The sequence below is a fragment of the Humulus lupulus genome, chromosome 6 (assembly GCF_963169125.1).
Source record: "Humulus lupulus chromosome 6, drHumLupu1.1, whole genome shotgun sequence".
NCBI classification, from domain to species: Eukaryota; Viridiplantae; Streptophyta; class Magnoliopsida; order Rosales; family Cannabaceae; genus Humulus; species Humulus lupulus.
The window spans coordinates 12689364-12761452 of record NC_084798.1 but is presented as its reverse complement, the minus strand read 5'-3'; the positions used below and the strand labels follow the sequence as shown (position 1 = coordinate 12761452).

General features: G+C 35.2%; 3 protein-coding genes across 3 annotated transcripts; 1 reads left to right on the top strand and 2 right to left on the bottom strand.

The window, feature by feature from the left end:
* Positions 1-26792: 26792 nt before the first annotated feature.
* Positions 26793-28235, top strand: LOC133781684 (uncharacterized). The gene has a single exon (XM_062220744.1). The coding sequence runs from the start codon at positions 26884-26886 to the stop codon at positions 27853-27855; it is 972 nt and encodes a 323-aa protein (XP_062076728.1). The 5' UTR covers positions 26793-26883; the 3' UTR covers positions 27856-28235.
* A 5045-nt stretch (positions 28236-33280) lies between these two features.
* LOC133783810 (uncharacterized) lies at positions 33281-37347 on the bottom strand. Its single transcript, XM_062223427.1, has 3 exons — positions 37149-37347; positions 35776-36866; positions 33281-34308 (listed from the first exon to the last, which is right to left on the bottom strand). Exons 2-3 carry the CDS (start codon positions 36850-36852, stop codon positions 33358-33360), a joined length of 2028 nt encoding a protein of 675 aa, XP_062079411.1. The 5' UTR covers positions 36853-36866; positions 37149-37347; the 3' UTR covers positions 33281-33357.
* Positions 37348-42898: 5551 nt separating this feature from the next.
* Positions 42899-44232, bottom strand: LOC133781683 (BURP domain-containing protein 6-like). The gene is made up of 2 exons (XM_062220743.1): positions 44092-44232; positions 42899-43917 (listed from the first exon to the last, which is right to left on the bottom strand). The coding sequence occupies exons 1-2, from the start codon at positions 44140-44142 to the stop codon at positions 43078-43080; spliced, it is 891 nt and encodes a 296-aa protein (XP_062076727.1). The 5' UTR covers positions 44143-44232; the 3' UTR covers positions 42899-43077.
* Positions 44233-72089: the final 27857 nt, after the last annotated feature.

The following is a 72089-nucleotide window of genomic DNA, read 5'->3' as shown; positions in this document are numbered from 1 at the left end:
TTTTTTCTTTCTCTAATCAATGGTGACTCTAGCTATGGCCAGGAGAGAGACACACAGAAAACCTTCGATAAAAAGCCACATAATAGGCAACCAATACAAAAGGGTCAACACCAAAGATGGCCAACACAACAAACCAATACAGGAAATCAAACGAGCCACTATATTATATTGTGAAACGAAATTAAAAAAAAAAAAAAAAACTCCTAAATCAAAATCCTTATAGTCACGTTATATTATATGGGATTTTTATTCTAAAGTATACAAAAAAAATTCTACAAAAGTCACCTGCCTAAAAATAATCATAAAATATAACTTCAAAACAAAAAATAATTACAAAAATCACATATCTTATTTGAAAAAATATACATACCTAATTTAAAAAATCATTCATCCCACAAAAATTAAGAATGTTGCTAGCTTAGCGCATAAAAAATGCGAGCAATCTTGTTGTCTAATTTTTTTTTAGAATTTTCAAAAGCAACTTTTTGGTTACTTACTGTATTAACTACCTTTTCACAAAAAAATTATATTTTAGTTACCTCCATGCCTATATGTAGAAATTGGTTACTTAAGATACCGATTTCTTATCTTTAAATACTTTTTTTTTTGCTCATATTATCAAGTTTTTTTTATTTTAGATATTTTTACGTTATTTTCAAAGTATATTTTAGAAACTAATTAGTTATAATATAATATAATAAGTCACCATATGACTTAGAAGCAAATGATACCTATTCTACATATAGTAACTTTTAAATAAAAATTTATAATATAACATTATGATTATCAGCACGTATTAGATTCGTCGTTGGGAGGGAAATCTTCCAATCATGCGCGTGTAGCGTTATGACTATGGCAAACCTAAGCTCACCATAAAGAGAGAGAGAAAACGGGGGAAGGGGTGACTGGTTTTTGAGTTATTTTTAAGAGGAAATTACATCTATGAGATTTTTAATAGATTGTGCAAAAATATGGCCTTTTTTCAAGAAAAGTTAATTTATGGCTTTTTTTTAATTTCACTTTTATGGGTTTAGTTTCCCATATTTTTGTATAAAAATTTGTTTATACCATAGTTTTACTCTTAATCAAGTTTTATTAATTTGAAGGGTATGTTTGCAATTTGATTATTTTTTTTAGCTTATTTGATTTTTTTATATTAATTTTATATAACTATTTTTATATTAAATTTTTACATGGTTGTTTTGCAAATTTTTCATTAATTTTTTTTTGTAATATGAATTGTGTTTATTATTATTTTTATTTATTATAAACATTTATTTTCTTTTTTTTTAGGTTGTACGTTTTTTTTCAAAGCCTGGGTAAGATAATCAGTTACTTAATTGATTTTCCACAGTTATGTAAAAAAAAAAATTCTACAGCTAGGTTAAATAACATTTATCCAAATGGGTAACCAGTTACTTGTTTGATTTTTCACAGTTATGTAAAAAATTGTCTTAGAGGTTAAATAACATATATCAGAAGGGGTAACCAGTTACCGTGAGATGAGTAACCTTCTACCATAAGAGGGGTAACCAGTTACCATAAGATGGGTGACAAGTCACTCATATTAGAAATGAAAAGAATCATCACATTTGAAGAAAAAAAAAGGAAGAGTAAGTATGATTTAGTAACCTAGGTAATCAATTACCATAACGAGCCCAGAAATATACACACACATCAGAACGTGAAGGTAACCAGTTACCTCCTGAAATATACACACAAACAACGTGAAGGTAACCAGTTACTACAGATCTAAAGATAGAAAAAAAAAAAAAAACAGATCTGACCACGAACTAACGTCCTTCCTCGCCTCCAACCACCTCTAGAACCCCCCATCCCCTACATGCAAAACCCCGTCGCAATCCCGGCCATCCCCTTCGCTTTGCGCAACTCTAAGCATCACGAATCGCACTTAGCCCAAGCGCCACCTTTCTCCATTGCCTCCGACCACCGCCAGTACATCCCTCACCTCAGACTATCCCCGTCGTTTTGGATTAGGGGACTCGAGCTTGGAATCGCGCAGAGATGCGCGAATTGGGGTTGTGTTTGTTGATGGTGCGGCTAAGTGTTCTTGGCTGGGTTTTATGGAGGTGCACGCCTAAGGTGAATCGCATGTGGTGAGGGTGGGTGGCCGAAGATGATGGTGGAGATGGTGAGGCAAGCGAGTGGAGGACAGGAAGGTGGCGGCTAGGGAAAAATGAAAGAGAAGATGTGGCTTGACTGAAGGAGTTTTTGCTATGATAATTACCATAGTACCCCTCATTTTGCTGATGTTTTTTGTTTAATTTTGATTTCCAATATGTGATTAGTTTTCTCATAAACTAAGTTTTTATTAATTAAATTTTCTCATACAAATTAAGGAAAGTTTAACTCCCATATTTGTGCATATTGATGGCTAAAAAGCCATATTTTTTTAAAAAATTCCCTATTTTTAATTTGATATAGGGGTATTTCTATAAATAAATAAAAAATGCCCAAGGCATTTTTGTAATTAAAGTTTATTTAACAATATCAATTTTAAATAATTCCTATTACATTCTCATATATTTCAACTTTTATTGTAAATGCCATGGCATTATTAATAAGCCCATTAGGCTTAGCCCAAATGAAACTGAAAATAAAATTAGTTCATATTGAGTAGTGTTATCCCCATTTCCTGCCTTGGGCCCGGGACGGTGGTCCAGGCTCACTAACTGGGCAATTGGGGGCTAGGCCCTACCCAGGTCCGCTTGGCAGGGAATGGCCGGCATCAACGGTCCAAGTGTGGGTCCAGACCTGGACAGTGTCCAGGAAGGATGATCCAGGACGATAATCCGGGAGACGTACAACTGTTTGGGGTTACGGTCGGAATGTATGCAAACGGTCCCGGAGCCTAGTAAACGATCCGGGCCTACGGTAAACGAAGAGGGACATAGGTAAAAGAACCCGGGTCAAGTCCTCAGGGTTGGCAGGATAAAGCATCCGCGACCCTGAATTCGCCCCATGACGCGTGGGGGTTGTCCCCACTTTTCACCTGCGGAAAAGGGCACCTCGGGATTGCACGGCGCTGGTTCAGACCTGTGCTGCCACTACATTGACTGATTTTTTCCCCTGAATCTGCCTCGTAACTCGGAATGCCCAGACCAAAAGCCCCATTTTTTCGGGTGAAATATAGGCTTTGGGCTGCCCCAGTGGGCTTTGATCATTCTTTGTCTTTTATATTTTTATCATTTGTATTGGGCTTCTGATAGAGAAGCAAGTGGTATTTATATCCTTGTTGGGCCCGGGTCAGCCCCGCCCAAGCCCAGAATCCCTGTGAGCTTATAAATACAGGTGACAAAGCACTGGAGAAAGGATCTTTTTTTTGGCTTGTATACAGTTACTCTGCTAAAACATAGAGAGAAACTCCATTATTATAGAATTTCCAAGCTCTAATACTACTGTCTTGTGGACTAAGGCTCATTAACGCCCTAACCACGTAAAAATCTTGTTTATATCTTCCAAATCCCTTATCCTTAATCTCGCTTATTTTTTATTAATACCGTTTCCGAAAATCTCGGTAAATAATATATTAATATGAATTTAAATATTATAGTAATATATAATACAAAATTAGATATTTAAAACTTATATTAATATAAATTTAAATATTATAAAATATCATTATAATAATAATACATAATCTTAATTTTTATTAAAAAAAACTATCATTTATGTTTAGGTTATCATATTATATATATATATATTTAAAAAATCATAAACAATATTTTGATTTAATTTTTCTTTTAATATATTTACGTCATTCTTTTATATATAATATTGTTTATTTTTGTGAAATTTATATAACATTGATACAAATTTACTAAAAATAATTAATAAAACTATAAATATAATTAAACAGGCATATATTGCACGTGGCTTTATAATATTTGTGATTAAATTACATGATTTTATTATAATAGAAAGTGATTATATGTGTAATATATATGTACAAGGACAATTTAACATACATATATTAAAACACACATTGCGTGTTATTGACATACCAAATAACATGTCGACGATTTCGTCTCTTTAATTTTCTCCATTCTAATTAGTAATTATAACATGTTATTATTATGTCAAACAAAATCATGAAATTTTAAAGTCATAAATATTCGAGAAAAATTTCTTAGGAGATTTGTATGAAACACGCTATAAACGAAGTCATAAATATTCCACGTATCTTTTTTCCATACGTTTAGTGTTGTTAATTAGTGGAGCAAAGCTGGTGAATTTTGGTGAGAATTTGACTTGTAATTAGGCTGTGTTTTCATAATTTCATTGGTTTTTTTTTTCTTTCTCTAATTAATGGTGACTCTAGCTCAAATGGCCAGGAGAGAGACACACAGAAAACCTTCAATAAAAAGCCACATAATAGGCAATCAAATACAAAAAGGTCAACACCAAAAATGGCCAACACAACAAACCAATACAGAAAATCAAACGAGCCACTATATTATATTGTGAAACAAAATTTTAAAAAAAAACACTCCTAAATCAAAATCCTTATAGTCACATTGTTAGAGAAAATATCCCACATGGAAAATGTGTGGATATATTCAACAATTTATAAGAGTATGGATTACTCCACTCATCACTAATTGGTTTTGAGATGGAACCTTATGTTTCTTACCATGCACCACTTTCCGCATTATATATATATTATATGGGATTTGTATTCTAAAGTATACAAAAAAAATCTACAAAAATCAGTTGCCTAAAATATTAAAAAAAATAACTTCAAAAAAAAAATTACAAAAATCACATACCTTATTTAAAAAAAATTACATACCATATTTGAATTACTCTTTTTTTTTTCTCTCTCTATCGAAATCCTTCTCAGCAGAGAGTTGGTGCCATGGCAAGGGGCTCGAAAGTGAAGAAGAAAAGAGGGAGACCTAAGTGTGGGCCTTCTTTGACGGAGGCTCCGAGGAAGTTGCGGTCGATGGATGAGGTGCTGGGAGTGGAGGTAGTTGTTTTCTCTGATGATGAGGACGATGTGAACGTGGTTTTGACGGATCTATCTCCTCAAGAATCACGTCTGGATTTACAGAGGCAATCTAAGCTCCACGAGCAATTTTCTCAAGTAAGGGATGGTACGCATGAGGGTTTGGCAGGTAAATCTCAATCGCATATGTCTCTTTTGATGTCTGTATTTGGGTCTGGTGTGAGCCGAGTTATGGGTTCTGCTCCTAAAGATTTGTCACAAATGTTTTTGGAATCAAGTCAAGGATATAATTTTGAAATTAAGAAAGTTAAAATCGATATGGCTAATATTGAGGATGAGGTTAATTTATGGATTTCATCGATTGTTTGCTATGTGTTAGGGGCTAATCCACCCTTATCTGTTATGGAGGGTTTCTATAGCAGAGTGTGGAAGGATATGGGTATTGATAAGGTTTCTATATTAGCTCATGGAGTTTACATTGTTCGATTTTCTACAATGGAGCAGAGGAACATTGTACTGGCTAATGGTATAATGTTTTTTGATAACAAACCTTTGATAATGAAGCCTTGGCATGCCACGGATGATTTCAAAAAGGAAGATGTCAAGAAAGTTCCCATTTGGGTTAAATTGTCGAATTTGGATCTTAAATATTAGGGAGAGAAAACTCTGTGTAAGATTGTCTCTCAAGTGGGTGAACCTCTGCAAGTGGATCCGATCACTAAGGCCAAAGAGAAATTGAATTTTGCTAAGGTTATGATTGAAGTGTCAATTCAATAGGATTTTCCAAGTGTTATTAGTTTTATCAATGAACATGACAAAGAAGTGGATTTGGTGGTGACTTATGAATGAAAACCCACAACTTGTACTAATTGTAAGGGATTGGGGCATGATGCTATATGTAAGAAGTAAAAAGGGAAAATGGTGTGGGTGCCTAAACTTAAAAATCATGAGGTCAAGTCTAAAGTCCGAATGGCTGATGCTGAAGGTTTTCAGCTTGTTGTTAAAGGTAATAAAAGTGCAGGTTGTTTGGTTCCAAAGGAAATCCCTCCAGAAAGAGTAAGTAACTCATTTCAAGCTTTGGGGGAGTTTGTGATATTGAGAATGGGAAGATTATGGCTGTTGTTATCACTGAAGGAGGGGGAGTGCCTCCTACAGTGAATGGATAAAGTGCTAGTATGGAATGTTCGGGGACTCAACCAAGCTCGTAAGCAAAAGGAAGTGAAGAATTTTATTTTTGCTAATAAGATTGGTTTGGTGGGTCTCCTTGAGACGAGGGTTAAGGCTCGGAAGTTAGGAGCTTTATTCCTCAATATGTTTAGTAATTGGTGTTTGACTAGTAATGGTGCTTGGCATTCGAATGGGCGTATTATTGTTTCTTGGAATCCTGCTATGTTTATGATGGATATTTGGTATTGCTCTAGTCAAATGGTTCACTGTTGGGTAGAGCCTCGAGGTGGGGGCGACCTTTCTTTTGTACTTTCATCCACGCTTTTAATGATGAAGTGCGGAGGACGTTTTAATGGCGAGATCTTGCTGGTTTGAAATGTCAGGAGACGTGGGTTTTACTTGGTGATTTTAATGCGATGTTTAGTCAGGAAGAGAGAATTGGAGAACGGGTTAGGCTTCTTCATTCAAATGCTTTTCGAGATTGTTTGGAGGTTTGTGAGTTGGTGGATATTAAGTACAAGGGCTACTATTATACTTGGAGTAATAAGCTAGATCCTCCCAATAGGATTATGGCTAAACTTGATAGAGTAGTTGCCAACCAACAATGGATGGATGAGTATTATAGTGTTGAACTGTATTTTATGCCTGAGGGTCTTTTTGACCATTCTCCTGCAGTTCTCTCTTTAAGCACTATGGTGGTTATGGGAAAAAAGCCTTTTCGTTATTTTAGAGTTTGGCAGCAGTATGGAGGGTATAAAGATCAAGTTGAAGAGGCGTGGAAGACTCCTGTCCTTGGTACTGAAATGTATCAGATTGTGAGCAAATTAAAAGGGTTAAGGAGGCTTTAAGGAAATTGAATAGGGACCGAGTTGGTGATCTTGGGGTTTCTTTTTTACAGGTTGAGTAGGTTTTGCAAAATATTCAGCAGAGGCTTCACGAGGATCCCAAAAATTCCCTTCTTCTGATTGAGGAAGTTGCAGCTAGGCTGAAGTTTAGGCGTGTTCAGGGGCTATATGTTGAGTTTATAAAGCAGAAAAATAAGATGAATTGGATTGCTGAAGGTGATGGGAATACAAGGTTTTTTCACCAAAGTATTCGAGCTAGAAGGATGCAGAATTCTATGACTCAAATTCAAGATATGCATAGGCAGCTGGAGAATACTACTGAAGGAGTTTTGATAGCTTTTTAGATTTTTATCAACCACTTCTTGGCACTAAAATTGAGGGTAGAAAGAGAGTAAAACAATGTGTTATGAAGGAAGGGTCACGCCTGTCTCAATGTGCTATTCAGAATTTGCAGAGGCCGTTTGGGAAACATGAAATTAAGGAAGCTTTATTCTCTATACTTGGAGAAAGGGCCCATGGACCAGATGGTTTTAGTAGTTATTCCTATCACCAGCATTGGAATTTAGTGGGAGATGAAGTGAGTTCAGCAGTTTTGTCCTTTCTTGAGCATGGGGCTTTGCTGAAGGAGATCAATGCTACAACCATCACTTTTATCCCTAAAGTAACTTGCCCGGAAAGTGTAAGTGATTTTAGACCGATTTCGTGCAGTAATGTTCTTTATAAGCTAGTGGCCAAGCTCCTTTGTTTTCGGTTACGAGTTGTCTTAGATGAGCGTATTGCTAAGAATCAGAGTGGTTTTATTCATGGGAGATACATTGCTCATAATATAATGTCATGGCATTATTAATAAGCCCATTAGGCTTAGCCCAAATGAAATTGAAAAATATATTAGCTCATATTGAGTAGGGATAATGGCGGCAAAACTACTTAAGTAGTTATAAATTTTGCAGTTAAATACCTATGTAAAAATTTTGACGACAAAACTATTTAAGTAGTGAATTTTCTTGCACTTAACGCATTGTCGGTAAGTCAACTGTTAAAATTAATCTTGTGGGATGCATGACAGCCTCTAATTCGTCCAAAATATTTTTTAATTTTTAAATATTTTAAAATTAAATAAAAAAATAAAAAATTCATGAAAAAAAAATATATATTTTAATTACTAAAAGTTTAATTTTTAAATATTTTTAAAATAATAAAAATTCATAAAAAAATATTTTTAATTCCAAAAAATTAGCACAAATATTTTAAAAAGTAAACAAAAATTAATTTAATGAAAAATCTAAATAAAATCATAAAAAAATCATTTTGATTTTAGTTAAAATCTAAATACAATCTAAATTTCATGTTGATTAAAAATGAAGTTTTTATGATTTTTATTTAGATTTTTCATTAAATTAATGTTATTTTTTTAGTTTTTAAAATACTTATTTTAATTTTTTATGAATTTAAAATATGTTATTTTTTTAGGAATTAAAATTTTTTATTTTTATTTTTTTCCTAAGTTTTTAATTAATTTAAAAATATTTTTGGATGAATTGAAGGATGCCACGTATCCCATATGTTAGTTTTAACAGTTGACTTAACAGCATGAAGTTAAGTGCAAGAAAATTCACGTACTTAAATAATTTTGGTGTCAAATTTTTTAAATAAGTATTTAATTGCAAAATTTGTAGTATTGCCTTGGTATCCTATTGAGTAATATACTATTAAGGGGATTTTTAAAAAATATGGCTTTTATACCATCAATGTGCAAAAATATGGGAATTATACTTTTCTTAATTTGTATGGGAAAATTTATTAAAGACAAAATTAAAATATAGGAAACATAATTAGTAGCTAACTAAAATATGGAAATGTCACTTTTTTTTTTATCATAGTTATATTTTCTTTAATTTTGAAAGTGATTTTATTTTTTTAATTTTTTTCAATTTTTTAATTATTTTTTCAGTTATTTTTTTTTCTTTTTTCCTTACTTATTTATTTATTTTTCTACCAATTTTTTTCTTTATCTTTTTTTTTTCTTTCCATTTTTCCATTCCACCTCCTCTTCTTCTTCTTCTTTATTAATTTATCAAATTTTTTATTTCATTTGTAATGTTTTTTTTTCATATTTTTTCAATTTTTTTTCCTTTTTTTTCTTCATTTTTGTATTTATTATTTTCTCCTCCCATTTTTTTTCTTCTTTTTTCACACATATGAGCTTTTTTTTTCTTCTTCTATTTTTTTTTTCATTTTTCAAACATATGAGCTTTTTCTTTCTTTCTTTTTTTCTTCTTCCATTTTTTTTCAATTTTTTCTACCAATTTTTTCTTTCCATTTTCCCATTATTTTTCTTCTTCTTTTCATTTTTATTCATTCATCTATTTTTTCCTTCATCATTTCTTTTGTTTTGTTTTTTCATATTTTTTTTAGTTTTCTTTCCTAAGTTTTCTTTCTTTCTTTTTTCTTATTTTTTTGTACTTATTTTTTTCTCATTCCATTTTCTTTTTTCCCCTTTTTTCACACATATTTTAACATTACATAATTATTTTACTATTTTTTATGTATTATCTTTTATTATTGTAATTTTTTTTATGGTTTTTTCCACTATATATAAAAATTCAAATCAATTTTTTCAGCATTTTCTTTTTACTGTAATCCTTATAGGAACACCAAAATTTGGAAATAAAACTAATAAAAATATGCAAACGTGAATGGATAACTAGTTACCCTGATGGGAACATTCAAATCTAGAAAAACAAATTATATGAAGAAGAAGAGAGAGAAGAAGGGATGGATCTAATTTTTTTTTCTATCTTCAAATTTGGGGAAACTGGTTACCTTCCCATTATTTGTATGTATATTTCTGGGGTAACTGGTTACATTCACGTTTTTTGTGTGTATATTTCTATGGGTAACTGGTTACCTTCACGTTATGATGTGTGTATATATTTATGGGTTCTTTATGGTAACTAGTTACCTATGTTACTAAAATCATAGTTATTTATTCATTTTTTCAATGAAGTGTTCTTCCTCTTTTTCATTCAGATTTGATGTTTCTTTTCATATTTAATAAGAGTAACCCGTCACTCCTCTTATGGTAACTAGTTACCCCTCTTATGGCAGAAGGTTACTTCTCTCAGGGTAACTAGTTACTCTTCCTGGTACATGTTATTTAACCTAGCTCTAGGATTTTTTTTTACATAATTGTCAAAGATAAATCAAGTAACTGGTTACCTTACCCAGAATTTGAAAAAAGAAACATACAATATAAAAATAAGAAAAAAAATGTTTATAATAAATAAATAAAAAATAATAAACACAATTCATATCACAAAAAGAAAAAAAAAAGATTTTTGCAAAACAACCAAATAACAAATTAGTATAAAATTAGTTATATAAAGAGAATTCTAATTCAAATTTTGACTTAGGAGTCAAAGAATTCTAGTAATGGGGAAGTTTCATTCCAAGTAAATTAAGAGTGCAAAAAAGATAAGTAAATATTGTGATTGTTAAGAATGAGTAGTATATCAAATCATTTGTGTGGAGTGGAATTAAAGAAATTCGATAGAAATTACAAAATGTGAAAGTCAAAGGGATTGTTTGCTTACCCCAAGTGTTTGGCTAATACAATCTTAGAGTAGGACCCAAGAATAGGAGTTGGCTAAGATATATAATAGAACCTGATTATCAACCTACCAAAACACCTAAAAGGGTGGTCCCCATCGTTTATAATACTAAGACAAAATGTATATGCCCTCTTGCTATGTCTATATATGTGTATTTATTTGTTCTGGTGCTTTAATTGTACCAATGTCCTTTAGTGCATTTCTTTTTCTTAATATGTTCAGTAACATTCAGTAAACTTTTTCTCTAAATTTTGTAGTTTTGCACCATTGATGAGGCTCTTGAGAAAAATGACCAATATTTTGTCAGAACTAATAAAAATCTCATGGACAGGAAAGGAAAATTATTATGAGAACTGGTTGATTTTAGATGGCAGGAGGAAGCTTTCAAGATATTTTTTAAAATGATTTTAAAATACCAACGACAATTCTTGCTTCATGCTTATTTAGTTGGTTTGATGTCACCTAAAATAATATAAAAAGTAATATAAAAAAGTTAAAATAAAATAATATAAAAATATGAAAACTACCCTTTATAATAACTGAAAATGTAAGTTTTTTTCCATAAAAAATGTAGTATAGAAAAGTTTAAAAAAATTAAATAAAATGACATTACAAAACTATCATTCTACTTGAAAAAAAAAAAGTTCAATAGTAATAAAGATATGGCATAATCAGAAATTTTGACAAAAATGTGGAAAAAAAAAGCCATAAAAATGATAAAAAAGTATAAAAAGCCATAAAAAATTTATGCTGAAAAAAAAGCCATATTTTTGAAAACTTCAATAAAAAGTCCATATAAAATGTAATTTCCACTACTATTAATCCACCTGTAATTGGTGACCCGCTTATAGTAACGCAGAACAAATTTGAATATATGGCCCAAATTTCCATGGTCTTAGAATTACCAAGCCCAGTTTGACCAACTTTTGTAGTAGGCCCAATAGTTTAGTCTTGGGGACTTGTGTGGAAAAAAATATCTCACCATTTCAAAAAATTATAATATTTTTCCATATATCATATGAGAAAGTTGATTAATTACAAAGAGGTAGGACTTGGAAAATGTAAAGAAAAAAAAAAACACATTATCTTTCAAACACAGATGAAGTTTGTGTTATTTTTGCAAATAGGATAACTAATTTGTTATTTGCATACCACCATATGACATAAAATGTCATTTTATAACAAATACTTAATATTTTAGTAGATATGATTTTTTTAAAAGTCATTACACTAGTAATGAGATTGTAAAACTAATTACTTAACTCTTTGGAGAATTGATTACTAGTATTTTATTAATTATTTTTTTAAGAAAATGAGTGAATATGATGTTTCTTATGATTACTAGTAATGCCAGTTTTAGAATAACCCCTGGCCCTTGGGTTGGGACAAACCAATACTAATTTAGGTTTGGTTCAAATTGGGATTTAAGTTTCTTGCTTGATTTTCAGTATTCTTCTTATGCTTGGAATTTGGAGTTTAGAAATAACAAATTTTATTTTTCTCATTTCGATTAAAACAAAAAAATTATAATTTATTTTTTAAAAAAACATTTAACAGTTAAATTTATATAACTCTATAAAATTTAAAGGAAAAAAATCATTTAAAAATTTTAGTAAAATATTTTCTTTCATTTTTTTTATAATATTATTTTTTTTACTAATTTTTTTTAGTAAAATTGAAGTTTCAAACACAGCCAAAGAGTTCATCCAAATTATTGAAAGGAAAATATTTCAAAAGATTTTTTTCTTTCTAAAATTCTTGCAATTCAAGTTTTTTTAATGCTTATTTATTGGTTTGAGAACAATGAATATTTGGATAGAAGTTAGAAAAATCAATGGAGGTCTACATTTTATTAAGAAAAACAAATCCTTTTCTGTATGAACTAATGGTTTTTTTTATAATTAATTTATTAACAGCAGATTTTGTTCCTCTTCTTCTTCTTCTGTTTTTTTTGGTAAAAATTGAAATGACATTTCTTTATATACTGTGAACTTTCTTTTTACTTATTTAAATTAAGAATTAACTTAGTTTGATACACTTAGAATTCTAATAAATAATAACTATATGATCAATCCAGCCATTTATACTATGGTTATATATATAAGAATAAATGAACAGAACAAAATCCAATCCAATCCAATCTCTATGAAGGAAAATGGGTACACCTATCATACCTATAGATACAATCATACCAAATTGGTAAAGTATTGATATAAAGTTGAATTGGATTATAGTGATCCATTTCAAACACCTACTTTGATGGCAAAAAGAAATTCCATTAGGTTAATTTCTAGAAATTCCATGCATAATAATTAGGTAGTAACACTAATAATATTGTTAATATTTCCTCATTTCACATTGCCAAGTGTGTAGCTATAGTATGTTATTTTATGTAATAATGAAATGTACAATCTTCAATCAATTTTAATTGTCAACATCATATGAATTATATATGTTATACTTATATATATATATTATATATATATATATATATATATATAATAAAGCTCATAGTTTTCTCGATTACAATTTAATCACAGCGGTTGTCATAAATTTTCTACTATTAACAGAACTTTATAAATTCAACTATTGATTGCCACACATTATTTTTTTGGAAATTTTTATTAGTATATCTTTAATAAATTTTATTTACAAAAATACATTCTTAAAAAATAATGCCCATAATTTTTTTTTGGCAAAACTATAATGATTACGCAAATACCAATATTTTAAAAAATAATTACAAAAATATCGACTTTACCTTTTAATTGATTTTATAACTATTTAAGATACTTATTGATTATTTTTTAATATATTATTCTGGGTGGGAAACTAGTTACCAAAAAATTATTTTTTCTTTTAGATGAAAAATTTAAGATATTAATTTGTTACCTTTTAAAATATGGCTTTTTTTTTATGTTAACTATAATTCAAATATAAATTTAATGAGTTAGCAAAAAATGTATTATTATTTTCTATGTAGAAGTAACAGTATCATAAGCAAACTCTTTTAAAAAGTTACTTTGATAGATTTCTAAAAGAATTTTTAAACTTGTTTAAGATACTATATGTTAACTTTTAAACGTTTATTAATAATAATACACTTGTTGGTAATACATTGAATTTACATTTAAATTGTAGATATTTTTTTTATAAACCAAATAAAAAATTAACTAAAAATTTACTTTTGAATCATAGCACAAAACCAATTCCTTGAAATCACTTTTTCTTTTGCGACAGCAAGAAACCTACACTTGCCTTATTCCAAAGTCACCTTTCAAAGTGGAATGAGACCTTATACAAAACTTGTTATTTTAAAAAATATATATATAAAATGATATTTTTCAAATTTTTGGGAACTTTTGTATAAGTACATAAATGATATTTTTCTTTTAAAATTATGTCTCATTATGTGGGGGCCATAGGCACAGGCCTGGCCAGCCTGTGCCCAAGGTCGGGCCTGAACTATCTACAAACTCCCTAGAAAAAAGAAAAAGAAAAAAGGAATGACGATATAGTGGGAATGAGTGATCGAGTTTTATTATTCTCGAAGTACTTGTTCCAATGGTACTACCCCTGCGTTGGAGTGGATGGAGTTGGCCAGAAAATACAGCCAAAGTCATGCATTTATAAACTTTGGCGTGCAGGCGACGACTATAAGTGTCATTCTACAGTAAAATTTCGGCTTCTGTGGAGACCAACACGTGTGCCATTCTAATGAGCAGTGTCAAGATTTGGGTTTGACAGTAAATGACATGGAGAGAGAGTTTGTGGGAAAAAGTCCAACGTTTCTATGTAAAAACTTAAAAATTTAATACATAAAAATATGGTATTTTTGTAAATAAAGCCCCTGAATTGTTATTTTTGTAAATAAAAAATATAAATGCAAATGTAATTATTTTTTTTCATAATGATCATTTTGTAAACCTTAATATTAACTAATAGGAGGAATATATGCTAGAGAAATTATAGGAAATGACCCAAAATAAAGCCATCAAGAAGTTAATGTCCTTATTTTTAAAATTGTAGATAAATGACCCTTTTACATTGTTGATTACCTAAATTGTCATTTTTTATAATTTATTTATTTATTTAGGACTGTATGACTTTAATATAGTGGTATATGTATATTAGTTTTGTTTAATTAGTTTTTATTTTAAAGTTATATTGATTTTTTAAGTTTTTTATAGGTTGTTGGTATATTATTTTCCAATTAGTGTATATGTTTTTTGTGGTGTGGTATATAATTTTTTTTTTGTGATATTTAATTTCTATTTTATTATACATAGTGGTAGTATATAATTTTGTATCATGGTATATACATTTTAATGGTAGTAGATAACTTTGTTAGCATAGTATATACATTTTTTAGTAATAATTTTGTAAGTTTTGATATGGTATATTATTTTTCAACTCAGTATATATATTTTGAGGTATGGTATATTATTCAACAACTCATAAAAAACGAAAAAAAATCAAAATAACTTTAAAATAAAAACTAATTAAACAAAACTAATATACATATACCATAATATTAAAATATTTAGAATAAAATTGTAATTTGTTAAAGGGTGTATTTAGTAATATGTGATATTAAATAGATGATTAGGCTATTTTACTACAAAATTAAAAACATGAACATTTATTTACTTTCACACAATATTAAGGGTCATTTTGCATCATGCCCCTATATACTAACAACATTGAGTTAACTATCTATCATACATGAACTATTATTGAAATTTGAACCAGAATGAAAAAAGAGAGAGAAAAATACATTTCACAAATTTTTTTTAAAAAAAAAGTAGCTCTTTTCCACTAATTTATTGAAGCGTGACCGAGACAAATACAATCCAAATTCAAAATATCCATGATTATATTATGAGAAAACGTCATTGATGACTTAGATTAAAAAAATTAAATGGGTTTTTAATTAAAACAAATATTGATGATCATAGATGATGTATAACAGATCTTGATCATATGAGTCACTTTCAATTATTGAGTGGATTTTTTTTTAAGTTATATATATATAAATTTAATGCATAGTTATTTGTTGAGATTGTGCTAATGCATTCCCCTGACTACATAAATACAAAATTATGTCCCTTTCACTATAAATCATTGTATTTGTTTTCAAAAGATCCAAAGAGATAAATATTAGCAAAAAAAAAAAAAAACAGAAGCATTTATCAAAATTAATTAAGGGTCATATTTTGTTATATTTTGGACAAAACTTTAGGTGAAAATTAAGGGCTGCGTTCTTATTTTTGTTTATTTTATATTTGAAAGCCATCTAGGTGTGGTTCTTTTCTAAGTAAAATATATTAAAATAAATAAAGTTGTTTAACTTTTTTAATTCTTAAAATAATTTTTGTTTTATTAAATAGTTTATAATGTATGTGATAATATTTTGACTATTCGAATAATTGTGTTTGACCAAATCTATATCAAATGTTATTTTGCTTTATTGTGATAATTAGATGGCGAATTATAGAATTTTGTAAAACACATAATGGTCAACAAAATATTAAGCTAAAAAAAATAATAGTATAAAAATTAATAATTAAAGTCAAAATGGGAGTTCAAATTGAAATGGACATGAATTGAGCATCTATGTCTAATAGTGGGCTTCGATCTAGGATTAGTGAAGTTGAGAACTACCAATTTTTAGGAGTAGTTAACTAAAATTAGACACTAAATATATTTAGTTGAATTTTACCTATTAGTATCACGAGACTTCCCAAATTACCCTTATTTGAGCACATGGTTCTAAATGTTGTTGTAATGTATATTATATGTGTTATATTATAGTTAAATTGGAGATGCATTCTAATTGTAGCATGTTTAAGGAGAAAAAAAATGTAATTGAAGTACTATAATTGGTACATTAATTGAAATTTTCGGTACTAAAATAAGAGTTAAAAATAGTGGGTAAAAATTAAAGTGGATCATTTAAAATGGGTACCAGGTCTAATTTCCACTATTTAACCGTATAAATAGCTTCAACTAGAAAATTCGAAACTCAAAACGAAAAATGGAAGACAAATTCAAGAAAAAAATTATAATTTATCACAAAACTAACATAAGTATTAAAATTATAGTTTATTTTCAATTAATTTTGAATGACCTTATATTGATTCGGCTTAATTTTGAAGTAGCTAGTCCCCCTTTGCATAATATTATTAGTAACACTACTTAACAACTTCTAATTTCATTCACAATATGGCATATAAACTTACACTAATTATGTATTAAATTACATCATTTATTGTATGTAGTTATGTATACAATTAATATATACATATATATATATTTGAATCATTTACAATTACTAGCTTTATTTATTCTATTGCTCGCCATTTTTCGTCAACTTAGAGAAGAAAAACAATTAAACAAAATATACCAGAGGAAACAAATAATATAGACACGATTTTTTACGTGGTTCAGCAGTTAAAATTTGCCTAGTCCACAAGTCTGTGTTATTAAGTTCTTGGAATTCTCTGATAGCTTTTTGAAAGCAATTGAACAGAGTTTTCCCAATCTCAATTTCTCGGTCCCTTACAAATGAATTATCCCACTCAATTTATAGAGGGGTTTACCGAATCTCTTCCCACAGATTTCGGGAAGTTATTCTACAAATCAATTAAAATAATGCCATTAAATGCATTAGTTACTACGTACGCGGTAATATCCCATGATATTTGAGATTTAATAACAAATTACATAAGATCCCTTAAACATAGAGATTTTACAACAATAAACACGTTCACACATAGCTAACGAGCTTGGATGCTAGATTCACACGCCTTCTAGACCGTTTGCCTATTGCGAGCTCATCACCTTGGTTCACCTATGTTCCCAACAAGGGATGTTAACAAGGCCATCCTCTTCGAGCTTACAATACTCGAGCTCGAATCGCTTTGTCAGAGGGCAGGAGATAAATCAAGAAATTTATACAAGTGTTGAACCATTGCCATTGCGAGTTGCGAGCCTAACTTATAGCCTCGGAACACCTCCGAGACTACGTAGTTCCCGAGCTCACCAATCCGACGTTGTCACTTACTGCTTAGCGAGACTGTCTCTGATTTGCTGATCACATGACGACTGTGCTAGTCTCGAGCTTACACCTTACGAGCCCGAGTTTCGAGATCAAGATTCTCATTCTCGAAATCTAGGTGTCACATTATATTTTTCTTTTGGATTGATTATAAGATGGTGTTGTTATATTATTTTATATAATATAATGTTAGATTAAATAATGTGACAAAATGAGTTGGTCACACTTTGTAACATAATATTGAGAGTTAAAAATAAATTAGACAAATGTGTGTCTAAGTTTGTAACATATTTTGGGAGTTATATATATCTTACAAAATCAGTAACTATTTTGTAACTCCCAAAAGATCACCCAATTAATGTGTAGATTGAGAGTTCACATTTCTAAAATTAGATTTCATGAGCTGTTATGTGATATGACTGTTGAAGACATGATTTTGACTGACATTAGGTGTATGGAGGTTACAAAATCAATTGGGAAATGTATTAGACATGTTGATATAACTGATAGTGGTTAGGTAGTTATGTTTGTTATTACTGTTCAGTATATTGTTTTCTGTTGCATGCTCCGTGGCTCATGCATTATGTAATAGTCCACAGTTGTAACGGTTTCCTTGAGCTGTGCTAGCTCAGCCTTTATATACATTCTCCTGAGTCTCAGATCAATTCACTGAGCTCAATTTCATCTCTCATTTCACTTTCTTCTTCACTGATTTCGTAGCCTTTACATGGTACCAGAGCTCTAGGGTTCTCATGGCGTCTGCAGCAACAAACGACTCCGAAGCCGACAATGTTCGTCAGGTTCCTCCGCCACCACCACCTCCGATAGCTCCAGATTCACTTCCTCTTCCGAGCAATCATCTTCTACCTCTGACGATTCGGCTAGACAGATCCAATTACTCATACTGGAAGGCGCTCGTTCTTGCCGCTGCGCGAGCCTACAATCTTGAAGGATATGTTCTTGGATCGATCCCACAACCTCCATCGACAATTCCAGGTACTATCGATCCGAATCCAGCTTTCCTTCAATGGTGTCGCTTTGATCAATTTCTTCTTCATTGGCTCTTGAATTCTGTGCATGAATCTATGATCGGTCATGTCCTTCACTGCCGTACTGCTGCGGAGATATGGCATTCCTTCGCAAGACTGTTCGCTAATCGATCAAAGGCCAGAATTCTCCAGCTCAAGGGACTACTTCAGTCAACAAAGAAGGGCTCCCTCTCCATAGATGAGTACATTCTTCGCATGAAGCAATATGCGGATCATCTTGCTGAAGCTGGCGAGCCCTTGAGTGATGATTCACTTTGCATGTATATTCTTGGTGGTCTTGGCCAAGAATTTGAAGCCACGATTGTCAATCTGACAAATCGAACTGAACCTTTCAACCTTCAAGATTTGCATTTCAGTTTACATAATCAGGAGATGAGGCTTCAACAGCAGAGCAGCACCAATCTTGATAATGTCCAAGCCAACTTTGCTGGTCTTTCTTTACGTGGACAGAACAAACCAACTGGCAGACCTCAACGTGGTGCTCCTCGCGGTGGTAGACCCCCTTACAATGGTCGAAATGGTGGACGTAACAATAGGGTCATTTGTCAACTCTGTGGACGTGGAGGTCATACTGTTCTCAAATGCTATTATCGGTTTGATGTTCATTTTACAGGTCAAACTCCAACAAATGAGAACACTTCTAGTGGTTCCAGTGACTCACCGAAGGCCTTAATCTCTGAGTCAACATACATAGATAACTCCTCTGATTCTTGGTTCTTGGACAGTGGGGCAACAAATCACATGACACATGATTTGCATCAAATCAGTGAGAAGGTGGATTACAAAGGAAAAGCAAAAGTCATGGTTGGCAATGGTAAAACTCTTCCTATATCTCACATTGGTTTCAATTCTGTTTCAACTATACAGCCAAATAAATCTTTAATTCTTAAAGATGTTCTACATGTACCAACTCTAACCAAGAATCTCATAAGCATTTCTCAATTCACTCGTGATAACAATGTTATCTTACTTTTTGATTCCACTTCTTGTGTTGTTAAGGACAAGAATTCGAGCCGTGTTCTTCTTCGGGGGACACTTCATGATAGCCTCTACACTCTCCATGTCCAACCATTAGCATCTCCTGGTGATACTCCAAAGCCACCCCAAAGTCAACTTCGCACCAGCCTACCTGATCAGACAGCATTAAACTGCACAACTAATAGCAATGTAGTACATAATAACTCCAATGTAGCCTCTGTATGGCATTGTAGGTTAGGTCATCCCTCAAAACCAATTCTAGCTAAGGTTTTGTCTTTTGTAACTCCTACTGTTAAAAGTAATAAAATGCCATTTTGTGATGCTTGCCAAATTGGTAAATTGCATCAGTTTTCATTCAAAGCTACTTCCAATAACACATCTTTTCCTTTTCAATTAATTCACTCAGATGTTTGGGGACCATCCTTCTATCCGTCCATGGATGGATACAAGTACTATATCAGCTTCTTAGATGATTACACTAAACATTTGTGGATATATCCAATGACACTAAAGAGTGAAGTTACTAAAATTTTCCATCATTTCAATGCATTTGTTGAAAGGAATTTTCAAACAAAAATTAGAAGCATCCAAACAGATTTAGGGACTGAATATAAACCATTATATGACATGTTTAGCCACTTAGGCATTCAAAGGAGACATTCTTGCCCCCACACACATCAACAAAATGGCAATGCAGAAAGAAAGCATCGCCATGTAGTAGATATTGGCCTCACCCTACTCTCCCAATCCAATCTACCTTTATCTTTCTGGTAAAATGTTTGGTAAGTTTTTGTGAAAAGATGCAAAATTGGGAGGTCACAAAACACTCTAGGCAGTGGCCGTGAGAGTGGCCTAGGAGTGAGAGACTCACGACCTAGAGCATCCCAGGTCGCGGCCTGTGGTGCTGACATCCAAATCTCATTTTTCACATTGATCAATTTGAATATATTGAACAATTCAAGTAACTTCCAAATCTTCATTTTAATTTTATAAACACTCAATTTAACATTGGTAACAGCCAAAAGAGTTGATGGAATTTGAAATTCAAAATGTGTCTAAAATCTTCATAAATAGGAGTCTAGTGCTCACTTGTAAGACACACCATTTCTATCCACTAGAGCACACGACTAGAAATTCACCAAAGACTATAATTTCAGAGAGCTAATTCCATTTTGAGAGTTCCCCAAATGCTTAGAGGATAGGAAGAAATAAGTTTTTGGACAAAAGTTTTGAACATTGTTCAAGTTGATGATCCCTACTACTCTACACTTAAGGTGGTATGAGTATAAGAGTGATCTTATTTATGCTTTATTCTTCTATTCATTTTGTTCATATTTCTTTCTTCTAGTATATACTTATTTAATTGTATTATTTATGTTTTGAGTTGTATTTTATTTATATATATTATATTATATTTCTATTTACTTGTATTATTATTTATGCTTTGAGTTGTATTGTTCTTCTTCTATACATCATTTTTCTTTTCCATTTATTTGTATATTTTGCTATTGAGTTGTAACACTTATTTTCTCAATCACTTTGTCAATTGTATTACATTATCTAGAGTTGAATATTATTTTGTGTTGCCTTTATTTTACTTTGTTTTATTTATTATTCTATGCTTGTTATGTTTACATAGGGCGCGTTTTGTTTTTTATTCTTTATTTTTTATTTTGAAATAATTTGATGTAATTTTTTTTAGTGGTGTATATTTTATTTTACATTGTTGAATTCCTTAATAATCATTTTCAACCTATATGCATCTATATTAATGACCAATTTTATGTATATAAATAGATATTAATTTAAGAAAAATATTAAAATAAAGATTATTATTATAGTAATCTTTAAGATTCTAATAGGGTCCTTATAAAGAAGACTAGATGAATGAATAGAAAATTATTTGACTAAATATATAATTTATATATTATATTGGTATATGTATACAAATATAACACTTTGGCTTGAATTAATAAATAAAACTTTGGCCTAATAATAAGACTTAATAACAGTCAAAATTAAGTTGTCGAATTTCTTGGAGACCAAGAATCCATATGCAGCCTCGTTTGAACATTAGAAGGTTCGTTGAACGTGAAGTTTATTAGCAATACATAACCTTATATTCAATTATTTCTGTTTTTTTAACAACCCTAGATTCCTCTAATAATAATAATAATAATAATAATAATAAGGTGGCATTTTTTTCTTTATCCGTACTCTTTTTTAATTAACTAATTTAATATAATTATATTTATCTTGGTATATTTTTATTTTATATACTTAAACAATAAATTTAACTTCTTACTTCACTTATTCCCAATATATTAAGTATAAAGCTATTTAGGATTTTTACCCCGAACTATGACTTATCTCCTTGATTTTTTCAGAGCATTAAAAATTCTTTCTGATTTATTCACTGTGCTTAAAGTGGGACTTCCGTCCAATTTTGTCAAATATGACTAATATCATGCTGACGTGACTATTTGCTTGCTAATGTGTCTTGGTCACGTCAGTGTTACATGTATAATTTAAAAATATTTTTATTATATTTTAATAAATTTAAAATAAATCATTACACTAAAAATAATTTAAATTAAATCAAATCTTACAAAATTATCTTTTCTTTTTATAAACTATGATTTTTTTTAAATTTGTTAATTTTCAATAAAAAAAAGAGATTTTTAATATTTTTAAATTAATTTTTTTTTAAAAATACACATGTGGTGTTGACGTGACCAATACACATCAGCAAACAAAGAGTCACGCCAGCATATCGTTAACCACATTAGACAAAATTAGACGGAAGTCCTACTTTACAACACTGTGAATAGTTCATGGGGGATTTTTAACGGCCAGAAAAAATCAATCAAGAGACACCATAATGTATATGTCATAATTTGGGAGTAAAAGTCTTAAATTTACTCATAAAAAACAAGTTATAAATTTTAACAAATGAAATTTGTAGAAAATATATATAATAGTATGGTCAACAATAGAGTTGTATATTTAATGTTAGTTGAGATTATATATATATAAATAAGGATAATTCTTCTATAGGGGCTTCACTTTAAGCCTTAGCGGTGGGGCTCCTCAGTGTTCTCGACTCGTGAACAGTTTTCAGCGCGATTTTTTTATGACCATGTATATTGTAGTTGTTTAGAGCATCCTACAAATTTTCAGAAAATTCCAAATAGTTTACAGTACCGAAAACTAGGTTTAAACATGTTGCTTTCCACGTGCATAAAAAAAATTAGTCACGCATGTAACAACATGTTTGAACCTAATTTTCAGAACTGTAAACTATTCAGAATTTTCTAAAAATCGCGCTGATGCTCTAAATAGCTACAATATACACAGTCATAAAAAAGTCACGCCAAAAACTGTTCAAATGTCAAAAACACTAAGAGTCCCACCAGTAAGACTTAAAGTGAAGCCCCTATATGAAATTTTTTCTATAAATATATATTATAAAATCAACGAATAATAAAACATATTTAGGTGGACAACGAATTTTTTTAGATTTTTTTACTACTACAATATATACTTTTTAAGGCTTTTTTTATTTCTTACACAAATGATATGAGACATGAAAAGTTTTAAATTTATGTCGTACATACATGAAAACTAATGGCAAACGCTCTTACATATAACCGAGAAAAAAAATTATATTTCACATTGCATTTCAATTTCAATTAATTGAGTTCAAGATATAGTATCATGTATAGTAAATTACATCTTCAATATTTATGTACATATATGGTCTATCCTTGATTGGATAAAAAGACAAATTACCTTTATGAACAATTAGGTAATATGTGATAATTTAACATGTGATTATTAACCTAAAAAGCAAGTAGCATTAACATTTTTAACTAAATAATAATGATGATGAAGTTTTTTTTTTGTTTTTTGAAATGGAATGATGATGAATTTTAAATATGGTTATATAATATTTTCCTTAAAAACAAAAAATTAGAGCTCACTATACGTAGGGCATGACAATTTGAATAGAGTTATAATATTGTATTGATATTCATTGTACATAATTTTATTAAGAAAAATACATTAATTGTACATGAATCCGATGCCAAGACATTGGGTTAACACTGCTCTACCAACTCCTTTAAAATAATGCGAAGAATGAATTTTAAAAAAAAATAATAATTAGAAACTTTATTGTAACAACTAGAAAAGTAAAAATAATTATAGGAAAAATGTTCGATAAGTATATTAAAATGTTAATCATCTTCATTATTGGATTAACTTTTTTAACTAAGCAGAATCAGTGTGTATTACAAAAAATTAATATGTTGATTTTAGACTGAAAGTGATTTTTTTAAAAGTTATTTTAAAGTATTAAAAGTATAGTACTATATCTCTAAATTGCTTCATTGGAGATGTGATAATAATTAAAAAAATATTTATTTTTAAATATAGAAATTATATAAAAAATTATTATTATTATTATGTCCAATAATTAAGGACATTTTACATTGAAGCAATAAAATGAAAAAGAGTCAAATGAGATATTTTTCAAAGTTTTGGGATATGTTCCTTAAATTTGTAAAGATTTTTAACATATATTGGTTATAAAAGACCGTATGTAATTAATATTCACTTATGTGAATCCATATATATATAGCAAAGCAATTAATATATCCTTAAATTCATTAATGAGTTACACAAAAACAAAATTTGTTGTCTGATGTGAATCTTACGTTAGTCACTTTCAAAAGCTTGATACACGTGAAATTTCATGTGATCCATACAAATTTGTATTCAATTTCAATTATATATATATATATATATAGAGAGAGAGAGAGAGAGAGAGAGAGAGAGAGAGAGAGAGAGAGAGAGAGAGAGAAACATTACGTATATGCACACGTAATAGAAATCACAAGAAAATGAAAATGAAAATATGCAAATTTTAATCGTAAGAGATATAGTTTTCCATATAAAATGAAAAAAAAAAATGTAAGATCATTTTATAAATTATTGATTAATGATTATTGTACTAGCTAGTTACTAATTATTTGTTAATGAATAGTTAAGAGAAATAATATAATTGCGTGAAACGCAAACACAAATAAAAGTAATCTTTAATGATAATTTTTTAGTCACAACATATATTTTGTGTGACTAAATGTCACTTTTAGTAACAAAAAAAAATTATTTATGACTAAAAAATCATATTTAATCACAAGTTGTCACTAATGTAATTTTAGTCACAATATATTATCTGTAGTGATAAAGTTTGTTGTGACTAAAAATATATTTAGTGACAATAAATTGTGATTTTTATGACTAATACTTTTAGCCATGGATTTTTTAATAATGACATAAGTAAGATGATTTTTCTTTTGTCACAAATTTTTTTTTTAATCACAAAATTTATTGTGACTAAAACTGAGATTTTTTGTAGTGACCGATCTTGTTATCAAAATCAGACACAATGAGAAAAACATATACATATTTCATTTAGCTACGTTAATTAATTAGTATAATATAGAGTCAATTATTTAATTAAAATATATAACATTTCTATAGTTATGTACTCAAATGATATGAAAATTAATATAATATTATTTATTAATATACGGATAAGTACATATGATATATAATTCAAGGGAAAATTGTCTTTCTGTCATCTCCATATTAGACCAAATAAATAAATTAATTAAATTCTTATTTTTGAATTCTAATTATTGTCAACTGCAAACATCAAAATCAAAACACTAAATTTAAAAAATCAACTTATCTTTCTTAGGGTAGAAATAGGAAACAGTTGTACTTAAATATTTGGTTGATATATGTATGGTTGACTTGAATAAGATTGAAATATTAAAGATTATGAACTTTTTTTTGTATGAAGTTTTTAAACGCTTATGGTATTTTTTAAAATAAATTAAAAAAAGAAAGATCGTTAGGTTAAGGGATCCCTAGATATGGGTCTAACCCGCCTTAGTTTAGAGTCAACTCTGAATGTAGGACTATCATAAAGTATACGAATTAAACTGAGAAAAAGAAGTTTTTCAATTCAAGAGTAGTAGAAGTATTAAATTTTTCTTTTTATAGGAACTCGATAAGGTTAAATACAAACTTTTTCGTGACAATTTTAGTTTCAATGGCAAGAAAAGAAAAAGAAAAACCTCACGGAACCTATATATATATCTAACACTTACTTTTTTTTTTCCACAAAAAAGACTTTCCTTGAAACAAAGGTTCATTGTCTAGTGTGCTTATTTGAAGAAACTTTTATGACAAAAGATATATATAATTTTTTAATAGATATATACATATAGAATTTCAAGTTGTATTTTTTCTTCTTCAAAATAATTGGTAAATAATTGATATAGTAAGTACCTTTTGTAATTTTATTTTATTTTACTTTTGCTTGGTTTTAGAATGAAAATATATAAATTTATGCTATTAAACGAGAATGTAGTACGTACTATCAATAGTAGTATATATTAATATGTATTTCTATATAACAATATGTTTATATCAAGTTTACTTAGAAATATTCATTAAATTGAATTATCAATCCACGAACAATTAATTAAATATATTACAAATTATCATATCCACTAACGTAAAATATGTATATATTTTTTATTAATTGGAATAAATTATGAATTACGTGAATGTTAGCTAATTGCAATAATTCTATAATTTGTAACATTATCAATTAATTTTCTCTCGACAGAATCTTTAATTATTTTTAAAATAAAGATTGGTTTTCACAAAAGTAAAACAAAAGCAATTAATGTTAATCAAGGACAATCTTGTAATTTTGATTGAGCCGTATTAAAAGGTACAACAAAACGTTGTGCTAGCCATTCTAGAAAGCTTGGGCTGGCTTATCATAATTTCATTATCCACTTTTCATTAATGCAAGGGCCATTTTGGTCAACTCTTCCTTTAATTCATAGTCTTAATCTTCAAGCCACCAAAAAAAAAACAAGAAGTTCATACTTACAAAACTCAATTCCTTATTTTTTTTCTTCTTAATTAATTAGAAGAACACTCTAGACATTTGACCCTTTTAAAATTTCAACCTAAAGCCCTCTTTTTAAAACCCCCACAACTTCTCATGTCTCTCTCCTCATAACACCATCCTTATAGTTATTATTCTTTTTCTTCTCTATCACCACTCTTATCCTCACTACTTAACTCTCTCTTTCAATAACAATATTAGGAGGACATGGGAACTCTTGTAGGACACGTGGCACCAGGGTTTGGATTCCTCCTCATTGGATTATGGCACATTTTCAACCATATCAAACTCCATGTTCTTCATCCAAACTCTTACATAGCTCCACCTTGGTTCGCAACCTCAAAACCTACCAAGTACAACGAGCTCATCCTCATCATGGCTGGCTCCATGGCCTCAGTCGCCATGGAGCTATTCATAGGCCCCGAACGACACCAACCACTCGACCTTGATGGCACCATCCCTGCCAATCATCTCCACAATTTTGAGCACTCCTTCATCTCTCTCACATTCTTTACATACTCTCTTCTTTCCATTATTCTCGATCGCTCTGAATTACCTAACAAGGCGGCAACACATCATGGCATGACACAATTATTGGGAGCGATCGCCTTTGCACAACAACTTCTCCTCTTCCACCTTCACTCGGCTGACCATATGGGGCCAGAGGGACAATACCACTTGCTCCTCCAGCTAGTGATTCTTGTCTCTCTGGTCACATCCCTAATGGGAATAGGGTTACCAAAGAGTTTTTTAGTGAGTTTTGTTCGGTCTCTTAGCATATTGTTTCAAGGGGTTTGGCTTATGGTGATGGGGTTTATGTTATGGACACCGGCTTTGATTTCCAAAGGGTGTTTCATGCACTATGAGGAAGGTCACCATGTGGTGCGGTGCTCTGGGGAAGAGTCTCTTCATAGGGCTAAGTCCTTGGTCAACCTTCAATTCAGTTGGTTCTTTATTGCAATTGCCGTTTTTGGAGTGTCACTCTACTTGGTTTTGGCTAAGGTTTATGGCCAAAAAGTTGAGTATTTTTCATTGGGTTTGAATGAAGATGATAAAGAAAAAGACTCTTACGATGATGATGTTGAATCTCAGAAGAAAAGTCAGCTTGAAATTGGAAAATCCAAGAGTTTTGTTGATATGGGAAATGCTGGACTTGGGCCTATTGACATGGAAAGATAGTGATAAAAAAAAAAATTACTAGACATAGTTAGGTATGTGTGGATAAATAAATAAATAAATTAGGTTGGTGGGTCCCATCCCACTTTTATCTTGGGGGGCAAATTAGTTAAGCCAAGTAATTAATAAATAATTATTAAGGCTTGATTTAATTTAAACTTGGAGAAAACTGGTCGAGGTGGTGATGATTAAATTGTTTGGTATGAATTGATGGCTTTATAATTAGCTCTAGAGATCTAGTTTATTATTTTGTTTGTGTGTATATTATAAGACCAAATTATATATTATTTGTAAGAAGAGTGGAGAGTGAGTTTTGTATATATTCGAAAACCACCAACTTGTAAATGTAAAGAAACCTATTGTAATGAATTGTTTTATGACCATTTTATTTAGTTTATTTTTTTTATATCATTTTTTTATTCTTTCCAATCTTTTCATAATGAGTTGGCACACCCTTATAAATAATTGACACATTGTCCATTCTTGTGTTATCAGCATATATAAGTATACGACCCTTAGTTTTTTTTGTCCTCATTGGTAATGTATTATCTAACATTTTTCTTGGGAATTAACACATTAATACATTCCTAAAAATTTGACTTTATATATCATGATGTGATAGGCTATGGATGGTGTTATATATATATATATACAAGTTGCGTGGTTCAATTTAAATATGACTTGCAATTGCAAAGTAACCCTTTGTAATAACTTGCACAAATAAGGTTTGAAAAATAAATTAGTTGTGAGAAGGTGGCAGAAGTTATTGCCAATGTTATATTTGACTCTAAGAAGTATATTTACTTATGATGAATATTATAAGCAATGTGGACTTTTTTTTTTTAATTGGGACCACCAAGCAACAATAAATTTAAAAATGACAAAACACCACGGGTAGGTAGTGACATTCATAATTTTACAAATGAGACCATATGGTTCGGTAAAGTACATATGAAGTTACAGTTTATATATTTGAATTAATAATTTATGTACTTGAGTTCATAATATTGTTATATTATATATAATATGATATTTAGATTAAATAATAACATATTCTAACATATAAAATGAGAGTTATATTTTTTGGGTAATAGGAATATTTAACATATTTGGAGTTACGAATTCAGTTACAAATTTGTAACCCCCAAAATCACCAAATAATATGTAGATTTGGTGTGACACATTTTCCTTTGAATTTGTCAAAGCCATACGTGATATAGCTATTAGAGACATGATTTTAACTCTCACAATGTATTTGGAGGTTACAAAGTCATGTGAGAAGAGTATAGAGTCGTTTGGAAAATAACACAAAAATAATGTGCTAAAATTGGGTTATGGCCGCGACCACATGTGTTCCTGGCTGCGGCCTGGGAAACCGAGACTCACGGCTGCGCCCAGGAATAGCTCTGGCCGCGGCCAATGAGGCTGACAGCCAAAACTAATTTTCCTTTTCCACTTTGAACAGTTCTAACAACCCATGTAACTCCCAAAACTCATTTTTAATTCCATGAACATCTAATTAAAACATTGGTAACAACTATGGAGGTTGGTGAAATTTAAAATTCAAAGGGTGTCTCAAAACTCTATAAATGAGAATCTATTGCTCACTTGTAAGACACAAATTTCTATCAACTAGAGCACTTGGCTAAAAATCACCTAGATGCTTGTTTATTCCAGAGAGCTATTTCCAATATTGAGAGAATTCCTTAGTGCTTGAGATAGAGAGAAATACGTTTTTGGACAAAGATTGTAAATTTTGTTCAAGTTGGTGATCCCCAATGCTCTTCACTTTGGTTGTGTGAGTGAGAGTATTTGTTTGTTGCTCTTGTTCTTCCCTTTTTTCTACTATTGTTTTTCATCTCCTTCTCTTATTTTTCTATTTATACTTTTGCTTGAATCTTTTGTTTTTAGAGTTGTAATTTCTTCTTCATCTTTCCTCTACTACTTCTAATTTATTTGTATCTATTGTCTAGATTATATTTTTCATTATTCTCTTTATCTACTATTTCTATATTTACATGTATTTTTTGCAATGGAGTTGTAACTTATTTAATCAATCATTTTGTATTTTGTATTCTTTTGCTTAGTCTTACTTTTTCTATTGAGACATTATATATATCTCTAACAAATATATATTATCATTTATTACAAAATAATATCACAATAATTTACGGGTGGAAATCTAATAATAATGATCTCATTTAAATAAACTTTTACTTTTATTAGTTTGATTTTGAATAGCTACAACAAAAGGAAGCTTTTATGTGGTTTTTAGCAACAACACAACTGTGTTCCTAATTCGCCACAAAATAATTTTTAATTAGTTCGTCGTATAAGACTACTTATTGCGAAGATTAATTCAAATAATATCGACATAATTTATTTAAAATATTGCCACCATTATTAGTTTAAATTTAGAAAATAATTTTTTTTATTTATTATTAGTTTACCTTAAGTGGTGACTCACCCAGGCCAATTGACATTTTTTTTAAGAACAATAAAAATAAAATTTAGTATCAAATCAAAATTTGTAAACATATATATATATATAAAATATATACTAGGTACAAATAATGTGTAACACACATTTATTTAGTTTTATCAAGTTTTTATAATTGTCGTAAATATTTAAGATAAATAAATAATATTATATATAAAAAAATGATACATCTTTTATGATTTAAATATATATATGTATGATAATTTTTTAGATCACAAACTGTCTTATTTAACGTACAAAATATTTATGATATTATTCAAATCACACATTAATAATTGAAGAAAAAACTTGCTTATTCTTGATTAAAGATAAATATTATTATAATTTCTTATGTAGTTACACATACTATTTATATATACATGACACTTATATATAATATATTTATAATCTTTTTTTTATTTAATATGAATATATTTATATAAATTAGGTTAAGTCATAAAAAAATAACATGTTTTTTTTAAATATAAGTGATTTTTTTTAATAAAAGTAAGAATATATATATATTATATTATTATAATAATGATATTTTATAATATGTGAATTTATATTAATATAATTACTAAATATTTATTCTACCAAAATTTTATAAAATTAGAATTATATATTATTATTATAATTATTAAATATCTAATTTTGTATTATATATTATTATAATAATTATATTTTATAACATTTATATTTAAATTTAAATTTATATCAATATAATTATTAAATATCTACTCTTGTATTAAATATTATTATTATAATAATATTTTATAATATTTGAATTTATATTAAATATTTATTTTTAATTAATTTTAAAAATATATTCTATTAAATATTTAGAATATTCCGTTAAAGATAAAAAAAAATGTTAAAATAAAAAAAAGATTGTTAAACACACACTTTTTATATATAGATATAAATAAATATATTTATATATTTATACTAAATATAAATATTTGTAAACAGAGAGTAACCTGTAACAAATCTGTAACCTTATCATATCTTACAAAAATAGGAAAAATACCATAAATTCAGTTACTTTACACCTAATATCAGATTTTAAAAATAAATAAATAAATTTATTCGTTTTTGGGTTTCAACAGTGTGCCATTTTGCTGTAGGCTTTTCTCTGGTCCACTACAAGATTTGAAAACATCATAAATATTAAGATTTTTTTCTTAAATACACAATTTTGTTTTGTTTTTACTTTTTTACAATTCCTATTTTATTTTTTTAAAAAAATACACTCAAGTTTTCAAAAATACGATTTTCAATATTCATAATTATGAAAATACGGTTTTTAAGAAAAACAATTTGAAAACAACTCACTGGACCAACTAAACATCAACAAAAAAAACCTAAAACCAACGTGAAAACAACAAAAAAAAAAAAAAAAAAGACAAAACCGAAAAAATGTAAAATTTTTCTTATTTCTGTAAAATTGAAAAAAGAAAAATGTTTGACCGTAAAAACGTAATTTTTAGCGAAAATTAGTATTTTATGTAATTTTTCCTTTAATATTTCACATGATATTTAAAATTTTTAAATATTTAGTTAGACTTAATTTATTTGTCAATCTAAGCCATTACAAAGTGTAGTTTTGCACTTGTGAGTAAAAAAATAAGGTAATAGTATATGCTAACTATCATTCGAAAATCAAATACTTTATAATCAAGAAAGATTAATTCAATTCTTGATTCATCAAGTGGCTTCTATTGTTACAAGATTTTGAAATTTATGATCACTTGTTGAGATCTGAAAATTACCAGAAGATTAAGAAGTGAATAGAGTACTTATCTATGACAACTTTCTAGATGCATGAGCAATCATGTTTGTGATAGCAAACACTAAACAGAGCCTAATGGCATGTTGATTGTGTGAATTTCTTTCTCGATTAGAGCTTAATAAATTTGATCTTTGCAAAAACAATGTGCAAGTTGACCAGGTTATCTGAAGATGTGTTCTTGAGGAGGAGATGAAAACATACTAAGTACAAGGCCAGAAAATTTGATTAGTGGGGCTTAATAATATTTTTAAATTTAAAAAAAAAAAAAAAAATCATTTTAATGAAATTGAGTTTATATTGAGATTAGGGCCAGCCTTGAGCATGTAGCAGCCTAATGCAAATGTGATAATTTTATAAAATATTATATATAAAATGATATTTTTCAAAATTTGGAGCTTTTTGTATAAAAAATGGTATTTTTCAAAACATTGGATCGTTTTAACTTGGGACCATAAATACAGGCCCTTGAACATGTAGCAGCCTATTACAAAATGTGATAATTTTATAAAATATTATATATAACATGATATTTTAAAAAAAATTTAGGGTTTTTTATCATAAAAAAATTATATTTTTTAAAAATATTGGGCTATTTTAACTTGAGTTCCTAAGTACAAGCCTAGCCTATCTTTGTCCAAGTCCAGGCCTAATTGAGATAAGAGTCCATATTTATAGAGTAATATTAAACTTTGAACAAATAAAAGTGGGGGCTATTTTTATATATATACTCAAGCTTCATACATGTAAGATTAAAATTTAATCCCTTCAAAATACAATAAAAAAAATGTACTGCAACAACATGAAGTGTCATATATAACCCCATTCTTCATCATTTATTTTAATTAAAAAGTATCAGCCGGTTATCACTCTTTTCCCACTTAAGTTTTACATTGGCCATCATAGTTTAAGAGTATTGTTATTCGACATTTTAAGGTGTCTAACACCACATGAGGTGACAGTCAATGGTTGGTTAGCGATACTCCATAACACTTGTAAAATTCAAATGTACATGACTCAATATTTGATTGCATCAATAGCGATATGTCATATTCTTATGGTATTGGATACGAGTGGTGCCCTTAGCGATTCTCATAATTTTAAGATGCACATACATTTGCAGTTAGTTGTGGTACATAATAAGAAACAAACTTATACTCATTAAAAGCTTAATTAATAAATATTTATATGTTTTTCAAAAGGTTACATAACTAATAATACAATTTTGTTAACAAATCTAAAAGAAGTAATGGGAAGATGAGGTATCACAACCCACTTGGCCTGCAGTCTTCCACTTGAGTTTCATCATCTTATCCATGCCTTTTTTCATGAACTCCATCTTCGAAGTAGTCTCACAAAATGTTTTGCTTGTCTCAAGTTTATTTCTGTACTCAGCCATCTGCTCATTCATCTTCTTCTGTAACTCTGCCATCTTTTCCTTCATCATTGTTGGGATGTCAACTTCAAGTAGTTTACTTACTTGGAGATAGAAGAAATCTCTCATGACCTCCTCTAGAGATGCCTTGAGAAACTCCAAGTCAAAGTCAACATAATAGTCCACAAATTTTATGCAGTGATACCAATCTCGAAGAACATCTTTTGTGATGTCTATCACCAAAGTAGTGTGCATCTGTTTCATGACTTTACATATAAAGAAAAAGCAAATGCTCTTCCATTCTTGGGAATCAAGTGAATCCATGCTAATATCTCCATATATGTGAAGCAGAGGTTTCAAGATAGAGACCAAGTGTAAAGGGATGAAGTAACCTTCAAAATCAACTATTTTCAATGCTAGATCACTAGATTTTATTTTCAACTTCCTATTCTTGAAAGTGGAATAAAACTCATTGAAAATAGATGACATGAACTTGGTTTCTGTAAGACTAGACAATCCTAATGCTTCATCAATTTTTTCATCTTCAGACTCAAGGTGTGTAATCATTTTATTACTCATTTCTTCTTCTCCTTTATTATGTTCATCCCAGTAAAAGCATTCTTTAAGCCCTCGTAGCTCACCTTCGGTTAATCTAAGTATTAAATCTTTTAAGGTCAAAAGTGATGATGTTCCATTATTCTCTATCTCTTCCACTCTTGCATTATTACATATTACTTGGGGAAATTTCCAAATATTTTCCCCAACAATCTTCAACTTCACATCTTTGAGGTCACCCTTGAGTATATTTATAATCTGATAAGAAAATAAACAAGTAATATAATAATTAAGTGTTGAGCCACTTATTTATTATTTTGTTTATTTCTTCTTAGATACTGTTAATTTATCTAATGATATTTTTTAATTATTAGTTATGATTAAAAAAATTAATAATTAATAGTTTTAAAAAAACATTTTAATTTTATAATTTAAATTACAAACAATTGTTATAATAATTATTACAAGCAACTATGTAATTTCAAGTGGGTTATAATTAGTGATTAGTTTCTCAAGCAGATAAATGTATACATTTTACTTAATATTAGTTCAAAAATTGTTTTTTTTTAAAAAAAAAGATGTATTATTATATTTCTTTGTTCTTTATTTGTGACATGCCATTCCTATAATTCATATGGAATAATTAAATTCATGTAAGTATTTTTTTTGTTCTGTTATGAAGTTGTTCTATATATATTTACTAGATACAAGTAATGTGCAAGACATATTTCTATTGTTTTATTTATAGAATTTATTAATTATTTTTATTAAATTTATATTAATGTCATATAAATTTCAAATAAATATCTTGTTTCAATTAATTTTTTTAGTTTATGTTTGTTCTAGTTTTTGAATTTGGGAGTGACAATAATAGATTATATATTATATTCTTAATATAATATTAAATATTATACGTGAATTTTAAATTTATGTTTCTGGCTAGTTTTTTTTAAAATAATTTGTTACTAATTGACAGTAGATTATATCATATGTTTAATATGATATTATTATAATAAGTGAGTTAAAGTTTAATTAAATTTTATTTAAGTTATAAAATGAATGATTTTATTATTTTTAAATAATTATCATTATAAAATATCTAAAAAATATAATATAATATTTTGTTTTGTTTAATTATTTATTATTTTTAAATAATTATCATGGTAAAATATCTAAAAAATATCCTATTTTAATATGTTCAATTATTTATTATTGTAAAATATCTAAAAAATCTCTTATTTTAATTTTTTAATTTTTTATTTTATTTTATTTAAGTTTAAGTAATGTTTACAAATTATCATTAAATATAAAAATATTTTGTTAAAGTTAACATTAAAAAGAAACCGTTAAAACCAAATTTTTTTATTATCTACATATTTATTATATAGAAAAAATATATAAAAATAAATATATAATAATAATGATAGCTAACGATATTTATGATGATATGATTAAGACACATTATCATTCGTCCTTATTATGACTTGTTTAGTTAAAAATGACAAACACATGTGTCAATATGTAATTTTCTCTGTCTTCTCTATAAAGTCAAGTATATTTAATCAAGCAAGCAAACAATTCTATACACCTTAATTAAGAAAAGTCATCATCAATCAACTATAAAATCATTAAAAATATATAATATAACAAATTTTTTTGGATTAATAATAACAACAACAAACAACAACAATAATAATAATAATAATAATAAGTCACTTAGCGTACCTTGGAAGCTAAACAATGCACGTGGGCGACGAACTTACAATCTTCACAAAAATATACACAAAGTCGCGGATCTCTGTTGCTCTCACAAATATCACAAGAGTATTCTCCGAAGTAATTTTCAATAACCGAATCAGAAAAAAGAAGGGGATGTATGTGATATTCATATTTAATAGTATCAGGCAACAAGCCGCATAGCAAGTGAACTTTGAAATTGCATTCCGCACAAGAAAACACGGATGAGTTGGTAGAATTGAATTCTTCAGAGTCAATGAGAATAGGGTTTTTACAGTAGGATTCATATCCATCACACTGGCCAAGTTTAGTGTTTATTTTCTCAAGAAAATAAAGAGGGTGCTCATGATATTTAAAATTTATGGTGTGTGACATTGTAGTAACGCAATTCAAACAAAAATGAAAGCTACATTGACGACATTCGAAGGTGAAGACAAGGTTAGCCTTGTAGCATAACTTGCAAGAAGAAAATGCACGACTAGCAATATGAAGGAATAAAGGGTGGTTTTTATGAAAAGAATGACTTTGGATTTCTCGTGGCGATTTTGCGCATGTTACATGCAAGAAATACTCACAATATTTGCAACCATAAACTTCACCCGAGCACATCGAACGACATGCACAACATTCGATTTTTTCTACACCATCCTTTGTAGTTGAAATAAGTGGCATTGGATGTTGATGTGTAAAATGTTGTATGTGCTCTCGATTTGGATGATCAAAATCATCACAAGTTATAGGGGGCATTCTTGCACATTGGATGTCCATATAGAAATCACATTGAGCACAAGTGTAACAAGCATTAGTCTCATGCAATTTGTGACAAGAATTGCATATAAATGTCTGATTTCTTTTCCAACTTAATGTAAGTGGGTGGGAAGGATGAAAGTGATGATTGAATTGGTAGCATGTTTTATGGACACAATAGTATTTGCACAATTCACAATAATAGAAAGAAGCTTCGCAAATGTAACCATGGCATATACGACATTTGGCATTCTTATTACTTGCCTCTAATAAGACCAATTGATGCCCATCGGAAAAGCATTCCTCCATGAATGACATTGTTTGATCTTGTGCTGTAATAAAATAAAATAAAAAAAGTTTAGAAACTAAATAAAAGGGTGTTTGGTGTTTGTCAAGATCATAGTCTTTTGTTTTTTGTCATTTTGCAAAATAATCTCTTTTTAATAAATTTTTGAAAATGGTCTTCCAAATACAATCAACATTTTATAAAAAATTCTCGACACCCTATTCGGAGAAAATTTGACAAAAAAAATATTTAAAGAAAGTTGCATAATAATATAAAATAGCTAAAACATTATTAACGATTTGTAAACTAGAGAAATAAAGTAAATTACCAAAGGAATTGAAAAACACACAAGCCACACCGATCTGTACTTTTATTAAGAGATCTAGATAAATATAATTCTTGCAGGGAGAGAATGACAGGGAGTTTGGGGGTGAAGAAATTGAGACTAAATATATTCTTATTGTGTAGAAAAATTGAGTGAGAAGAAGAAAATGAAGAACAAATGATGGTAAAAGAAGAAGAAAAGGACATAATAGAGAACGTTAATTAGGCGCCACATGAAATCGGGCATCCAAGAAAGGTAGCAATAATAATAATTCGAATCTTAGAGAACAAGGAAAAACAAAAAGAAAAATAAGGAATATATATTGAGGAAAAAAAAGGAGGGAATAACTTATTTTATTTATTTGTGATAAGCTATTGAAGATTTTTCTCTAGTTTGATATAATTCATTGATATTTATCAATCTTTTTACACAAGTGTCTGAGATGATTTTTATCTATTTATATATCACTTCTATATATAATAAGTGTGTAAATAACGAAAATTCATAGTTTTAATGGTTTGTTTTGTTAACTTTAACGATATTCTAAATATTTAACGGAATGTACATTTAAAATTAATTTAAAAATAGATATTTAACAATTATATTAATGTAAATTCAAATATCATAAAATATTATTATTATAATAATATTTAATATAACACTACATATATAATAATTATATTAATTTAAATTCAAATTCAAATGTTATAAAATATTATTATTATAATAATATATAACACAAGACTAGATATTTAATAACTATATGTAACACCCTAATTTTTCATACAATTATCGAGAACACAATGTTGGATCATAAACATAATATTGCTCTTTTATTTAAGAAAAATTAGATTAAGCAAATGAATCCCATGTCTTTACAAAATATAAAATAGTAGTCTTTAACAAAATAAAATGAACAACATAATAAATAAAAGAAAACTTAAAAGGAAATGCTTTGTAAATAAAATCATAGGCCGGTTGATCATTCCCCGGCTATATGGTCCCCATGAATAGTGCTGGTCGGTAGGGATTCATAAGTTATACCGATCAACCCAGAACAAGTATAGGACAACATGATGAACACATGGAAGATCAGATTTAAAATAAGAGAATTCAAGAAAGTGGAATGTTTTCCCAAATAACAGTTTTTGAGTGGTGTTCTTCATGATTCTTTAAAAAAAAAAACCGCACATAAATCAACAAAAAAAAGGAGGTTAAAACCCAGTTTTACAAAAAGGGAAGTTTAAAAGGGTTATCCAGGCCAAGAGACACTCAAAATAGTCGTCTATTTACAGATTCATGCAACGTACATTCAAGAAATCTATGGATTCATCAAGAAAATTACTCATAGTCACAATGTAACAAAAGCAAAGAGAAGAGAAAATATCTTGCATGGGGTACAAAAAATAACAAAAAGAAAAGCCTAGAAAACTTACTTGCTGCAGTAGTTAAGGCGACGAGGAGGAGTTCGTGATGTGAAGGTGGCGCAACGAAGGGACCAGAGTACAGGTTAGCTTTCTCGGACAGGCTGGGAGAAGGAGATTTAGGGTTTTTGCAGGATGGCCTGGGTTTGTTTGAAGCAAAAAAAAGGTGAAAGAAGATGGTAGGAGAGATCACTCTCATTTATAGGCAAGAAAAAACGAGTTCCTCCTTGCAGGAATTTAATGCATCTGTCCACTCAGCAGTCCCCTTGGCCACCACAAGCACATTTCCCCAGACACGTCGGCAAGCCCATCCAATCTCTTTGCCTCAACCACTCATTAGTAACTGCGCAGTACACCGAATGAAGGATTATTATGGTGCTTTATGGTTCCAAAGAACGGCAGGAAGAACCGAAAAGTCATCTCTTGGAAATATTCAGGCTATTAACTATATCAGATGCTATGCCACATAGCAAGGGGAATATACCCCTGACCAGGCTGGACGGAGTGGTCCTCACAGGAAAGTTTCCATGTTGCCTAACATCATTGCAAACTTAGGGGGCAAATGTTATAAAAAAAAAATTGGTGTATCTGACGTAGTACTAAACTTGGACACGTGGAGAAGACTGGGCAGGGAACACCAGAAAACTTGCTGGTTGGTGTGATAGGCAGGTTGGTCGGAATATACTTGACAAATGAATAACAGTCACTGCTTGATACGCTTGCCAGGTTAGAAGCTGGTTGATGTAACGAACAGACATACCTGCTCGGATGAAAGCAGTCGCACTCTCCGTTAGCATTCTGCAAAAATCATCTAACCACCTGCCAAGAGTGCCTAACAACTCTAAAACTTGGGAAAAGCTCTTGAAGAATAGGTTAGCAACTACCTGCGGAAAGAAAGAGATATTTTCACATCATATATGCTCAAGTGCAACCGTTGGGCGAAAGGAACAAGATAAATACAAACTTTCCACCACAGTGGAAGGGGTTCAGAAAAATAGCCTACCAACCAGCACCAAGAACATACCGAGCAGCTTGGCTTGGTACTTAGCAATGATTCTGTCATACTATATTATCTTTTACATAGAGAAATCCACTTGTAATCCCTTGTAGTCTTGTGTAAACCTTCAAGATTAATACAAATTTAAGAGGACGTAGGTCATTACCAATCTTTAGGGCCGAACTTCTATAAATCCTGATGTTCTTTATTACTTATTGCTCATCATTAATAGGTTCTTGATTCATTTATGGTATATTGATTGTCTAATTGAAAGCTCTCTAATTAATTATTTGACTCTGCATCAGTTGGCTAAAACACCAGTCAACATCCCTAATTATAAAGTTTGGTATTTGCCTATTAACGAAAAAAAGTAAGGGTTGCAACAAAAAATAAATGTTAGGTATTTATGTCGTCAAAAAAATAAGTTAAATATTTAAGTGCAACAAAAACATGAACTTATGTATTTATGTCGTCAATATCCCTTAAAATAAACATACTATATTTGGCAACATGCCTCCTCTATTTTCTTTATTGTTTTTCCCAACTAACATGTGTTACTATTAAAATTTAACATAACTTGAAAATAAAATTAACTATATATATATATCATTAACCATAAAAAAATTAAATTAAATTGATAGGTCATATATTAAAAAAAAAATCTATCATAAGAGAATTTTTCAAAAATATGAATTTTATACCATCAATTTGAAAAAAATGATAATTATACTTTTCTTAATTTGTGTGAGAAAATTTATTAAAAAAAAAAATAAAGTATGGGAAACACAATTAGTAACTAACTAAAATATGGAAATGTCAAATTTTTTTATCATAGTTATATTTTCTTTGATTTTGAAGGAAATTTTATTTTATTTTATTTTTTCAGTTTTTTTTCTTTATTTTTTCTTCCTCCTTTTTTTTCTACCAATTTTTTCCTTCATCTTTTTTTTTTCTTTCCATTTTTCCATTATTCTTCTTCTTCTTCTCATTTGTATTCATCTATCTATTTTTTTTTTCTTTCATTTGTATTGTTTTATTTTTTTTCATATATATTTTCTTCAGTTTTCTTTTTTTTTTCCCTTCTATTTTTTCTTTATTTTTGTATTTATTATTTTCTCCTTCCATATTTTTTCACACATATGAGCTTTTTTTCTACCAATTTTTTCATTAATATTTTACTTCTTCTTCTTTTCATTTTTATTCATTTATCAGTTTTTTTCCTTCATCATTTCTTTTGTTTTGTTTTGTTTTTTTCAATATTTTTTTAGTTTTCTTCCCTAACTTTTTTTTTCCTTCTTTTTTCTTCGCTTTTTGTACTTATTCTTTCCTCATTCAATTTCCTTCTTTCCCCTTTTTTTCACACATATATTTTAAAATTACATAATTATTTTACTTTTTTATTTATTTATTATCTTTTATTATTGTAATTTTTTTTATAGTTTTTTCCACTATATTTAAAAAAATTCAAGCATTTTCATTTTACTTTAACCCTTATAGGAACACCAAAATTTGGAAAGAAAACTAATAAAAATATGAAAACGTAAAAGGGTAACCAATTACCCTAATGAGAACATTCAAATCTAGAAAAAAAAATTATATGAAGAAAATGGGAGAGAAGGGAAAGGGGGTGGATCTGATTTTTTTTTTTCTATCTTCAGGTTTGTGGTAACTGGTTACTTTCCCGTTCTTGGTGTATATTTCTGGGGGTAACTAGTTACCTTCACGTTCTTTGTGTGTATATTTCTGGGGGTAACTGGTTACCTTCACGTTCTTTGTATGTATATTTCTGGGTTCAATATGGTAACTGGTTACCCATGTTACTAAAATCATAGTTACTTCTTCTTCATTTTTTAATGAAGTGTTCTTCCTCTTTTCATTCAAATTTGATGTTTCTTTTCATATGTAATATGAGTAACCTGTCACCCCTCTTATGGTAACTGGTTACTCCTCTTATGGCAGAAAGTTACACCTCTCAGGGTAACTGGTTACTCCTTCTGGTACAGGTTATTTAACCTAGTTCTAGGTTTTTTTTTTTTACATATATGTTAAAAATCAATCAAGTAACTGCTTACCTTACCTAGGATTTGAAAAAAGAAACGTACAATTAAAAAAAAATGAAAATTTTTTTATAATAAAAAAAAATAATAAACACAATTCATATTACAAAAAAAAAAGCAAAACAACCAAAGAAAAATTTAATATAAAATTAGTTATATAAAAAACCAAATAAGCTAAAAAAAAATAATAATCAAATTACAAACATAGCCTTCCAAATTAATAAAACTTGATTAAGAATAAAACTATGGCATAAAGTGACTTTTATATAAAAATATGGGAAAATAAATCCGTAAAAGTGAAAATTCTTAAAAAAAAAAGCCATAGTTGAACTTTTTTTTTTTTTAAAAAAGTCATATTTTTGCACACTCTATTAAAAATATCATATAAAATGTCATTTACCACCTAATTAGTTTATTTACATAACAAAATATACAGTATCATCACTAAAATATCATTTATTGTAGTTAAAATATTTGATATACCATGATATAAAATACAAAATTTTCTCTTTTTATAATTTTTTCGGGCACCCTAATGCTTATAACTACTAAAAATCCCAAAATTTGGCAATAGCTTAAGGTGAAAAATAGAACATGTTTATGGTATATAAGTTTATAAACTTAGTATATAAATATATATATATATATCTATTTTTTGTACTCATCAAGCATATGCTCAACTCTATACATTCGCATCTCCTTAAAAATTTCTTCAAACGAATCTTTATTGATCGACCTTCAAAGTCAGGTTAAATTTTTATACAAACATGTTTCAATTATTAAACCATGAAATACGACCTTGTTAGTATAGTTTAAATATTATTTTAGAATCTCTATTTTACTTAATTACATGGTTACACCTTTTGTTTTGAAAAATATATTTTTTGGCCCCAACCAGTAGTTCAATATAATCTCATAAACCTAATTTTAATCAAAATAATTTTTTTAAAAGTGTCATGAAAACATAGTTGGTGTATATATATATAAATAAAATCAAAGCAATATAAAAACAAATAAATAATAAATGCAATGACAAATGTTGAGTCTAAATCTTCTTAATTTAATTGAACAAACATGCATCTATTACAAGGTCACATGGTTCACTTGTCTCTTGGTCTACTCAAAATCTGACAAACTATCATTTAATTTATGTATGTAAAGGTGATTTAAATAATTATATGAGATAATACTTCAATTTACTATCTCATATAATTATATAAATCACCTTTACATACATAAATGATAATTTGTCAAAATTTTGAGTAGTGAAATATCTTATTTCATCGAAATTAATTATGGGAACAAGATCAAGCATACAACTTAAGGATACCACATGAATGAAACGACATTATTACTAAATACCAATAATATTTCTAGAAGAAGGTTTATATAAATATATAGATATATAATATCAACCCTCAGATTTATTATTGATTTATTTATATGTATATAGCTTAGACTGAAATAGAGGAAGGAATCCATACAAAATCATGTTCACTGAAGAAATGACAGACAGGTCCCATCCCTGGCCCAAACCCTAGCACCTTGAACGAAGGATGTTCTGGTTCCCACTCAGAGGTGTCCAGGTGACAAACGACAATGGTTTCAACTCTATCTCCGTTTTGGCCACTCAACGACATCTTGTAGAGTTTCCTGTCCTTGGCCATGATATGGCATCCATACACAGCATAAGGGAACTCCATAAGATGGCATGCCACCATCTTGGGGATTGGAATCTCTCTCAGATCTTCCAAAATGGTGTAGTTTTGGTACCTGGTATTGGAACCATTGTCGAACAATGTTGTAAGAAATGTGAAGCCGTGGCCTAATCCGGCCAATCCGAAGACGCCACGTACGAATTCAGCCATTGAGTCAAAGGAAGTAACACACAGCCTTATCTCATCTTCTATGGGGCTAGGCACACACATCAAGAGAGTTGACTCCATGGTTTTGGCTTGTGGTGAGCCTTGAGGAACTGAGAATAGCCTAAGAAGGTTGGGAAGGTTTTCTATGGAGAGTGGATCCGAGTTAGGAGGTCCTAATTGTCTTTGCAGAAAAGGAGGAGAAGGCTTCTTGTTCTTTGGAAAATAGATGGGCTTTGTTAAACCCACTTTTAGGTCATTAATGTTGATAAAAATCGTTGGTATTGAATGGTCAGGATGAGCGTGTGGTGATGATGGACCATGATGATGATCATCAACATGAATATGGCCATGATGATGATCTTCTTTGCTACTAGGAAGTCTTATATTGTTAGTCTCTTGACATTCACTACTCCAACTCCAAGAAAGGTACTGCAAAAAATTGAAAAACAGATCAAGCTTATTTTTGTCCAATCATATAATATATACTGTTATATAAACTGATCAATATAGATCCTAACATGTTGTATATATATATATTTAATTAAAAGATTAATACAATGTTAAGAAACTTATAATTTGTAGCTATAAGTTAAGAATAATTACCAGGAGGACAAGAAACAAACACCAAGAAGACCACCCCATCCTTAAGAACATATCTTTTGCAAAATATCACTTACTTTTCTGCTCTTCAAATCATCCACCACATATAATTATTATATATATAAATATCGAGAAGAAAGATATGTACAACTTGACATATATATATATATATATATATATTATTTAGTCCCTCACTCTCATTTGAGGTGTGAGATACCTCACATAAGACAAGGGTCTGTAGCAACAAGTTGATTTAAATGCTTTTACCTTCAAAAATCGGTTTTGTAACCGGTTCTGTGTAGTTTAATATGAAAAAGTAATATTATTCAAATGTTTAGCAAATATATGTAGTAAATTTTAATTGTATTTTTTTTTGTTTGGGACAAGATTGTAATATTATGTGTTACACTACAAAAAACAAGGCCTATACCGAGAACAAATGTCATCAGTATCAGCCTAAATATTCTCAGTATAGCCTCTCGACAGTAAGTCTTCGGTACAGCCGCGTCGGTAGAGGCAAACTTCTACCGACGACATTTAACATGTTCTCGGTATAGGTTGTACCGAGGACAATGTCATCGGTATAGAGTGAAAAATATCCTCAGCACAACCAACCCAAATTTGTCATATTGATGGGATATACCGAGGACATTGTCCTCGGTATAGACTAAACGAGGAATTTTTTTTATATTTGTAATGTTTATTCACTTATTTATATATTTATTTAATTTAAATTAAATATAAAACAATAGAATAAAATTAAAACACTTATATTAAATATATAAATAAAAACATTAGAGTATGTTTGCTAAATCAAAATAAAGAGTTGTCCTAAACATGATAATGTAATAGTCCATAGTAATAAAATTCATAAATAAGTCCTACTAAGTCGGTGCTCCAACATCGGGATCATCAGGTGGTGGTGGGGCACATTGAGATCCCGGGGTGATACAATGAGTCTCGACGTGCTCCTCTAATTGTCGAACACTCTCTCTCATCTTAGACATCTCTTCATCTCTAGTTTGTGGAGGATGAAAATCAAATGGAGTTCGGTCCCTTATGTTAAGGATACGTCCATATCCTTTCTGGTGGCCACGTTGTTTTCCGAAGACAGTTTGTACCAAAGATATGTCTTCATCTTCAGGCGCACTTGAAACTGGTGTGGAACTCTCAGTATCAGTTGCCTGTGTGTCGTGATATGCACACAATTCCTCCTATGATACAATGTATAATGTAATTATGTATTGTAAACAAACAATTAAAATTTTGAAAAATGTTTAAAAAAACTTAACGTACCCAAGTTTTTTAAGTTTTTTTGGCTGTCTCTGTCACCCACCTTGTGCCTGATTTATGGTGAGTATCAATCCAGCTATTCGGGATGGGCTCAAGTTGCCCAGTCTCTAAATTGCGTTGTCACGTACATATATTTTTATAAAAATAATAGTTAAACGTAAATAAGAAAAACAAACTTTATTAAAGAATTAATTAACTAACTTTTTTATAGCGCAGCGCTGGGAGTGACTGAGAACCTCCGTAGCTAAGCTCTTTTAGTTTCTTCATAATTTCCTTGTTGACCCCAGAATATTTCAGCAAAAAGTTTCTTTTAGTAATATATTTAATTAAGATAGTTAAGTTTAGCAAGAAATTAATGCCATAATTTATGGGTGTCGGAAAAATTCAACGGCTTTTTGCCACTGCGTATCTGTGCAATCACCATAACGATTTTGTGGCCCATTAATTGTTAAATGCTCTTTAATATCGTACTTCCAATCAGAATATTTTTTAGCACACGATGTATCAATGCCTCTCAAGATCCCAGGCATGTGCCTTTGTCCAAATCTAGTATGCCCGATATCAAACAAATCATCCTAAATTACAAAAATTTATTAGTAAATATGATATATGACCTAAAAATAGAATTAACATAAATACATAAACTACTTACCTCCAGATGTGCAAGTATTCTCTATTTTGAGGCATTTGGTACTTTTGACAATTGAGGACAATCCGGATCTGTGTACTGTCGAACAAGTAATCCCAGTTCTCTTGAGAAATTTGAGTTGTAATCTCCGATCTCTTTATATGTTCTCCCTCACACATCCCACCCGAGAGGGAGAGGACGCCCCAACTGTTCCCTTTTTTCCTACGTATTCAATCCTTTGTGGCGTCCACGTTTGTTTGAAGGCGCTATTGTATGCAAATTTAATATTTTAAAATTAATATGTATTAATTGTTAAAATTTAAGGAGTGTATCAATGCGTAATGTATTATCTCGTTCACAATCAGCTGGGATATCTGACGGTCCACATGGAGGATCGCATCCTCCACCATCACCCCCATGAGATCGAACAATAACATCAGCCATATCTGTCAAATTAATCGATATTTCACCAATCCCCTTGAGTCAATGTTGACACACCTCTTACACGGACATTTCACCAATCCCCTTGAGTCAACACTGCCGAGCTCTCTGGAGAAAATCCATCACATCAGCCTCATTCTCATTAGATAATCGATCTGTCAAATTAATCCAGCTCTTGTCGATCGACATTGTATGAGTGTAGCACTGCACATAACACTTATCATCAATGACTCACCCTTTCCGAATGGGTCTAAGGCTTCTTGTGATGACCACTAATAAAATAAAAAATTATCACTAGGTGATAATAACACACTATCACATCTTTGGTAATAATTTCTTATTACCAAGGAAAAGCAAATAAAACTAAATATTATTTTTGTTGACGCCGTTTTTCATCAACTTAAAACGTAGAGCAATTAAACAACAAGAACTATGTCATAGATGAATAATATAGAATAACAGCAAGAATTTTACGTGGTTCAGCAGTTAACTCTGCCTAGTCCACGAGTCAATTTTATTAAGACTTTGGATATTTTAGGAAATTCTTCAGGGATGAATTCTCCAGAAATTCCCTCCAGATCACCAAAAATCGTCCCCTCTAAGTGCTCATGATCTATCTATTTATAGAGGGTTCTCAGAGTTCGTTCCCACATATTTCGGGAAGATACTCCTATTCATTAATGGGAATAATGACATTAAATTCTGTAACTCCTATATACAAGGAAACGTCCCCTGAAGACCAGGAGGCATATAACAGACTAGTTAATATCCCTTTAATGTAGGGGAGTTACGACAATAAATATCTTTAAATGCATGGAACACGTCTCATCGGATGACCCATTATGTCGTTCGAGATCGGTAATTAGTATCATGTCGAACCAGGTCTTTAAGTAAATTATGAGCTAGCCACCTTACCCCAAGATCATCTCGGAACGGATAAATACCACCGAGGCTATTACATTTCGAGCATATACCCATGCCAAGCTCGGGTTACCTAATCCGAAGACACCCGACAACGGATATACTCTGATGCTATGCCTTTTGAGCTTAGAAAGAACTTCGAGGTTACATATCTTCGAGGTTGCCACCTTGCTTCAGGGTTTGGCACCTGGATCACGAACATGCACTTTAAATATCACGAGCTCACATCTGACGAATCCAGCTATTGAGGTCACAATCTCAGGTCTCGAAATCTGGGTGTAACATTTTCCCCCTCAAAAGTATTAGTTCGAATCCTATGAGAAGGAAACTTTTGATCTACTCTTTTTGGAAACTGTACCATAAAAAACACTTGAGTGTGGACACGCGTCAGACGGGTATCGCTTATCCCAGGGTACTTGAGTGCCTTGAAACTCTACCCATGTCCATCCGCCTGCCCTCCTTTTGGGTGCCATCACTCCACTATTCCTTGACCGTCAGATTTGATACAGAATCTGGCCAATGGCCCAGATTAGTTCTCTTTTCTTCCCCGTGGGCCTATAAATAAGTTTTCAGTTGTCTTCATTTTCCCTTTACATTCAAAATTTTAGAGAGAAAAAACCAGAACCATTCTTGTCCGATTCTTGCATGTTCTCCAAGCCGAGAAGACAAAACACAGTTGGAATTTTTGAATTAGTGAGATCGTACTTGCAACCGCTCGTCCAATCATCAATTTCTCTGTTTCCACCGATTACACTGTGTAAGTTTTTAGTTTATGGTCTTCTTGCGTTATATATATGAATTTTTTTTTTCTTTATGCATGCTTATGCTTTTGTTACACTGTAGGCATTAGGATTTTCTCCCGTCCCATTTATCCATTCACTAGTTTAACGCACTAGGATTATGGTGCTTCGACTGATGGACATTAGGTTCGAACCTAGTTTCTGCGAAAAAGGGTCAAAAAATGGTTCCTTTTTTGGGTTTTCAAAATTTAGAAACCATATCTTGCACACCAAGATATCGGGTACAAAATTAGGGTTTGTCTCTAAGGAATGCACGATTCCCAAAAATATCACCTTTTTAATAACCACCACCTTTCTTTCCTAATATTTCGGGATTTCCCATGACATATCCACCTTCCTTCCCTTCAGTGGAACACACGCTCTGGGACTGATCTCGTTCTTTGGATCGAGCTTGCCTTGTAGCCTCGATCAGTTGAGCTTAGGTACTATTTATCTCTATACTTCTTGTTCACTTGGCCCTCACCCTTTTACTTTCTTGTTAGATGTCGCAGAATTCAGGAAAGTGGTGGGGGTAAAAGCTCGCAGTTCCCTACTCACCAGTAACTCTGAGCCCAGAATCTCCTTTCACCCGAAATCAACGTTTAATTTGGGAACACGAAATAAGGCGTGAGCAAGAGGACACTCAAGATCACTTCCGATGTCATATAAACAAGGTTGAAGAAGGGAAAAGGAAAAGACTAAGGATCACCCTTTATCCAAATCCGGGTACCGAGCCTAGACCGATTCCACTCAATCCTTCGCTTAAAGTGACAATTGCCTTCAAGCCAGGTGATCTTCAGTTTTCACTGATGGGGGAACCCTCTACCTCGTAGCCGAGGAGAGAATTTTTCGAGGTCGAGCATTATTGGAGCTCGGTTACGTCACTAGGCCAGATAACTGATATCCTGGCCTTTCACGGTATAGGACTATCAGGCTCGCTAAGGTGTCGAGGGATGTTCGATTGGCATGACATTCAGTTCGTCATTCTCGGTAGAGGAAGCAAGCCTGGCCAAGGCGTCCGCATTCGAGTTATGTTCTCAGGGGACCTGTTCTATCGCATAAAACTCAAAATGTTCCAATGCTGATTTTGCCTTTTCTAAGTAAACTGCCATTCTCGTACCACGAGCCTGGTATTCTCCCAAAATTTGGTTAACCACTAGCTGGGAGTCGTTGTAGCAATGTATTGCTTTAGCTTTGAGCTTCTTGGCTATACGAAGTCCCGCCAGTAAAGCCTCGTACTCAGCCTCATTATTTGACGCGTTGAAGTCAAATCTCAAGGCATAGTGAAATCTGCTTCCTGCAGGAGTGATCAAAATTACTCTTGCCCCCGACCCATTTTCATTAGATGACCCATCGACGAAAAGTTTCCACAGCTCGTGGGCCGGGGTTATAACTTCGTCGTTGGTCATGCCAGTACATTCCACTATGAAGTCTGCCAAGGCTTTCCCCCTAATGGTCGTCCTTGGATGATAGGTGATCTCGAATTGCCCGAGTTCAACGAACCATTTGAGAAGTCAACCTGAAGCTTCTGGTTTGGACAAGACTTGTCTTAGTGGTTGGTCAGTTAGTACATGGATGGGGTGTGCTTGAAAATAGGGTCAAAGTTTTCGAGATGAGTGAATTAGGCTGAGAGCTAGCTTCTCCATCAAGGGATATCTTGATTCTGCCCCGTGTAACCTTTTACTGACGTAATACACGGGCCTTTGCACTTTTTCTTCCTCTCGTACGAGTACTGCACTTATGGCGTGCTCGGTCGTGGAAAGATACAAGTACAGAACTTCCCTCGTAATAGGTTTCGACAAGATAGGGGGCTCTGCAAGGTGTTTCTTGAGTTCCTGAAAAGCCAACTCGCATTCTTCTGTCCATTCAAATTTCTTGCCTCCCCTCAACAGGTTAAAAAACAGAAGACAATGGTCTGTAGATTTTGATATAAACCTACTTAGTGCCACCATCCTGCCCGTCAAACTCTGGACATCTTTATGTCTTCGAGGTGAAGGCATATCGATCAGGGCCTGGATCTTGTCTGGGTTAGCTTCTATTCCTTGAGCATTTACAATGAAACCCATGAATTTTCTTGAAGATACTTCGAAAGAGCACTTCTGAGGGTTAAGCTTCATGTTATATTTCCGGAGCACGACAAAGCATTCTTCAAGGTCATCAACATGTTTATTGTTAAGTTGAGACTTGATTAACATATCGTCAACATAAACTTTCATGTTGTTCCCTATTTTCTCGGAGAACATCATGTTCATGAGCCGCTGGTAAGTGGCTCCAGCATTTTTGAGCCCGAATGGCATGATGTTATGACAATATAACCCTTTATCTGTTATGAAGCTCGTATGTTCCTGGTCAGGGGCATGCATGGCAATCTGGTTATATCCAGAATAGGCATCCATGAATGACATTAGTCCATGCCTTGTCGTGGCATCCACGAGCTAGTCAATTCGTGGTAAAGGAAAGCAGTCCTTAAGACAGGCCTTGTTGAGGTCCGAGTAGTCAATGTAGGTTCGCCATGTCCCATTAGGCTTCGGGACCAGTACCGGAATGGCTACCCAATCGGGGTAAAAATTATCCCTAATGAACTGGTTTGCCTTTAACCTGTCGACTTCCTCTTTTAGGGCCTTTTTCCTATCGTCATCCAGTTGTCTTCTCTTTTGTTGCTTTGGCGAGAAGCTTTTATCGATATTCAGCGCGTGGCTCACTATATTTGGACTTATTCCTACCATGTCCGAATGTGACCACGCGAAGACATCCTGGTTTTTCTTCAAAAAGCAAATTAATTGTTATTTAGTTTCTTCATGGAGGTTTTTCCCGACCTTTACCGTTTTTGGGGGGTCTGGTTCTTCGAGCTCTTCCAATGGTTCGAGATCAGCTCTTTCCTCCACTCTTGGGTCGATTTCTTCATCTACCTCCAAGATTGTCCCGTCTTTATTCTGAATAATGACAAGCGCTTGGGCGCTCGCCTGCTTCTTTCCTCTTATGGAAATGCTATAGCATTCCCTCCTGGCCAACTGGTCTCCTTTTAATGTCCTGATGCCACTAGAAGTTGGGAACTTGATGGCCAAAAACCTTACGAACGAGACTGCCTCCAGCCCTACTAGGGCGGGTCTACCGAGCAGCACGTTGTATGCTGATGGTAGGTCCACTACTACAAACTCCATCATCTTGGTCGCTGAGACTGGGTAGTCTCCCAAGGTTACAGGGAGTTCAATGGACCCCATACAAGCAATCCCTTCTCCTGAAAAACCGTACAATGTCGTTGCACAAGCTTTTAGGTCTCGAAGCGCGAGTCCCATCTTTTCTAAGGTGGCCTTTTAGAGAATGTTACTAAGCTCCCATTATCAATGAGAACTCGGTGAACTCTCTTATTCGCGAGCTGGAGAGTGATGACCAGTGGATCATTGTGGGGAAACTGAACATGGGACGCATCGTCCTCAGTAAAGGTTATCGACTAAGATTCAATCTTTTGGTACTTTGGAGCTCTAGGTTCGGGTTCATAAGGGGACCCGTCCCCAGTTTTTAGCTCGTTCACATATCTCTTTTGGGCATTCTTGCCCGTCCCTGCGAGATGAGGTCCGCCCGAGATGGTTATCACATCTTCTCCATCAATTGAGGGGGCCTATCTTCTTCTCTAGCTCGGGAATTATTGTTTTGAGCATGCTGTGGCACAGCTGTCCTCTGGCTAGTAGAAGCCTGATTATTATTCTGGTTCCTGACATACTGTCTGAAGTATCCTCTCGAGATCAGTCCTTCGATCTCGTCCTTCAACTGCCTGCATTCATCAGTAGTGTGCCCAGTATCTCTATGAAATCGACAGTACTTGCTGGAGTCTCTCTTGGACTTCTGATTTCTCATGGGGTCTGGATGCCTGAAAGGTACCTGGTTTTCATTAGGCAGGTATATATTCTCCCGAGACTCGTTGAGCTCGGTGTACACTTTGTACACAAAAAAATATCTTTCCCCTTTCTTCTTTTTCCCCCTTCCGCCTCGGGGTTACTTCCTTCATTCTTATTCCTTTTAGAAGGGTTTTTGCAGGGGGTTTTGAGGCTGATGGGTCTGCCGAGGCTGAGGAAAAGTTCACGTTTATCATTGTAGTTATGGGCTGAGAAGTCATATTCAACGTTGACCTTGCCTCTTCTACATTGACAAACCTCTGAGCTCGCCTATTAAACTCGGTTAAGGACCTCACAGGTTTTCTTTGCATATCATCCCAGAGGGGACTTCCCGGCATTACCCCAGCTTGCACGGCCATTAGATGACTGCTGTCATCCACATCCTGAGCTTGGGCGACCTCCAGATTAAACCTTGTAAGATAGCTCTTCAACGTTTCACCTGGTTGTTGCCGAACGTTGGTCAGGGTCGATGCTTCGGGTCTTACCCCGATCATGGCTCTAAACTGCTTCTTGAAATCCTTTGATAGCTGATCCCAAGAAGTGATTGAATGTCTCTTATACTTCTCGAACCAGTTTTTTGCTTGTCCTGTAAGTGATGCTGGAAATAACATGCATTTGATCTTGTAACCCACATTACTTGCTCTCATTATGGTGTTAAATGTACTCAGATGACTGTATGAGTCGGACTTCCCTTCAAAAGGCGGGACATGAGGAATCTGAAACCCTTGAGGAAAATGAGTGTTGGAAATATGGGGAGCGAATGGTTCGAGCTCCTCATTAGAATCCTCATCCCGACTCCGACCTCGCTCATTCTGCAAGAGCCTAAATGCCCTTTCCAGATGATCAATTCTTTCTTGAACTGGGTCCGCAGGGGGTCTCGCCTAAAATTGGCTATCATTGATCACAATTCCAAGCTCGCGTCTTCACAGGGGATATTTACACCCATTTAAGCGATCTCTTAGGTCTGGGTTCGATGGATTACCACTACCCCGATTTTGATTCAGGTGCTCTCGCAGGTTGGAGCGGTTCCTATAGTTTCCAGTATTTCTCCATCCTTGATCATACACGCTGATTGATCTGGTGTCCCCTGAGTCATCACTAGTGAGGCTCGTCGCATGATTGTTCCGAGATGGATTTCTATCATGCCGCCTCGTCTCTGTAGTGCGAGACCGAGACATTTGGCTTCTCATAGGTTGGGCGCCTCTCCGCTCCTTGATAGCTTCTCTATTTCCTTGTTTCTATCCTACCCGCCTTTCCTCATCACCCTGAGCTGGTTGAGCATTCCTTCGAGGTGGTGAGGGGTATCTTATAGGCGATGGAGGGAATCGTATGGGTGACGGTGGCTGCCACCCATTTCGGGGTCTGGATGGTCCCGAGTTTACCCGTGCTGACTCGGTATTATTTTGCGCGTTACCAGGAATCTGAGTCCGAGCCTCTGCAGGGGCTCGGTTATTCCCAGCTTCTGCTGGTAACTTGGCAGTTGAGTTGACTGGAGCCCTAGCCTGAGTATTCCTTCGGGGTCTTGAGGGAGCAGGTTGTTTTGCCAGTGGCGGAGGTTGTTTCATTCTTCTTGTGGCAGTGTTTTTTCGAGGTCGTCCACGAGGTCTACGGGGAGGAACATGAACGTCCTGCGGAGGTGGGTCTTGGTTCTCCTGCGGAGGTTGAGGCTGAGCCGTTTGTGCATCCGTAGCTAACCTAGACAACTCTTCGTTCCGCTTCTTAGCCTCAGCCAACTGTTTTCTTAACTGTCAGTTTTCAAGTTCTATAATGGGGACGTACCGTTCGGGATTATAGTACATATCCTCGTTGTCCCTGGTAGCCGGAGGCGCTGGAGGTCCTCGAGAATCGGAGGATTCACTTCTCTCTTCAAGTTCAGGATTTGTCATCGGCTCCTTCCCAGGGCACCGTGGATAGTTTTCTTCAGAAATATTCTGATCATTCGTGGCCATAGCTAATCAGGGATTGTATTGCTTAAGGCTCTCAATGAAAGAACCAAACTGTTGATGCTGTTTTTCGTCAACTTAAAACGTAGAGCAATTAAACAACAAGAACTATGCATAGATGAATAATATAGAATAACAACAAGAATTTTACGTGGTTCAGCAGTTAACTATGCCTAGTCCATGAGTCAATTTTATTAAGACTTTGGATATTTCAGGAAATTCTTCAGGGATGAATTCTCCAGAAATTCCCTCCAGATCACCAAAAATCGTCCCCTCTAAGTGCTCATGATCTATCTATTCATAGAGGGTTCTCAGAGTTCGTTCCCACATATTTCGGGAAGATACTCCTATTCATTAATGGGAATAATGACATTAAATTCTGTAACTCCTATATACAAGGAAACATCCCCTGAAGACCAGGAGGCATATAACAGACTAGTTAATATCCCTTTAATGTAGGGGAGTTACGACAATAAATATCTTTAAATGCATGGAACACGTCTCATCGGATGACCCATTATGTCGTTCGAGATCGGTAATCAGTATCATGTCGAACCAGGTCTTTAAGTAAATTATGAGCTAGCCACCTTACCCCAAGATCATCTCGGAGCAGATAAATACCACTGAGGCTATTACATTTCGAGCTTATACCCATGCCAAGCTCGGGTTACCTGATCCGAAGACACCCGACAACGGATATACTCCAATGCTAGGTCTTTCGAGCTTAGAAATAACTTCGAGGTTACAAATCTTCGAGGTTGCCACCTTGCTTCGAGGGTTTGGCACCTAGATCACGAACATGCACTTTAAATATCATGAGCTCACATCTGACGAATCCAGCTTTCGAGGTCACAATCTCAGGTCTCGAAATCTGGGTGTAACAATTTTTATAATGTCTTATGCTCTTTGAAGTTAATTATGTTGTTTTATGATATCTAACTATAATATATTTGAGTGTAAATATTATTAAAATTATTTAAATTTGACATATTTTTTTCTAACTTCAAATATTAATTTTAAATTTAATTACAATTAATGGTTAATCTTTTACCATTAAATTAATTTTAATAATTATTAAGATTATGTATAAAATTGGTTTTCTAATAATATAATTGTTAATTTTATTTAATCAGAACTAACAAATATTATTTTTTACATATTAATTTAGTATTTATTAAATAACATATTTTACTTATGCTTTATTGAATAGTTTTATAAATTTACACAAAATTTCTAAGATTTGTTTAAAAGTTATTTAATTACTTTAAGATTTATTCCTTATTTAAATAAAATTTCAAGATTAATGTTTATTTTTATTAAAATTTGGTTGCATAATGTTATTGTTAATTTTATTTAATCATAATTAAAAATATATTATACTACTTATCAATTCACTATTTATTAAATTAGAAATTTTATTGAGTACTTTTAATTCTATAAAAAGTTTGGCAGCATAACTACTGTATTTTCATATATCCCAAAATTTAAAAACCTGCTGTTGACGCGGTTCTTCGGCAACAGGTAATTAAGAGAAGAAGAGAAAGAGATTAGTACTTGAAAGTAGAACCGCCGCAGATATGAAATCTTTGTGAGAAGAACTAGGTGACCCTCAACACGTTTTTTAAGTGGTTCGAAGGTTAAAATCCTTCTACTCCACTAGTCAATATTATTGATCTTTTCTGGGTAATTGGTTTACAAAATATATAGTTCTTACAAGACTATTTTTTCCCAACCCCTATCAATTCCCAGGGTCTCCATATTTATAGGAGAAGGCACCTGGAAATTGGTAGGGAGGTCATCCCGTGACCTTACCATTTGTCATATCAAGTCTGTGATATTCATGATTACTTCCTAAACCTGACACACAAGTGTGGTCTAATCAGCATGGAAGGAGATAATGGGCCGCACGGCCCAACCCGTCCGTGGGTGTCTGAATACGCACGTTCCTGCGGCGTGTCTGAGAAGTCAGGGGGATATCGGACACGTGATGGCAGGATTATGCACGTTTATCTTGCGTGTTGACTTCCCATAGGGTCAGAGCTTCCTGAGAAGCTCGCTACCGGAGCAATCCATAACCCGAGCTGATCCGTCCGTGGTCGTCGGATGTTGTTCCCAGCTCCTGGAACAACAGGACGGAGCAGGACGCTCCATCCCCTCGAGCTAGAAAGGGCCCGTCCTGAAGATAAAGCCTCTGGCCTGTGGGAGCCTCGGGCTAAATCATGTTTAGTCCGAGGATCGTCCTGCTAAACAGCCCGTGGGAGATCCAGGGCGTACATCTGCCCCCCAAGCTCCTGCTCGTGGTCCATGACGTCAGACATGGGAGACCACAGTAGGAGCTTTTAGACTTCTCCCACAACCCTTCGCATTCCATGCTTTTCGCATGCGTCTGATACGTGGAACGCCGTGGGTGGCGACGGTACACTCTACGAGAACCGCATTAAATGGCCTAGCCTACTGTCCAGCCGTCGTTTCACATTTCGAGTGGAGGGTCTCCCAGGAGCCTTTTACACGTGATCCCCCCTTGTATAAAAGGGGGTGGTCATCCCACGCACGGACCACCTTACCATTCAGAACCTCTCAAATTTCCTTCTTTTCTCTCTGACCTTCCGAAGAGCAAACCCCTCATTTCCATTGCTCTCATCTTCTCTGTTCACGAAGCTTAAGCGTGCGAGTTCCTTCAAGGCCTTGGAGACTACTGTGCCAACGAAGCTCCTACCAGCGCAGCAACCTCGCTCACCATCCAACCCTATACTGTAAGTCTTCTATCCCTGTTTATTTTTGAAAGCATGCCACTGTAGCCTAGGTAAAAATTTTTACTGTAGCCACATGCAGAGGTTTTCTGGGTTGCGCGGATATGGAGGGTGATGGCCCTTCTTTGATTAGGGCATACTTGCCATGGGACATCGCCTTAGAACATGGGTTCCCTGATTCTCTCTTAGGAACAATTTCTGGGTAGGATCCGTAGGAACTTTGGGTGCAAAAACCGGGTAGCTTAGGGAATACGCCTTAAAAGCGGTTTTGCCACGCCTTGCCTGTTGAAACTTTCCCCCCAAGGCAAATTTTTTTTTTCTTTCTTACTCTGAGCCATCTGACACACGAATTCCGAGTAATCTGGGATCTGTTGAGGGCACAGGCGCGTGTTCCTTGGAACGCGTGGCACCACTCTCCACGGGCTGGGCTTACCCCAGCTCGTGTACTTAATACTTGCCTCACTCTCTTGCTTGGGTCGCCTTTTCTAAAGTGTTTTCTTTTGTTCGATAGGCGACCAGATGGCTCCAAAGAGAAATCTGCCACAGAAGAATGTGGGAAGTTCGGCCTCCCAGAAGGATAAAGGAAAGGCGGTGGTGACCAGCTCACCAATTCCTCACTTTGGACCGGCGGTGGAGAAGCAGGCCGAGGTGGCTCCTGACGCGTTTTTCGAGGCGGAGAGAATCGTCTCGAAGATAACCAGCCAGGCAAAGATCACCAAAATCTTCCTTAATCACAACATTCCTCTAGGGAAGACCTCCGTGATCGCCCGACCTGCTGCGGATGGGGAGAGGAGCTGCACGCCGCTCGACGAGTCGTTCGCGGCCTGGAGCGGGGAACACTTCAAGGCAGGGGCCTTCCTCCCCCTGGATCAGTATTTTGCTGATTTTCTGAACTACGTGGGGTTGGCCCCATTTCAGCTCCCCCCCAATTCCTACCGTCTGCTGGCGGGACTGAGGTATTTGTTCCAAAAGCATGAGTGGGAGGTCCCCACTCCTGCTGATATCTTGTATTTCTTCTGCCTCAAAGCCAGCCCGGACCAGCGGGGGCGAGGCGACGGGTTCTATTACTTAACCCGCTTCCCTAACACAGCAGCAGTGATCGAGCTGCCGAGCCATCCAAACGACTTCAAAGACCAGTTTTTTATGTCTACTGGGTTCCGGAACTGCGATCATCATTATTTCAACCGCCCTCGTAAGTAATCCTCCATTTAGCTCGCTTTTTAACGGTTATCTTATTTTAGCTCGTCCCTTATTCCAATTCTGATTTCAACCAACCTTGCAGCCATCTACTCGAGGACCGAAAAGTCCGTGACCCTCGGGGGTCAATACGACACACTGGCGAACCTGCCTCCCAGTGAGAAAGACTACCGCGTGCTCGTGACGGACGAGACGATGGTATTCTGCAAGCTGATTTTCCCAAATCAGACTTTGAATTTGAAAAGGCCCCGGGGGCCTCCCCCAGCCCGCGACAACAGGCCGATCGTCGCGGAGGAGGTCGCAGATGACGAAGGCGAGGAAGAAGGTGAGGAAGTTTCTCTGGTGAGGAACAGGAAGAGGAGCTTGGAGGTCGCCCAGGGGATGATCGAGGAGAGGGCCCAATCCGGAGCAGCCGCGGGTCCTTCCGGTCAAGGTAACTTTTACTTATTTAAGAACGTAGATAGGGCCACTGCAGACCCCCGGCTGGTTAGGTTCAACCCTAGGCAGCTCGTCCATCGTCACCCAAGGAATCCGGACCTGGACACGCTTCTGCTCCACTGCGTTGACCAGCTCGTGCTGGACAACCAAGAGAGTCGGCCCAAGGGTACCGTAGTAGTAGATAATACCCTAGCCTTTAGGTCGGCCATTTTTGAGGAGTACGGGACCAATTTACGCACGTGGCCTGCGCTTCAGAGGGGCGTCTACGCTCCGGGGATTAGGCAGTACGTAGAAGAGTCCAGCCCCGATTCAGAACCGGACCTAGAACCTTCGCCAGTTCGTGAGATAATCGTCCTAGGCTCTTCCAGCTCGGGGGGTAGGGTTCCCCTAGTATTTGCTTTCTTATTGCCTTTATTTCTGTATGATTGCTAATAACCGTGTTTTTTGCTCTTTGGCAGAGGAGATGTCTCAGCCCGGGAATAGTCTGCGGGGCGTTGTGTTTGGTGGGAATCCCCCAGCGGGGCCGAGGTTAAAGAGGCTTCGCGAGTCCAAGAGCTCGACCGGGGTCTCCACCAAATCCCCAGCTACGGAGAAGGAGAGAGACCCGTCATCCCAGGTCGCGGGGGCGAACCTCCCTGTCGCCAGGACAGGACTCATGCATCCGCCACCCCAACGATCTCCGCTGGCCGCCCAGGACGGGGTAATAGAGGTCGGGAATCTGGCCGCGGCAGCCCCGGACGTGCGTATCCCGGTCGACCCCCGGGCTCTGGAGAAGATGCCCGAAGCATTCCGGGGTACGGTGTACGAGTCGGCCAGCTACGCCGTCAGCCACTATTACAATATCAGGGAGAAGGAGCTCTGGGCCATCGAAACCACGAGCCCGGTCCGAGTTATAGAGTCCGCTATGGACATGACTTTAACGGTAAAGTGCCCCCTTCTTCTAAGGCTTTGACACTCACCCGCCGCCTTTCTCCTTCCAGTTTGCTAATTTATCACTCTTTTCTTGCAGGGCATGGCTGCCGCCTATAGAGGCATCGTTAGGACCAAGGCCCAGCTCGAGGGTTTGGAAGCAGATCGCCAGACTGCCCTCCAGGAGTCTCAGGAGGCGAGAGATGCCTTGGCGGCCTCAAAAGCCGAGCTAGAGAAGGCCCGCTCGGAGAACCAAGAGCTTAAACGCTCCCTGGCCGCATCCGAGCTAGAGAAGCTTCGCTCCGAGAACCTAGAGCTTAAAAACTCCCTGGACGCATCGCGGGCAGACCTTGAGGTGGCGAAGGCCGAAGTCCAGACCTCCCAGGCCGCCCTGAAAGACGAGCGGGTCGTGTCGGAGCAGTCCTTACAGGACCTATTCTATCACTGCTGGTCCCACAATCCGGACGCGGACTTCTCCTTCATGCCGCCGGACCTCTGGGCATTCCTGTTGCCGCGGCTTCAAGCCCGCCTGAATAAGGAGGCTCCTCCATCGGAGACTGGAGAGGCCTCTGCCGCGGCGGAGCAGGGTGAGACCGCGACCTCCAAAGGGCCAGCTGATGGGGCTTAGGATGCTTCTTGTTTTCGTATTTTGAACACTCCCCTTTTTTTTTTTATTGTAATTCTCTTTTTTATGTGAGGCGTTTCCGCCTCGAGACAATTTGCTCAACCAGTTTTACATATATCTTTTCATGCATTTGGTCATAATTTATCTCTTTATTTTTATGAACGTAGTTCGAGTTAACTTTATCCGTATCCCGGGCTCTTTAAATAAGATCCGCGTTCAACAAATTTCTAGTTCACTCCTAAGTTTTCTGACCTGGTTAAGACCAGGAACTTATTTTGAAAAAACTTAGTTCGCGTCAACTTTTATCCGTATCCCGGGCTCTTTAAAGAAGAACCTCGGTCAACAAATTTTAGCTAACTTCTAAGTTTTATGACCTGGTTAAGACCAGGAGCTTATTTTGAAAAAACTCAGATCGCGTCAACTTTTATCCGTATCCCGAGCTCTTTAAAGAAGAACCTCGGTCAACAAATTTTAGCTAACTTCTGTGTTTTATGACCTGGTTAAGACCAGGAACTTATTTTGAAAAAACTTAGTTCGCGTCAACTTTTATCCGTATCCCGGGCTCTTTAAAGAAGAACCTCGGTCAACAAATTTTAGCTAACTTCTAAGTTTTATGACCTGGTTAAGACCAGGAGCTTATTTTGAAAAAACTCAGATCGCGTCAACTTTTATCCGTATCCCGGGCTCTTTAAAGAAGAACCTCAGTCAACAAATTTTAGCTAACTTCTGTGTTTTATGACCTGGTTAAGACCAGGATAGGACTTAGTTTGTGATAATTCTTATCCATAGATAAAAATTAACACCTAAGTCGTTAAGGAGACCTGGATATATCCGGGTACCATATGCCCCCCAAGTAACTGGGAAAGGGTCTTTCGTTGTTACTTTAAAATTACCCTTGCAAATAACGAGAAACATTTGATTTTTATTTATACATGGGAGGTGACCTTCTAGGTCTTACACATGTTTATTGATAATATTTCTTTAGGTGGATTGCATTCCAAGTCCGCGGGACCGCCCCTCCACCAAGTCGAGCTAATTTATACGTCCCTTCTTTGATGACTTCGATGACCTGGTATGGTCCTTCCCAGCTTGGTCCCAAAACCCCATCTTTGGGATCTTTCCCGGCCAGGAAAACTCTCCTCAAGACCAAATCGCCGACGCTAAAGGCACGTCTTTTGACCTTAGTGTTGAAGTAGCGAGTGATTTTCTGTTGATAATGGGCGAGCTGGAGTTGTGAATCCTCTCGCCTCTCATCCATCAAGTCTAAGGAGTGGCATAGGAGCTCGTGGTTCTTGTTCTGTTCGTAGGACCGGACCCTGTGCGATAGGACCTTTACCTCCACGGGGAGGACCGCTTCACTTCCAAAGGTTAGGGAGAAAGGAGTGTGACCCGTGGGAGTCCGATGTGAGGTCCTATAGGCCCACAGAACTTGGGGGAGCTGTTCTGGCCAGATCCCCTTTGCCTCATCTAGCCTCTTCTTGAGGCTTGCCTTCAGAGTTTTATTGACAGCTTCGACCTGGCCGTTCGCCTGGGGATAGGCCACGGATGAGAAACTTTTCACAATTCCGTTCTTTTCGCAGAATTCGGTGAACAGGTCGCTGTCAAATTGAGTGCCATTGTCGGAAACGATCTTTTTGGGTAGGCCGAATCGACAAACGATGCTTTTAACCACGAAGTCTAGCACCTTTTTCGATGTTATTGTCGCCAACGGCTCTGCTTCGGCCCACTTTGTGAAGTAGTCAATGGCTACCACGGCGTAACGGACCCCACCCTTTCCGGTGGGCAGGGCGCCTATTAGATCTATGCCCCAAATGGCGAAGGGCCAGGGAGACGATATCATTTTTAGCTCGGCCGGGGGGGCTCGTGCAACCGCGGCGAACCGCTGACATTTGTCGCACTTTTTTACGTATGAGATCGAGTCTTTGGACAGAGTTGGCCAGTAAAAACCCTGCCGAAGGATCTTCAAGGCCAGGCTTTGCCCCCCAGTGTGATCTCCGCAGAATCCGTCATGAACTTCCTGCAGGATGGCCTTCGCCTCACTTGGAAGAACACACCGGAGGAGAGGTAACGAATGCCCACGTCGGTACAACACCCCCTCGACTAGCGTATATCTCGGAGCTTGATAAAGGACTCGCCGTACGTCGTTGCACCCTTCGGGTAACTTGCCCTCGACGAGGTACTCAACAATGGGGGTCATCCAGGTTGGCCTGATGTCAATCATCTCAATATCCGCTCGATCTCCGTCTATGCTTGGTTTGTCCAAGAACTCAATTGGCACCAACCCCAGGGTTTCTGCCTCCCCCGAGGTGGCGAGCTTGGCGAGAGCATCCGCATTGGCGTTCTGCTCCCGAGGTATCTGCTCGATCGACCCTTGCCCAAACGTAGACAATTCGGATTTTACCTTAGCCAAATAAGAGGCCATCTTGGGACCCCGCGCCTGATACTCGCCTAAGACCTGATTCACCACGAGCTGGGAGTCGCTGAAGCACTGGACAGAGCTTGCCCTTAGCTCGCTAGCTATCCTAAGTCCGGCTAACAAGGCCTCGTACTCTGCCTCGTTGTTGGACGCCTTGAACCCGAACCTCAGCGCCGAATGGAATCTATGTCCTTCTGGGGATATCAGAATGATTCCGGCCCCGGAGCCGTTCTCGTTAGATGAGCCATCAACGAAGATCCTCCACGATGAGCCTGAGGATTTGAGCTGCTGTGAATCTTCCGATGGGATCTCACGGAATCCCGCGCATTCTGCCACGAAGTCGGCCAAGGCTTGACTTTTTATGGTAGTTCGGGGAGTATAGAAAATCTCGAACTGACTGAGTTCGACCGCCCACTTTAGCAAGCGTCCCGAGGCTTCAGGCTTTTGCAAAACCTGCCTTAGAGGCTGATCGGTCATGACGTGTACAGAGTGGGACTGGAAGTATGGCCTGAGTTTTCGCGAGGCCGTGATTAGGCAGAACGCCAGCTTTTCCATCAACGGGTACCTTGACTCAGCTCCGAGGAGTCTCTTGCTGATGTAATAAACCGGTTTCTGAGCCTGGTCCTCTTCTCGCACCAGAACGGCACTAGCTGCGTCCTCAGTCACGGCCATGTAGAGGAAAAGAGGTTCTCCTACCCTGGGCTTTGATAGCACAGGTGGCTCAGCTAGGTGCGTTTTTAGGTCGAGGAATGCGCCCTCGCACTCTACTGTCCATTCGAACTTCTTGTTTCCGCGGAGCAGGTTGTAGAAAGGCAGGCACTTGTCGGTCGATTTGGAAATGAACCGGTTCAGGGCCGCCACCCTTCCTGTGAGGCCTTGGACATCTTTCCGCGACCTGGGGGATGGAAGCTCGAGCAGTGACCTGATCTTGTCGGGATTTGCCTCGATTCCTCGGGTATTGACTATGAAACCCAAGAACTTCCCCGATGCGACACCGAAAGTGCATTTCTGAGGATTGAGCCTCATGCCGTATTCTCGCAGTATGTTAAAACATTCTTCCAGGTCGGCAACGTGGTTGGTGGCAGTCTTTGATTTGACAAGCATATCATCGACGTACACTTCCATGTTCTTCCCGATCTGATCCGCGAACATTCTATTTACCAGCCTTTGGTAGGTTGCCCCAGCATTCTTAAGACCGAACGGCATGACCTTATAACAATAGACATTAGTCGGGGTCATAAAGCTGGTATGATCCTGGTCTGCTGGATTCATCGCGATCTGATTGTAGCCCGAGTACGCGTCCATGAAGGACATGAGCTCGTGCCCCGCCGTGGCATCCACCAGTTGATCGATCCTCGGCAACGGAAAGCAATCCTTGGGGCAGGCTTTATTCAGGTCGGAAAAATCAATACAGGTCCGCCACTTGCCATTGGGCTTTGGAACTAACACGGGATTGGCAACCCAAATGGGAAATCTGGCTTCGCGGATAAAGCCACATTTTTTGAGCCGGGCCACTTCTTCTTCAAGGGCCTCGGCTCGGGTTGTCCCTAAACGCCTCTGCTTTTGAGACTTTGCAGGGACGCTTTTGTCTAGGTGGAGCGTGTGCATGATTACGCTCGGACTGATCCCTATCATGTCCTCGTGCGACCATACGAATACGTCTAGGTTCTTTTTCAGAAACGCGGTAAGATCCGCCTTTCTTCTATCGCAGAGGTTCTTTCCAAGCTTCACCGTCCGTGAAGGATTTTGTTCATCGATGCCTACCTCCTCGAGATCTTCAATAGCTTGGAGCTCGGACCTGTCCTCGCCTACTCGGGGGTCAATGTCCTCGCTTAAGGCGAGCTTTTCATCTTCGGAAACCCGAGGTTTTTCAATCTCAGGGGCCGCCTTGGGTCCCTGCGATTCCTCTTCATCCTGAATGGCCATCGCCACCTGCCCGGGTTTAGATTTTCCCTTCATGGAAATGCTGTAGCATTCCCTGGCAGCGAGCTGATCGCCCTTGATAGTGCAGACCCCTGTCGAAGTAGGGAACTTCATGGCGAGGTGCCGGACGGATGTGATAGCTTCGAAAGCAACGAGCGTTGGTCGGCCCAAAATTGCATTGTAGGCAGCGGAGCAGTCAATGACTACGAATTCGAGCAGTTTGGACACTGTTCGGGATTCGTCGCCTAGGGTGATCACCAGCTCGATCGTTCCTATCGCTGCTGACCCTTCGCCTGAAAAACCATATAGCATTATCGAGGTTGCCTTTAGCTCGAAGACGGTTAGACCCATTTTTTCTAAGGTTGAACGGAATAGGAGATTCACCGAGCTCCCATTGTCTACCAACACCCTCCTTACTCTCCGGTTGGCGAGCTGGACTGCTACGACCAAGGGATCGTTATGAGGGAATTGGACATGGCCCGCGTCCTCCTCCGTGAAAGTGACTGGTTGTTTCTCTAATCTTTGTTGTTTTGATTGACGCTGTTCCGGGATGAACTCCCCTCCATTGTGGGCCTTCAACTCATTTATGTACCTCTTCTGGGCGCCTCTGCTCGTGCCAGCCATGTGTGGCCCTCCAGAGATGGTGGAAATCTCTCCCTCGACCACGGGGGGAGGGACGTCCTGATCTACTCGAGGTCCAGGTTGACTGGCTGGGATCTCCGGAGCGGGTCGACCTGTGGGGATCCTGTTCCGCGAGTATTGCGCCAACGGACCTGCTCGGATGAGAGTCTCGATTTCATCTTTGAGGTGTCTGCAGTCGTCGGTATTGTGCCCGACGTCGTTATGAAAACGGCAGAATTTGGAAGCGTCTCTCTTTCCCTTAGGGTGCTTTATTGGCTCCGGTCTTCTCCAGGGGACTCGCGTAGCGTTGGCCAGGAAAATATTCTCTCTGGTTTGGGTGAGCTCGGTATACGCTGTGAACACGGGCTTGAATTTATCCACGGACTTATTCTTCTTTTGACCGTGCTGGACGTTTTCACCATTTCCTTTTCTTTTGCCGCCACCGGGCTGGTTGCTCTGCGTGACGTCGGGAATCGCGACTACGATCTCTGTTCCCGCCCCAGCGGGCTTCTCGAGGACCTGGCTGGTCCCCGCGGCTGAAGCTTCAGCTTCCTCCAAGTTTATCCATTCTTGGGCTCTGTTAAGGAATTCACTAACTGAGCTGACCCCCCTCCTTTGAATATCCTTCCACAGATCTCCGCCTACTAGGATCCCGGTCCTCATAGCCATGAGTTTGGAGCTGTCGTCTGCGTCTCTGGCTCGAGCAGCGACATTTGCAAATCTGCTCAAGTAGGCTTTTAGCGTTTCTCCAGGTTGCTGTCTCACGTTAGCTAGGGAGTCGGCCTGGACCCTGGCGGCCTGAGAGGCGCGGAATGCCCTCTTGAAGTCAGCCGAAAAGGTCTTCCAGGAGCTGATTGACTGCCTTTTACTTTGTTTGAACCACTGCCTGGCAGGCCCAGTTAGGGTGGAAGGGAAGATCAAGCAACGAAGCTCTGGCCCGATGTTATGAGCCATCATTAGGGTGTTGAACATCCCTAAGTGGTCAGATGGGTCTCCATCCCCGTTGAACTTTGACAAGTGAGGCATACGAAAGCCAGAAGGGTATGCCGTTGCTGCTATGTTGGGGGCGAAGAGCTCCATCTCATCCCCTGAATCATATTCGTCTTTTTCTTTCTCTGACAGGAGCTTCTTCATCAGCTCCTCCATTTGAGTTAAGCGCTCTAAGGTTTTGTCCTGAGATCCTGGGTTATTCCGGGGCGGTTCAACAGCTCCGGACCCGTTGTACATATTAGGCGGGTTATTGCCCCTCCTATCTGGAGATAGGTCATTTGGGGCATTCCCGCCATTACGTACTTCGGATCGGACCCCAACTGAGCGGGCCTGGCTACCATCCCTAACTCGATCCTCTCTGTGAGAGTTGAGGCGATCTCGAAGGTCGCCTCCATGGGTATTATGGTGACTTTGTGCTGAACTTAGTCGCTGTCGCAGGTCTCCTCCCGAAAGATCACTCCGTGCGCTACCGGTCCAGTGACTCCTGCTGGACAGGCTTGATGTGCGTCTTTGGCGGCTCCGACCTGATCCTTCCCCCGGCACCCTGCTGCGCCGGGAAGGCCCGGCCGATGGCGGGTCTCTCCTACTATTTCCGTAGGTCGGGATGTCTCGGATGGTCTGAGGAGACGGATATCTGATAGGAGAAGGAGGATGCCTGACCGGAGAGGCGATCCTAGTGCCGTCTGGACGGACTAAATTTGGTGGGGGCCTCTCGGCCCTGCCAGCTTGATGGTTTCGCGCTGGGCGATCTGGACGAGGAACTGGACGCTCTTCGGGGACGGGCTGACGTCTCCGGATCTCCTCGGCCCTCCTTTGGGAATTTCCCCTATCTCTTCCGGGTGTCCTCGAGGAAGGCTGAGAGCTAGGGGTTGATGTCCTAACCGAACGGCTGTACTGCTGCGGTTCGGTCTGAGGCATTTCCCTGAAGTTCGCCTCTTGATGGCGTGATGAAGGGGTGGAGTTGGCTGCAGGGAGTCTACCCGAACGGCTATGCCTGGATCGATTACTCCGGCGAGACTTAGGAGCCTCGCCTTGCCTCTCTCCAACGTTACCGTTGGTTGTGAGAGGGGGTAGTCGACTCAGAATATCCTGGATTTGCTGACCAGCTGCTGCTAGCTGGCTCCTCAGTTGAGCATTCTCCATCTCTAGCGCAGTATAATAACCTGGATTCGGATTAGGCGGCCGGGGCGTCGAACTACCAGTGTCGTCTTGGCCGGCCGGCTGCTTTCCTGGCCTTTGCTGGACTTCAGGAACTTGCTCCTCGGGGAGGGCAACATGGTGGGCCTCCTGCCCATCATGCTGTTCTGTCTCGTTGCCATGTTTGGATCGAGTGGTCACCATAGTTGTATGTTTGTGGTAGTACTAATTGGACTTGCTCTCAATGAAAGCACCAAACTGTTGACGCGGTTCTTCGGCAACAGGTAATTAAGAGAAGAAGAGAAAGAGATTAGTACTTGAAAGTAGAACCGCCGCAGATATGAAATCTTTGTGAGAAGAACTAGGTGACCCTCAACACGTTTTTTAAGTGGTTCGAAGGTTAAAATCCTTCTACTCCACTAGTCAATATTATTGATCTTTTCTGGGTAATTGGTTTACAAAATATATAGTTCTTACAAGACTATTTTTTCCCAACCCCTATCAATTCCCAGGGTCTCCATATTTATAGGAGAAGGCACCTGGAAATTGGTAGGGAGGTCATCCCGTGACCTTACCATTTGTCATATCAAGTCTGTGATATTCATGATTACTTCCTAAACCTGACACACAAGTGTGGTCTAATCAGCATGGAAGGAGATAATGGGCCGCACGGCCCAACCCGTCCGTGGGTGTCTGAATACGCACGTTCCTGCGGCGTGTCCGAGAAGTCAGGGGGATTTCGGACACGTGATGGCAGGATTATGCACGTTTATCTTGCGTGTTGACTTCCCATAGGGTCAGAGCTTCCTGAGAAGCTCGCTACCGGAGCAATCCATAACCCGAGCTGATCCGTCCGTGGTCGTCGGATGTTGTTCCCAGCTCCTGGAACAACAGGACGGAGCAGGACGCTCCATCCCCTCGAGCTAGAAAGGGCCCGTCCTGAAGATAAAGCCTCTGGCCTGTGGGAGCCTCGGGCTAAATCATGTTTAGTCCGAGGATCGTCCTGCTAAACAGCCCGTGGGAGATCCATGGCGTACACCTGCAAATAACACATAAAAAATATAGAGTCCCCGAACATACACAAAGCAATACAAATACATTGTAAACGACTATATAATTTATAATTATTACTCTAAATTTAATTAATTATTCAATTTTCTATTCAAAATATCATAATTCTACTAAAAGTTAACAACAAAAACAAAGCATCAATATTCATCAACACTAAGAATAAAAAAATTAACAACAACAACAAAATTCAATTTAAATAAACAAAACCCACTCTAATAATCAAACTTTATTAACCAAATCTAATAATCTAACACTCAAATTATTTAACCCAATCTAAAAAGTAAACACTCAAATATTATATTTCTATACAAACATATATTTATAACTAAAAGTCATATTATATACCTAAAAAATAAACTATTAAATTAATAAATTTTCATACTAATAAATTAATTATTTATCCATATAAGATTACACTAACTAAATCCTAAAGCTATATATGTATTTTACTAAAATACTACACAACATTTATATCCTCTAAATTGGATATCACTAAACTTTTACCTAATTTTCATTTCTAATTATTATTCTTACCTATTATAAATACATAATCAAATATTATATATATAATATGACAAATAAAAATATGTTAACAATATTAAAAAAATTATACATAAAACCCCAAATATATTTATGCCAAAAATATTAAAAAAACCAAAAAATTATAAATAAAATTCGTGATACCTGTAAAAGCACTTGTGAATGATGCAATGTGTAAATCCTATAATTGGCATTTTTATAGAAATATCTTTTTTCTTAAAAGAGAAAATGGTTGATTTAATTGTTTCCTTTTATTATAATTTTCGGAAATATTTGTTTTCCTTTTATTATAATTTTCGGAAATATTTGTTTTCCTTTCTTATATTTTTCGGATTTGATTGGAAAATATTTGGTTTCCTTTATTCCAATTTTCGGAATCTCTCTTTCCTTTTGTGTGATTTTTGGTCAATAATATGCTTCCTTATTTAGCATATATTGCCTCTTTTTGTTTATAAAGGAAACAAATGTTATTGCAAATATTCGGTACTTACCCAAAGTTATTTTGTGGATTATTTGCTGACATATTTTCGTGCAGCTCAAGGATTGCAATCAGGAAACTGGTTTTTAATGTCATTAATTATTGTTTCCTTTTTGAGCTTGTTTTGATCCGACACAGGTCTGAGCTGTCCCCACCGATATCGCATCTGTCGGATCAGCATCTTCTAAATAAGGCAACTCTTCATCAATCAAGATTAACTACTGTGATTCTTGCCTTTATTAGAAGAATTCTTTCTCTGCCTTTGTGAGCACGAAAAAGACTCTATAAATAGGGCTCTAAAGGCAGCGAGAAAGATGAACTCTTTGGTGCATTATTCGTGAGCTTTATTGTAATATTTGAGAGTTCTTCTTTGTATTCAAGATCATAAGTATTCATGTGATCTTGTTGAATTATGAGTGTTTAGTTTTTAGTGGTGAGCTTATACCATGTTCATGAGTGAATACACATTGTAATTTGAACACAGCGTTTGTAGTCTTCGGGAGAAGATTTTTACAAGCCTTGCGTCGGGAGGATGCAAGCACTCGCTGACCATTGAAGGGAGTTCAAGTGGTTGAGCGTTTCAATCAAGATCAGATTAGTGAAGAGAAGTACAACAAGTTGCGGCAAATCTCAAGAGGGAGTCTTGTTTTGTTTAAGTCAATGTTTTTGTACTTGTGATTCTTTATTAATTGGTTTTATTCTATGGGCGTGGCCCCAAGGATTAGGTTATCCGAAAGGGTTTCTGAACCTTGTAAAAATTCGTTGTGTTCTTTATTGTTTTGCACTGTCTTTTTATTGTGTTCAGTTTCTGTCGTGACAAGTGTGGTTTCTGTCCCGACAGAACTGTAATCTGTGTAAACAGTTAATTACCATTCTGCACTTTAATTAATTTACTTGGTTTAATTAATTTGGTAATTACTAAAAACGGAATTTCACAATACTTGAAAAGAAATAAAGAAAAAACCCCATTATTGGAGTAGAGAAGACCAAAACAGAAAATTTTTTGTTGATAAATTTATACACAAAATAAAATGAAATATATATAAATGCATACCTTAATAGACCCTATTAATGACTAAATCTTCTTTGGAAGGGAAGATTTATAAAAAAACTAGCTTTTGGGGGCCGAAATCCAGAAAATGGAAGAAAAATGGCGGAGAAACCGATTTGGGGTTTTTTGTGTTTCAGATAAGTGAGCTCTCTGTTTCGAGGAAGATGAAGTATATAAAAGACCTATATCGAGAACATGTTCTCGGTATAGAGTCCTTGGTACATCAACTAAAATGAAAAAATACTGCGTAACTTTGGTGCAGATCTGAATTGTCTATACCGAGAACATGTTCTTGGTATATGCCTTATTTTTTGTAGTGTTAGCTATATGTATCAACCATAAAGTGAAATGTATTTTGTGGGAAGGCAATGTATCAAGTTTTTTGGTTAATTTTTTTTTAACGGAAAATATATTAAGCTTAGCTATAAACCTTTCTAGAGAGAGAGATATATGGGTTTGGGAATATGGGAGCTGTTGTTTTATCTACAATTCCTGCTAGCTGCTTAGCCTGAGATCATGAAAGTCACCAAGAAGAAACTTCATTGAATAAAATGAGTAAAAGAAATTTCATTGAATGATTTCGCAAAACCAACAGAAGAAAATAGACATTAAAAGAGAGAAATCACTACTCCTACAAGACCCATTCTTGGGAAATTTCTCATTGTTGTTCCTCTATATTGAGTTATGTTAAATCATTTGCTTGTTGTTGCTTTACCCATGATTCTAGACTGTCTAATTTTGATGCCCATAATTTGGCTTTGTGGGCTAGAAATTGTAATCATTCTTCATAAGTTAAGCTAGAGTGCATTCTTGCTGGTTTGCTCTGAACTTTGTTTTTGTTTTTATATTATGAATATACCCACAATCTTAAAACAAAAAAGATACATGTTATACTCAAAATTCGTTACTTCCACGTGGCTGCTAGCGAAGCACTGATGTATCAAGATAAAGTGGAAGGACACAACAGTCGTCACCAGCCGCTGTGAGGAGTGACCCTCGCCACTCTCCCAACACCTAAGAAGAGGCAGGACTCACCAGAGTTGGCCTACTTCTCCCATCGCGTGAAGCCAAATGATCCCTAAATGGATACATTGACACCAGTTGTAAGAAGAAAATGGCTCAATCGCCCTCGCCAGTCGCACAAGCTGGACTAATACACACCACAAGCCCCAACTAAGTCGCCATGAGCCATAGCTGGTCACCTGAGACCCTCGCCGGTCGCCAGCTATGCTCGTCGCTCGCCAATGGCTCCCACCACCCAAGCCTTCTTCCGCACTAGAGTGTACCTTCAACCTTCAAATGATCAAGACACATGGGATTACCATTTTTCGTGAGACAGAAGCCTGCTTCCAAGTGTAATGAAATTTAGCCTGATTGGGAAACAAGTTGCCACCATTAGCTCTTCCCATCTTTGCGGATATAAATAGTGCAAATCGAAATGTAACAAAGGTTGAAAAACAAGTCAGTAATTGCTCATTTCCGGAGAGAGCTCCTACTCTCCATTACTGTAACTGCCTCAAGAACAAGATCAAACTCACTGTACTTGTTGTTCTTGAGGGTTAATACTCACTAAAGTGGACGTAGGTCATCTTTTTTAGGTCAAACAACTATAAATATTTGTCTCATTAATTTATTACTGCATTTATTTCTCTTTTCTTTGGCTCATTGTTCATGATTAAGTTCGCTTTGAGATTTTACACACAAAACAATTCTTCATTTGCTCTGTGCAAGTTGACAAAAAAACGAGTCAACACTACAAATGTTGGGTTGGATGAATAAGAATAAAAAGAGTGAAAAGATACAAAGAGACTGAGCTTTCATGAGATTAGAATTCTACTTTGAAAAAGCTATGGATTTGGGTCTTTGTATAGATATGAGAAGAGTATTGCATAATTTGCAGTCTTGTTTCTGATTTTTCAAGTTGCTTTTGGATAGTGATTCTTTATTACACGTAAGT

What these genes read in the sequence shown, in the direction of transcription:
- LOC133781684 (XM_062220744.1), top strand. Translation starts at nt 26,884, where the DNA reads ATGGGAACTCTTGTAGGACACGTGGCACCAGGGTTTGGATTCCTCCTC.
- LOC133783810 (XM_062223427.1), bottom strand. Translation starts at nt 36,852, where the DNA reads ATGTCATTCATGGAGGAATGCTTTTCCGATGGGCATCAATTGGTCTTA. An exon ending in TGCATTGTTTAGCTTCCAAG is followed by an intron (nt 34,309 to 35,775) that starts GTACGCTAAGTG and finishes TTTTCTTATCAG; the next exon opens with ATTATAAATATACTCAAGGG.
- LOC133781683 (XM_062220743.1), bottom strand. Translation starts at nt 44,142, where the DNA reads ATGTTCTTAAGGATGGGGTGGTCTTCTTGGTGTTTGTTTCTTGTCCTC. An exon ending in GTTTGTTTCTTGTCCTCCTG is followed by an intron (nt 43,918 to 44,091) that starts GTAATTATTCTT and finishes AATTTTTTGCAG; the next exon opens with TACCTTTCTTGGAGTTGGAG.